Consider the following 72,089-nt stretch of genomic DNA (forward strand, 5'->3'; position numbering starts at 1 on the left):
AATTGGACAATGGCCACCATAACAGATACTCCATAGTGGAAATCAGGTGTGCTGGTCTAGATAAGTGGAAAAATAAAGTTTCCAGGAGAGATAAGAGCTGGCATTGACTTGTCTGCCATGGACGGCAGCAGCTTTACCGGATCCGAAGTCCCGGACGGTGTGCTTTATCATGGCAGACATGATGTCTCAGAGCTCATTGGCCGTGCGGGGCACACACCAGCCATCCCGCTCGTCACAGCCCTCCTCCTTTCCATCGTTCTGGTGGATGATATTCTACGAGAGAGAGAAGCAGGAGCTCATGTTGGAAGTTTGTAATGACATGATCTGCAAGTACAAATGTACAAATAGTCTAGTAATGTATCGCTTGGGTAAACAGGCCTTTAAATATGTATGCTTGAGACAAAGAGCCCAATGAGACATTGTAATGGACATTGTTTTTATCATACAGACAACAGAAACAACCATCAAGACCTCATACTAATAATAATAATAATACCATAATTCAATAAATGTTGATTCCTTTAAAATCCCAATTCCTTGTCAGAGTTGAAAACTCCAGACCCCTGATTAAACTGAACCCATCACGTCTTTATTCTACTAATAATAACACCATAAACTAAGCTCATTTGGTTTAGCTCTTCCAGGGAGACAGAACATAAAAGAAACATAAATATCATGAAACTACAACACCACAAAAATGTTACTTAAGTTCTTACTGCTCCACTTCCAGGTCACAGAGTTGGTAGAACATCTGCCTATGGCAGCATCCCCTCATGAAACCTGTATGCAGACTCCTGAAAATGGAAAAACAGAGTATTATAATAAGTGATGGACCATTATTCCAAGTTGTGGACTATCACAAAGACCCATCAGGACGTACGATGTTCTACTGTTGATATCTGGGCCATCATCACAAAATGGAGGAAAGGCCCACTGGGTCATCTTTAAAAAGACAGTTTCGTAATGGCCTGTCAATCATGCCAAGCCTCAGGCAAAGCGAGAAACAATTACCCTATAATAACCTATTTATATCCCTTTTTTGGTGCTCTGGTCCTCGGAGCTGACTGAATTTCATACTCCTTCCAGTACTAGAATGGAATTGTGCTCATTTAACAGAGGTTCAACTGCCATATCCTTCAATCTAAAGTCTTTGAAAGTCAGTGCACATACCACTGCAATACATTATGTTAATTTTTTAACCAACTTTTTGTGATGCCAAGAGGACCAGCCAGAAGACATGCCAGTTGAGACAGCCAAAATACTCTTGTGTGGGGGCCAAGTCACATAGATCTGTTCTCTGTGAGATGTGGGGTGTACCTTGAGTGTACCGGGGCTGTGGAGACTTGCGTGTGGAACTGGGGCCCTCCTCTGTGATCTCTTTCAGGCTGGCAGGCTGGGGACCTACAACAGAACAGATCATGGTTACATTCACCACAACAGCCACGTCATCTTCACCACAGCCAAGTCTTTTCTGTACATCCCACACACGGCTGCAAAACACGTGCAGTGATTTGTAAATTGTATCTTGGCCTTCACTGGCATATCACCAGCACCATATCCTTAAAGGAGACATGGGCTGTACCATTCACTCACCAGATTGTGTACCATAATACTGTGTTGGTAAATTGTATTACCTCTGAACTGATTATCATTGGACTTTGGAGCTCTCACCATGCTTCCTCCCACAGTGGATTCGGAAGTCCAGTACTTCTGTGGGTCATAGCCAAACCACACCCACAAACTTCTCCAAGGACCAGTCAACTAAATAAATGAACACATCACACAAAATGTAAGTGCGCTGATACAAATTTTTAGGTGCTGACACAAAACATCAGAAATCAAATGCACATGGGAAATTGCTGATTGTGCTGTGAAATTATAATTATTTATATTACAAGACACAACCATAAACAGCTTTCTCTAGAGCAAGTTCAGTGGAAACCCATTATAACTCAATCTAAACCATGACTTATTTAAACCTCTTTTTCCACTTTCTGCATCAGGGTTGGATTTGTTTTTATTCAGTCTCATAAACAGAAAGTTACTACTGTAAGCCTGTATTGGGTGAGAGAGGGACCGTAGTTGAGGTTGTTCTAAGCCCAGACAGAAGGGAGGCTGACTGTGACAGAGGGACTGCAGCACCACACATGCCAGGGGCCTGGCTCATTCACACGCTCACCATGAAAAATGAGACAGAGAGACAGAAGAAGAGAGAGAGAAAGAGAGGGAGTGGGAGAGAGAGAGAGTAGAACAGGTGGGGAGGAAGATAAGTATAATAAAACATTGCACAACATCTCACAGTTTCATAAAATTATGATCACACTTGTCTGGTTTCTGAGTGTGCGGCGAGACACTGGATGTCTGCCATGGCTGTAAAAACAAAGATACCAAGACACCAATGCAACAGTAACCACCATCAACATTCCCTGTCTTGTCCCCAGTTTTAATGTCTGTGGAATTGTCAGGGACAAATTACTACAATTCCCAGGACAAGACACCACTTAAATGACAAGATTTCAAAATGAGGGATTCTATTTAATTGTCACCTTGAAACGTGTAGGTTGCCTCAATCACACCCAGAATTTCCAAGCTGATTTGCACATCGTGGGTGTTTCCTTTCCAAACTCATCGACGAATCCGAACTAGGAGGTTGGTGGAGGGATAGAGGGATTTGAGCGATACCAAAGTTCAAGACGTCGGAGTTTAAATATGTCTGTTCAAATCAGTGGACATATATGTATTAGTCACAAGGTGTAGTATAATAAAGCCAAAGAAGCAAGTTATTAACTACAATTCACAAGGCTGTGTCAGGCGTTCCCTGGCAAATAAGTCATAGCTTTTTGATTTGAGGAAGTTCGTTAACCACACACTTTTTAGCGACATTTACTTTAGACACTCCCTTTTCACCACAAACAAGTCCTGGGTAGTCCAGATATTCTCATTCTTTCTTTATTATCTTTTAAGAGAAGGTTTTTGAATCATTCTATTTAATAAGCCTGTATTGTCTTTCATAGTATATCACTTTACATGGTTGTCTCTTATGAAAGTTTTCTCCCCCCTCTAGTGCTGAGCCTAGAACTGGCCTTAACGCACTAGCACATAAGAATTAGACCCAGAGCACCTCTCTCTTAACTGTAAAGGTAATTCATTCCTTCACTCCCAGTTGAGAAGAGGGGTGCTACACGCAGTAACAAAGGAGAGTCTGCAGGAGTATTAAATCAAATGTTAGGCTGTAGGAAAGCCATCTTAGGTTTCCCTAACGATGTCACGTTTCCCAGACAAGTGACCTTCCTGACCTTCCTTTGGCAGTCCCTCGGCTGTCGTGAGTATATGACGGGGATGCGCACGGCATATGATGTTAACGTGAGGAGAGTGAATGGATAGAGCAGCAGCCAGCATCATTAAGAGAGCACCGTCTCTAAAGCAATGGGCCTGAATTCCGTCTGGGTTAAAGAGCTTTGAGATCCAGTTTAATACATTATTGAAGTCCTTCAAAACTCTCAGATTAACAAATGGTATTCAAAATTCAAGTCCTGCTTTTTCCAGCAACTGTGCCAATCAACGCTATGGGACTGGTATGGCAACTCACAGATGGAATTTGGCAGATAGCATAGGATATAGCTAGTGTAGGACCACTATTATGATCACACAATTCTACCTTATTTAAAGAGAACAGCAAGATAGAGTTGAGGCGTGGTCATGTGAGAAGAGTGGGTGACCCAATGTGATGACCTCATGACGTGCAATGTCACATTTAAACTGTAAAGCGCTGAGAGTGCTGAACCATTCACAATCTTTCACACAGTAGGACCAGTGGTGGAGGAAGTACTGAAGTTTTGTACTTAAGTAAAAGTACAAGAGCCCAGGAAAATAAAAGTAAAAGTACTACATCAACAATCCTACTTAAGTAAAAAGTACTTACTTTTAAATTTACTTTAAAAGTAAAAGTAAGGCTGAATCCCATTTCTCCCGCTACCCCTTCGTCTTTCCCCTTCCCCTCCGTTTTGCGCGTTCATGTGGAGGGGTAGGGCTGTCCCAATTCACGTTAAGACAGAGGGGTAGGGGAAGGGGAAGCGCTTTCTACCGCTCCAAACGAAGATTTTCCGAGGGCACACTTCAAACGGAGGGGTAGACTGATTTCCCTCAATGCATTGCGAACCCGTGATCATTAAAGAAAAAACATCGCGCGAGTCCATTTAAAAATGTCGGAAACAGCAGGGAAAGCATCACACAAATGAAAGTATTTTCTTTGCAATTCATGATTTTAAAACTTGTTTGATGAAATGTTGCATTGTGTAAATAACAGCTGCAGGCGCCATGTTTGTTTATGTCTGGTGAGTGACAGCTGTCGCTCTCCGGTAACGTAACAGCCGACGCTTCGTACTGATGACGTACGTAATTGTTGAAGTGCTATCCCAATTCGAAGGGCTAGCGTTTCAACCCCTTCCGCTACCGCTCCGTTTGAAAAAGCGAAGGCGAAGGGGTAGGGGTAAGGGTAGGGGTAGAGATGAGAAATGGGATTGGGCCTAAAAGTACTCACGCAATGGGTTGTCTCTGTGGGTAGACGATGGAATGTCTCTCAATGTCTAGGCTGTGCCATTTTGATAAAGAAATAGCTACTGGTAATACATGCCTCTACAGATGTCACTACTAGTATTAATTATAGGCAACAGCATTGGTTAATTGGAAAGGTTGGTGTAATTATTGGGCCTACTTTCTGTAATACTGTTCACACTCTATCTTACATTTCTGCGGATGACAAGTTATCTACCAGGGATTATTTGCAAAATTAATACCATTAAGCCAAACCAATAAAGACACAATGTTATATCTTTTAATCTTTTATTTAATTGTAAACGTGTAAAAAATGGAAATATGAAACATGAAAAACAAATGGAGTTGTTAAACTGGTCAATGCAGAGTTTTATGCTCTATTGATTGCAGAAAAGGGAAAAAAAAAAACATATTGAGTAACCCAAGACTAGGCATTTAGTTTGCATGCCAGGCAATAACGAGTCAATAAATGGGCAAATCTTCACGTTAGCTTGACATTGCTAAACTACCAGCTTTATCTTACCACTACGTTAAATTAATAATAAAGGTACAATCGTGTTATTTTGATGCTATTGCTGTATGACAACGTGTATTTTGCTAGATAACAGTATAAAATCATGTTAGTAAGCGCAGAGGCGGATCTTCCATTAGGCAAACCTAGGCAAGTGCCTAGGGCCCCAACCAAACCCCCCCAGCCATTACTTATGTAAAGTTAAAAAAAAAAAACACATATTTCTAGTAGAAAAAAATAACAAAAATATCAACATAACGCCGGCCGAACTAATGACTAAATAATAATTTTCCAGCACACATGCTCCCCTCCATTGTGCATTGGACTAGTCCAGAATATGATCACGTAGTAACGCACGCAGCGCGAAATAACGTTACTTCAAACCAAAGCAGAGGGATCCCTAGAAAGGTTGTCCCTGTTGCAAAGCAATAAACCTCCAGAACAATAGGTAGTTTGCTTGGCAGATAGAAAACAGTTTCCCTAACAGAAAGTCTGAAGCTTGAAGTTATTTTCAAACCTTTACTTGGGTAGCACTGTAAAACTGAGCAGACATGCAGAATACATTTTAGTAATCTCATCTCGTAACATTCGTTTCACATAGCATTGCGTGTTTAAACTGTGATAGAAAATACGTTAGCTTAATACTAACGTATAGGGGAAATTACAGAGACTGCGCTAGGTATTAGCATCAATTCATTCACGTTAATGTTTTTGTATATGAGCCTGACATTTGCTCGGTAGATAGATAACAGGTTCTGTAACAGATACACTGCCGAAATTAACGGCACGAACGACTGGAAAAATGTATCAGCCTTCCTAAAAGAACACGAGAAGTCTGCTGATCACCTCGCAAATATGGCTGTTTGGCGAACGCTTCAGCAACGGCTCCAAACAGGTAAAGCCATAGATCATGTAAATCAAGAGCTGTTTGTGAACGAAGTAAACAAATGGAGAGAGATCTTGAAACGTCTGATCGCCATTATTATACACTTGGCCGAGCGCAACTTAGCTTGTCACTCACTCACTCACTCACACTGAACCACTGCTTTGCCTGTCTCTCACTCACACACACAGCCACTGTTATTCCTGTCCACACACAAAATCTTTTCATTGGTCCTGTTTAAATGTAAATGGTGGTTTTCATAGACTCATATCCATTTTGTATTTCAGTTCTATTAAGTGCAAGATCATTTTGTATCTCTGGCAGAGAATGGAAATTCTAATCTCTCTCTCTGTCTCTCTCTCTCTCTCTCGTTTGATCTGAGTAATAAACATGTAATTTTGGCAAAGGCTGGATAAATCTGAAACTGATTTTACTGTGGAGAGTTGAGTGGCAGTGCACTATGGGTTTATTGCGATTCTAAGAGTATTGGGATGGTTATTTGTTTTGTGTACGTGTTTCAAAAATGAGGGCCCCATGTCTATATTTTGCCTAGGGCCCCAAAATGGCTAGATCCGCCCCTGAGTAAGCGCATACGATATGCAAAAGCATGCCCGTAGCCAGGATTTTGTATGGGGGTACTTAATTTAATAATTTGGGACAAATTAATCGAGCGCCCCAGGTGCGAGCGTCCTAGGGTGTTCCGGGGGGATGCTCCCCCGGACAATTTTGAAATTTCAACCCTTTGAAATGGCATTTCCTGCGTTTTTGAGACGATTTCAAAGCAAGAAATGGAGACTGACAATAACTGTCTTCAGCAGTATTTTATTATATACATAGGCCTATACATTTTCGTAATGCCTCCACACGCATTTTGGTAGACACCCATACAGTAGTGTCTACATATTGGACCACAAAGAACATGTCAGAATCTATCAGAAAGTGTAATAAAACCACAGAAAGACAATTTAGCTAAAGTAACATTGTTATCTTTTCAGAAACTAACCACTTATGGTGGGAACAGTCCATCACATGGGTACAATTCTGTTTCAGCACTCCCTTGTAAGCGTAAGTACAATTGAAAAAGAAAATTGCCATTGCAACTCCTAAGCTTTGAAGGTAATTAGTGTTTCACCCGCAGGTTTGCTTCCCGCTGAGTACTATAGCCAGTGGGCTGTCAAGCAGGATGGTTTGATAATTTTCGTCCGAACCCCCCGAACCCCCGCTGGCTACGGGCATGAAAAGTCACAGACATTAACTTAGCATAGCAAGAACCCTGCATAATTCGACCTGTTTCTCCAAATTTGAAGGCGAATTTTAGAAGGCTAGCTTTTTTGAGGTAGACAGGAAACGCACTGAAACCTCACGAGTCATTCTTGGGGCCTCTGAACTTGAACATGTCTGTTAAATAAGGCCGAGGATGGCTCATATGATCAGAGGGCTCAGTCGAAGCTACCTCTGGATCTTAGACCGTTTGTCAGGCTGTCTGTTAAATGTTTGGGAAATGGCAAGTCTACCACTCGCTCTGCTGTCATACGCGTACTCTGCTATCATTGGAGCTGATAGAGACACCTGATTAGTTTAAACTTCCAACAGCAGCGCTTCCATGTTTTAGAAATTGTAGAAATGTAGCGAAGTAAAAGTATAGATAATAGCTCCAAAATGTAACTTCGTTACATTCCACCACTGAGTAGGACTGAGATGTGTACAATACCAGGCAAGACAAAGAATTTGTTAGGCAGAGAATTCCATTTCAATCAAGTTGAGACTTTAATGGCTGACCAGAACCCAGGGAGTCACAGGGACAATGCTAATGGAAAATTAAGAGTCTTAAGAGAACTACCGGTAAAAGTTATAAGTGTTTTTAATGCCTTGATCTGTTTCATTGTCTTCAATAGCATGGTGAATAGCAAGCTGATGTGCTTTTGAGTTGAACTTTGATGAAACTCCCTTGTGTAATTATCAGAGTTGATGATGTCTACTCTAGACCACAGAAGTGACACACTGATATGGACTTTATGTAACTGTGTAGGCTGGTCTACTGGGAGATGGTGGGCAAATTGGCGTAAATGTTGGTCCAGTAGTTGACAAAGCGCAGCCTCATCTTCTGCTTGACAGAGTTTCTGTCCATACTGTGGTTGATATCCACATACTGGTGGGTCTCCTTGTTAAATGCAGGCCAGGTGACTGGAACATCAGACTCACCTTTGTTAGGGTCTCTGTTGATGAGGGAGTAGAGAGAGAGAAAACATTTAATGGAATGTATTAATATTTGTCATTATCTTGATTCTTGATTAGATTTAAAATATGTACTGTACATAATTCAGATAAAAAAAACATTTGTCTTTGCCCATTACCACCTTATTCTTTGATCACAGTTTACATTTAAATGACATATAGGGGCATTTATTGATCTGACTAAAGAAATAAGCTCTCTGCTATACCCTGTCTTAGCAAAGTTGGTCCAGTAAGCGATCATGTATCCAGAGACATCACGGTGCTTGGGCAAGTACGCCAGAGGGGTGGTAAAGGGCTTGCCAAAGACAAACTGCAAGTCATCAGCATGGTCAGCCCCCATGACCCCAGGCATTCTAGAGGCCTGAGAGAACAGGTAGGAGTAGGTACGGCCAGTCCTGAGGAGAGAAAGAAAGGGAGACAGAGAGAGAGATAAAGGGAGATAGAGAGAGAGAGAGAGAGAGAGAGAGAGAGAGAGAGAGAGAGAGAGAGAGAATAGTAAGTCAGAACAGGAAAAAAACAAAAGCCTGGCTCAAGATAGGGCTTTTCGCGACAAAGTGAAACCCTTTGATGCCTGGGCTTTGACTCTTTCACCCATAATCTGAGTCTCCATCAGGGAGTCTTACGTGGCAACGCTGTTGTGCTGGTAGAGAGCAGCCTGGGTGGGCACTAGAAAGATGTAGTCGGTCTCCAGCTCCACAACAGCCCTCTTTATTTCCTCCTTGGAAGGCTTGTTTCCCAAAGTGTGGGAGTATTCATTAAAGGCCAGGTCAGCAGCTTGTGGTCCCTTCTCTTTGGTGAGAGCAGTCACAAGGGTCTTTAAATCCTCACTAACATGAAAGAGGGAGCGAGAATTAGATGTTGAATCAAAATAATTATTAAAGGTTGTCAGGTCTGAGCTAAGAGCAGTGAGTTTAGTGAAGAATCTGCATGGGTATGTTTCATGAGTATACACAAGGTAAAACATAGTGTTAAGACAGTAGCCAGCCACTTACAGGGGTGTAGCCTGAATTTTGAGGGATGGCACATCCATACCAGCGAAGAGGTTGCCATCCATGTCGTTGGCACCAATAATGTAATCCATCTCTGCGGCGTTAACAAACAGGTTGGCAGGCTCCTCAGGCAGGAAGTCGCCATCGATGACAGGAGAGAGAACCAGGTTGTTGACAATGGGAGCTGAGGAACAGACATACAAATCAGAAGGTAGCAGTAATGAAGAAATGGAAAAAGGTACTAATGCAGACTCAGTTCGGACAACGGATGGATTCAAAGACCTGGAACATCTGGCAGAAAGCTGAAAAACCCATATCAATTGCGCCCTGAAATTGCGGCAGGTCAACATCATGGCACAGCTAGATAGTGCATATCAGCGGAAAATTTTTGAACACAAAAAACAGACGGAGGAGAATCGTTATGTGGTGGGGAGGCTGATATCATTCATAAAGCTCTGTGGGAAGTGCGAACTTTGAGAAGATGTGCGAGGGCGACACCAGGCACCGACACTACGATTCTGTGAGTCAAACCTTCTTTTTTTTTGAGCTGATGGATGTATCAATGCAATCTGCAAAAACAAAGTTTTGTTGCTTTAGCAGCATGTTTTGTTGCTGTTTTTTGTTTCAGTCGTGCCTTTTGCTTCATATTGTATGCCACACATGTGCCACAAGCTTTATAAATTATGCAAGTTATTTGAGCTATGTGTCTGTCTCATCTTTTATATGTGTTGCAATCATTTTACTTTAATGCTGTATTATAGGCAACATCTTTGTGTCGCGCTGAGCGCTAAAGCATGTGAAATGTATTTGAAATAGGATTTCTGCTCCCTGCTGACACTCAAAATGCAGCCCATAGTTTATCTTACTGGTTTTTAAAGGCCTACTGCTTATAATAATCAGCTACCTGTATTTTTATGACGATGACATGATGTCATACAAAATTGCCCCACCAGAAATTTCAGGCTCAAATCGCCACTGCCCTTTGTAATTCACGATCAGTCACTGTCAATCACTGCACAATGTCTGCACTGGAAATTCCCTTGAATGAAACATATAGTTCTCACTGTGTGGATAATCTTATTTAATAGTAAAAGACTAGACTCAAAGCTTAGACCAAAACTGAATGTTTAAATTGTTAAAAAAGGGACCCACATTCCCAACTCACCATCTGGAGACCCTTTCGCATTCAAAGATCCAGCAAGAGTCAGAGCAACAGGATCAATCATCTTCAGACAAGCCGCCATCTTGTCGTCAGTTGGACAGCCCACCTTTCCGGCAACCTGTGAAGGATTAATTACAATTGTGGCAAAGAGGAATGACTCCTGTCAAAGGTGTGGTAACACTATAACAAAATATGTGACATGAACACTCAAACTTGGGAATCAGACCAATTCCTCTTTGCAACTATGCATTACGTAGGCCACAAGCCTCACTATGGCCAAAACTACAGGTATGAGTCTGCTAATGCATATAAGAGATGGCGTCTGCCTGAAGGTAACATTCTTACCAGCTCAGCTAATTCTCTGGGGTTCCTGTTGACAGCCCAGGAGCAGAGGGCCACACCACTCTGGGAGATGCCTCTGCGGATGAGCCCCTTGTTCTTGGGAGAGATGAGCTGTGGAGAACAAGGAGGGGGGTAACGCTATAAATGTGTGCTGTAACTGGGTATGGCCAGTAGCAGCTCCTTACAGAACACCACAGAGCTATTTTGAGAGAGAGAGGGGAAGAGAGAGAGAGAGAGAGAGAGAGAGAGAAGGAACAAGAGAGGAAAGAAAACTACCTGGAGGTTGACACTGACGGCTCCAGCAGATTCTCCAAAGACGGTGATGTTGTCGGGATCTCCACCAAAAGCACGGATGTTCCTGTGCACCCAGGCAATAGCAGCATGCTGATCCCACAAGCCGTAGTTACCTGTAAGCGATATTGATCATTCCTTTAAGTACAGATCAGTATGAATTCCACTTCAGATGTATTCATCTACTATATTTTCCGGACTATAAGGCGCACTTAAAAGCCTTTCATTTTCTAAAAAAAACGACAGTGCGCCTTGTAATCCGGAGCGCCATATGGATTCATTCTGGTTGTGGGATTTTGTGTGGTAACGGGCTCCGTCAAAATGTTTAAGAATGACTTTGGTAAATTACAAAGCTGCCCCGCTTGCAGCATTACGGCTACCGTATTTTATATAAACCCTCGAACAGTACATTGCTTCCGACCACTGTTGCTTTCTGCTGGTGGCTCGGCGTTGGAAGTGCCTTCTCCAGCAAGCTTGAAATTACATCTAAAGTAATTTGCTACGGAGTAATGCTGGGAGCGTTGCTCTCTCTCCATTATATAGGGAATGTATTTCATGTATGTGTAGAACCTATTTAGAATGGCTGACCTGACATAAAACGGCAGTGAAAGAGCCAAGAGACTGGAGGCAAACAGTATGTCTGCCTCAATGAGGGGGGCGTGTGAGAGCATATCAGCATGCTAACGTGATACTTATTAGCAGCGAGGCTAGCTAGCTACTATGTGTTTCAATGGATTTTTGGTCAAAGTGTTAGCAGCAAAGCTTCAGGTAAGACCTACAATACTCTTACGCTTACGTTTGATTTAGCGGTATCAGACTGTTTTTTATGTGTTACACCTGAACAAGGTTGGGAGTTATTGTGAATACGCTCATTAACGTTTGAACCATGTTGATAGTTATTGTGAACACGTTTAATAAAGTTTGACTGACTGACTGTTTTGTTTTGTTAAATGCGCCTTATAGTCCGGTGCGCTTTATATATGAAAAAAGATCGAAAATAGACCAATCATTGACAGTTCGCCTTATAATCTAGTGCGCCCTATAGTGCTGAAAATACGGTATGTATAATTCTCTTCTTTTTAGTTTAATCCAGTGTTTCCTAAACTTTTCACGGCAGTAACAACAGTGAGTGACTACATATTCTCTTGGCTCCTAAAGAGCTTGCACTGATGCCTGTTTACCAGGGATGCGGTCGTCTCCTGTGCTGAGGAACCCCAGAGTGCCGACACGGTAGTTTGGTGTCACAACAATGACCCTGCCTCTGTTGGCGATCTGCTCCCCATCATACAGGTAGTTGTCCAGGAAGTTAGCCCCGCTCGAACCACCGACAAGGAAGGCACCCCCATACATGAAGACCATGACAGGGAGGTTGGTAGAAACCTCTGCAGGAGATGAGATGTTAGTTGTTATTTTACATTAGAATACATTTGACATTGACAAGACCTGCTGGAAAAATCTGATATGTACTATTGTATGATATTGAATAACACAAAAAGTTTGACCTTTACATGCCTAGGCCCAGGGTTTCATAATCCGTCCATGGTGTAGGTGTAGGGTTTAGTGTCAAATAACGGGTTATTTTTGTGTTAATTAGTGAAAATTAGTCTTTCCATGAGGTCAAGGATGGAGTAAGCTACCTTTGAGTCCCTGAGGTACCCAGACGTTGAGGTAGAGACAGTCCTCAGCACCGCGGGTGTCTGTCATTATGAGGTTGGGCTGCATGCATCTCTTGCTGAAGTTTTTGGCTTTCAGAATACCTGCGGACAGGAGAAGAAATATGAGTAATGCAGCTGCACATCTATTTCTGTGAGTAATAATGCTATTGCAGTTTAAGCAAACTTTTGACATTTTTATAGTCGTTTAAATAAGTATTGGCCGCATTCTCCCAAAAGAAAAAAGCGTGCTGGTACCCACTATTCACCCTACAGGTATTCTACCCTTGACGGAGCAACCTCTAACCTCATTTCTTGTGTGAACATCATTACCGCGCTTTTCAGCTATGTGCTACTGAGGGCTGCACTAAGTCAAGCACCTCAATAAACGTTTTTACCATATCATCTTGCAAAAAAGTCAGGTAAATAATTAATTGTATTAAAATAAAACTCTGCAGTATGGTTTAAATACGGGAAAGAGCTCGCAAAGTGTAATGAAGTTGGCCAAGTATTCCGACCTCGTGCGCAGGGAAGTGCACAGGGGAGGCTAAAGTTGCCCGGGCAACTGCCCGCCTGCCTTCCTCGACTCATGCTGCCCCTCTGAGGGAAAACAAAAAAAGTTTTAAAATAGTACAACGGCTGCAGAATTTTATGGAAGGCCTTGTGGCGATATTTGTTATCTAGGGCCTAGATAACAAATATCGCCACACGAAACATTTCATAAAGTAGCCTATGGGCAACGGGAGTGAAAGGGAGTAGGGGGAGGGTAGTTAGTTTGGGAAAGCCCCCTACTCTGTTTACTGTACATGCGGTGCTGCACTCGCCGGCACCTGAGAGCCTGCATCTTTGCCTCGAGAGACGGTCACGGTTGTCTTGTGGACTAAATCGATGCGCAACTGCCTTTACCTAGTAAGAAAAGCTGAGTTTTGAGATGAATAACATACGAACAATCATCATCAAATTTTATGAAATTAATTAAAATCATAATAAATCCAGGCTCAGTTTGCCACGGCAAACATTTATAAGTAAAGTATAAAAAAGTTAAAATAACTAAACCTGTAATTATTTCTTGTGAACGAATATCATTCACGTCTTACTAAACATAGACACTCGAAAGTGAACGAGGTTAATAAGTCCTTTCTGTTTCCTCTTCTGAGCATATGCAGGTTACGTGAAAAATGATCCAAAGACCCGTATCCGAAGACCCAGTCAAAATGAATGAAACATTTCGGTTTTCTCTAGCTTCCCATGCTGAGCCTATGCAGATCACGTGAAAAATGATCCAAATACTTGCATCCGGCAGATGACCTAATCGTTCACCTCCCGACCGTATCTTTGGATCAACGTTTCGTTCATCTGACAGATACGGGTCTTTCGTTCAATGATTCGTTCTTTTGCCGGATATGGGTCTTTCGTTCAATGATTCGTTCTTTTGCCAACCGTGTCTTTGGGTCAATGATTCGTTCTTTTGCCAACCGTGTCTTTGGATCTATGATTCGTTCATCTGCTAGATATGGGTCTTTCGTTCAATGATTCGTTCTTTTGCCGGATATGGGTCTTTCGTTCAATGATTCATTCTTTTGCCAACCGTGTCTTTGGATCTATGATTCGTTCATCTGCCGGATATTGGTATTTCGTTCAATGATTCGTTCTTTTGCCGGATATGGGTCTTTCGTTCAATGATTCATTCTTTTGCCGGATATGGGTCTTTCGTTCAATGATTCGTTCTTTTGCCAACCGTGTCTTTGGATCTATGATTCGTTCATCTGCCAGATATGGGTCTTTGGATCCTTTTCCACGTGACCTGCATAGGCTCAGTACAGTCAGCTATAGGAAACAGAAATGATTTGTTCTTTTTCCGACTGGGTCTTCGGATACGGGTCTTTGGATCATTTTTCACGTGACCTGCATTCAACAAATAATTTCTGTTTCCTTGGCTTAGCCAATGCAACAGTCCCGATGCGCGGTCATGAACGAGAAAAAGAACAAATCTTTTGAGAGGACTCGTTACTCTCGAGTCGTTGTAAGGATTCGTTCAAAATGAACAAATCGTTCACGAATGACACATCACTACCTACCAGACAACCAGTCAGTTATCACATGCTAATTCTTTGGTAGGAAAACAAAGCTGCTGATGGTTAGTTTCTAACATTTCGTTTTAACAAAAATAATAAATGATGGAAGTAATGCATTATTTCATTCAAAATGGTTAAAGGCACCCAGTGCAACTTTCGAGGCTTAAAAATAACATTCAATTTCTAGTCTTTTTTACACGTAGTAAGTTTCAATAACTCCATACCATTACATATCGACATTCAAGGAGCCAAGATGAGACGTCGTTGTGTGGTGAGAACTGATAGAAAATCGTAAACAAAAACAATGGGCGCCATTTTCTTTATTTATTGAGACCTCCAAAAAATAAAGCAGGATTCCAGTCAATGGAAAAATGGCCTCTCCCCACCGGCGATTGTTGTTGTTATTTTCTATCAGTTCTCACCACACAACGACGTCTCATCTTTGCTCCTTGAATGTCGATATGTAATGGTATGGAGTTATTGAAACTTACTACGTGTAAAAAAAAAAAAGAAATTGAATGTTTATTTTTAAGCCTCAAGCCTAGAAAGTTGCACTGGTTGCCTTTTAATGCCTTAATCCTATCATTGTTTTGCGTTTTGGCTCATATTTCCAGACTCTTATTTGTAGCCTACTAAGGGCAATTTATTATAATTATATTACATTTAAGATGAGGGGCAACCACAAGTCTCCAGACCAGAGGAAAATGTGGACCAGGAGACACATAGGACAGGTAGGCCTAAGTCCTGATCAGTGATCACCAAATATGAGATGACCATGCAAGGACCATGCAAGAAAGTACAGGGATAGAGAGCCACATGCTAAATAATTGTAATCTTAAAAAAGTATAGGCTATTTTAGAGATCCTTTCAAATATCTTGCCTGAGCAGAACAAAAATAACATAACCTGCTTCTAGTGGGCCTTATAATAGTTATGATAATGGTAACAACAATAATATACAATTGGACAGATGATAAGCCAAGTACAGCAACTGCAGACAAAGAGCCAGACCCAGATGAGAACAGAATAGACTTGGAAAACAGGGAAAGGAAAGACGACACAGAAAGTCAGGACTGGATGCAAACCAGGGAGGATATTGAGATGCAGAGTAAGCAGAATCCATGAATACAGATTTAGATTTTTTTGCTGGGATTGAGTAATCCAACAGATCCAGCTCATGTACAGAGCAATAATCTAAAATACAATCAGGCTTTTATCAAATGTTCACATTCAGTCGGGCCTTCCCAAAAATGCGGAAGGGCGCTCTTTTCAAGCCCACTGGTATGATGATGATCCCTGGCTGGAATATTCTCAACAGAATGATGCCATGCTCAAATTAATTGCTGTATTTGAGTGTTGAGTGAGACCCTATTCTTATCAGTTCTCCATACAGTCCGTGTGATTTTTTTTTTTTTGCGAGGGTGTGGGGGTTGCCCACTTCTCAGGTCAGAGCAATGGCCCTTCACAATTCCTGTCCACCTCCCTGCTTGTGTGGATATATTGAATCTTACCTATGCACAGTGTATGCAACGATTTCAACTTGACTGTAAAGCCATAATCCACTACACCTGTTACTACAATGTCCAACTACAATGTCGATGATTACTGTGGCTTGAAGGTTATTCATCCAGGCGTCTGTAATCATCGACATTGTCATTGACATGGTCATCAAAGTAATTAGTGTTCTGTCTGTCCCAGCATCTGTTTCTTTTAAAAGGATGGCTGATATGATGCACATTTATTCATCGGTGGGAGGGTATTTTGATTACTTGATTATTGAGAGTTTAAAAATAGGCGACGCAACATGATCTCAAGCTGGATATTGCTGGATATATAGCAGATATTGAAACGTGCATTCTGATGAAGTGCTACCATCTCCTCAAAAGTGAGTTGAATGCATCTTTTATAATAGGTTGTAATTTTACTTACCCTGTTTACTTCTATTATTAAATCAATAACGGCTTTTTCATGAGTATGCCTTCATACTGAAGTTAAGCGATGTGGGTGCAATGAAAGTGCATAGAGAATATCCTTAACTGAAAAGGCGCACAAAAATGGACTTAACCGGGAATGTGAGAGCACAGCCCCTAATCAGCAGCTTTAAAAATAGTTGTTCTTGCCTTATGTGCACATTACCTTTTTGATAAAATATCATTATCTTTCAGAGCCCTTCATTAGTTCTATTGCTGCTTTGGGAGCTATTTTTGTTTGTTTTGTTTGTATTTTTGTTTGTCTCACTTAAAAATAAATTATTTAAAAAAAAAAATCACCAATGACACCACTTTATGAGAACCCCTATAACCATAACCAACATAACCATATCATAAACATGCCAATGCTGTTTACTGCCGTGAACCATCCTGATAAATTATGTCCACTTTCATTTATGTGTCATGGAATCAATAACAGTACCTTTGCATACATTCAGTCATTGCATATTGCCTGTAATGATGACTAATGACAGTCTTATCAAAAGCAGTGTTACCACACTGACCATGCAGTTTCACTAAATCATGCTTCCCTTAAGTGAATCTTAGCAACACTTATCAGATGGGTCACCCACCATCCCAGCCAGGGTGGGGTTTGGGCTTCTCGAAGCGACCAGGAGGAGCAGCGAAGGGGATTCCTTTGAAGACGTCCATGTAGCGGGAGAGTCCGGAAACACCATAGTTTCTTCCCGAGACTAGACCGCCTTCAGTCAACACGGTGCCCAACTGCAAACAAAAACACAACCAAAGTAAATCAAATCCTTAAGATCTAGATGTAAATCAGCAAAAGGAAATGAAACAGGTGAAACATTAATGTTACACTCTTTACAATAGTAACTCTAAGGTTTCTAATGACTTTGTAATATCTACAAAAACAGTTATGTAGCGTGCATGACATGGCATCCTATGTATACATGATCATCTGTTTAAATGTTAAAATAATGTATTAACCAAAGTCAACCACAGTCAATAAGGCTTACAGTAGCTGCAGAAACAGATCCAAGACAAAGGGCTGCGGCCAACAGAAGTCCCAGCATGGCCATGGTGAACTATTAGCAACACCTGTAGGGCCAAGGGGCTTTTTCTCAGGCCATTTATACCCCTGAGCGCCCCTCTCCCTATCACTATGTGATTGATCCATCATTGCATAATCACACGTCAGCTAAATTTGTTTAACTAGCGTGTGAATTTGTACCTGTCTCCCAGATGGTTAAAAAAACACACTACATGTCAACAGGTCAAGAGTTGTCAAGTGAATGGGCTCTTTTCCAGTGGAGATTTGCATTAAAAAAATCCTCAATTGAGCAAAATGTTCATAGCAATAAATTCACTGTTTTTCTATTTTAATATTCAGAACTCCAGATTCATTACCAGAAGGTTTAGTCTGGTGGTTGTTAGTTGCTTTATGTCTTTAAGTCGTCTTTTCAAGGAGACAGGGGGAAACTGAAGCAAGCCATGCCATGATGTATTTTTAATTTTTCAATTCAGTCTGATTCATTCAATTTGATTTATTTTGCCATCAATACGGTCCCAAGGCACCTCACAAACAACACATTCACTGACATTTGAATCACCAGGACCTCTTAATTCAAACCTCCCTAAAAACTATAAGCACCTCTAGGGCCCAGCATCTCTCCAACCCCAAACCCTTCTCCCAATGTGACCCATCAACCAGAATGTTTCTGGTAATCACCAGTTTCAAAAACCATGACATTATCCCTCAATCTGATTCAATCTCACATAAGTTTTGAACCTCAAACCTCCCTTTTGGAATGGGTCATCCTCACATGTTATGGTACAATTTGTTAAGAAAAACATGTATTGTTTAACAACAAAAAACAAACAAACAAAGTATTCTTCAATGATCCAGATTTACACATAGTCAAGCATCTCCGTTTCCATCACATTTCTTACTGCCATCAGACGGCTGGTACTCCTCATCCTCTTCCTCATCTTAGTCTCATTGGCTGCTACCACTTTGATTGGTGCCTCTTTTTTGGGTATAGTCCAGCTAAAAATAAAAAATATGACAACAAGGTAGTCAGACAGACCGCGGTCATGGCCTTGTTGTGGAACTAGCATGACTAATAGAATGGCGGAGGCGCAATGTGTAGATGACCATGTAAATGTCAGTCAATCATAAAACCAGATTCCAAACTCCAAACCAAACTCCGATCAATAAAATACAATTTTAAAAAGTTTTACTGATGAACTATTTAAGAAAAGTGAAATCATATTAAATTAAAAATGAAAACTATGGTACTGATGGGCATCTGTTTTTTTACTCAAAGCTTTTTTATATGAGGAGGGCCTGCCATTAAATGTTTGGCAACCACTGCACTTGAGGATCAAGGACAGGATCAATAATATAATGATACTGATATACAGTAATGGTACACCATCAGTTATAATGGCACTTAATATGGCAAAAACTCTGAATTTAGATCCCCCCCCCCCCCCCTACTACAGATATCACCTGGTCAAACAGAGAACCTGTGCCTCTTTTGCAATAAATCGGACTATGGCCACCATAACGGATACTCCATAATGGAAATTAAAAGAAACAGGATCCAAAAGGCTATCAGGTGTGCTGGTCTAGATAGGTGGAAACATAAAGTTTCCAGGAGAGATAAGAGCAGGCATGGACTTGTCTGCCATGGACGGCAGCGGCTTTACCGGATCTGGACTGCCTGGCGGTGTGCTTTATCATGGCAGACATGATGTCTCGGAGCTCATTGGACGTGCGGGGCACACACCAGCCATCCCGCTCGATACAGCCCTCCTCCTGTCCATCATTCTGGTGGATGATATTCCGTATTATACGAGAGAGAGAAGCAGGAGCTCATGCTGGAAGTTTGTAATGACATGATCTGCATGAGGTGCAGATAGGTCGAACACCAGAATGTACAAATAATCTAGTAATGTAGCACATGGGTAAACAGGCCTTTAAATATGTATGCCAGAGACAAAGAGCCCAATGAGACATTATAATGGACATTGTTTTTATCATCCAGAAAAACAGAAACAACCATCAAGACCTCATACTAATAATATGACTATACTATAATTCAATAAATGTTGATTCCTTTAAAATCCCAATTCCTTATCAGAGTTGAAAACTCAAGACCCCTGATTAAAGTGAACTCATCAAGTCTTAAACTTAAACACCATAAACTAAGCTTGTTGGGTTTAGATCTTCCAGGGAGACAGAGCATAAAAGAAACATAAATATCATGAAACTACAACACCACAAAAGTGTTACTTAAGTTCTTACTTCTCCACTTCCAGGTCACAGAGTTGGTAGAATATCTGCTTATACGGTGGCAGCATCCCTATGTTGCATTGCGCCACTGGCCATTGAAAGAGAGCACATCTCAGAGCACTTAGGTGACGGCTTTGAGCTTATATTTAGATATCACCTTCTATTTAATTAGGTAGGTTATATGTAGTATATATGAATTATGTCTCAACCTTTGACATATGTGAAACATTTATTATTACCATATAACATTAACCTTTTTTGTATGTGGATTAAAGGAACCCTGCCATCAAAACGCATTGAAACAAAGTGGTAGGAAATAACTAAAGATTTCAGATACTGAGAGTAGATGAACTGCCAAACACACAAATCCTCTTTTTGTCTTTTGTATCCGCTACTGTGGCAGAATCTATGATAATGATGGCATGAAAACTAGTGCCAAAAAGCGAGAAACTACAGAGGAGACCAATGGCCTGTCACATTGCAGGTATCTATCGCTCTCTAGTGGTGTTTTGATGTATTGGCTCCAAAAGGTAAGTACATTAGATCCCAGTGTATGGTGAACCAGGAGTCTGGACGTGCTAACAGATTTAGAGAAACATTCTCTACAAGATGTTTGAAAATACCTGGAATGATAGGGCTGCTGTTTTAAAAACTGATTTGACAACGACTACTTTAGGGAACACAGCAGAAGCCACAGATCCTTACAGGATATCCAGTCAATCCTACAGGACACTGACAGACATAGGAACCCTTTGTGCTTGAAAATTACTATTGCGTTCATGTAAACACCTGCATTTACTTATGCCTGTAATTCATTGTTCAGTTTTGAGGTTCATTACAAATATTGTGTATGTCCTCATCTAAATTCCATCTGGGTTAAAGAGCTTTGAGATTTAATTAGCTGCAGTGCAAGTTTAATAAATTAGTCCTTCAAAACTCTCAGCTTAGCAAATGGTATTCACAATTCAAGTCCTGCTTTTTCCAGCAACTGTGCCAATCAATACTTTGGGACTGGTAAGGCAACTCGCAGATGGAATTCGGCAGATAGCATAGGATATAGCTAGAGTAGGAACACTACAATTATTGCACAATTCTACCGTAGTCAAAGAAAACAGCACGATAGGCGTGATCATGTGAGAAGAGTGGGTTAGAAGAGTGGGTGGGCATATGTGACGACATCATGATGTGCAATGTCACATTTAAACTGTAAAGCAGACTCCAGGCCACTACTGAGAGTGCAGTACCATTCACAACCTCTAACACAGTAGGACGGAGATTTGTACCATACCAGGCAAGCTAAGGAATTGATCAGGCGGAGAAACACATTTTGTTGCATAATCAATACAATTTAACCATGTTGAGACTTTAATGGCTGACTGCAAAACCCGGTCACCGCGTAATTTTTACTTGAAAATCAAGAGGAAGTTTCAGTCTCTTTCTGATATGCTTCGTAGAGCACATTGTGGGTTTGGTGAGACTGTCCTACCAGGTTAAGACCATCTAATGGTAAATGGGTGAATTGCCAGTCTACATTTCTTGTGCAAAGGCATAAAAGCACAACTACCAGTTCAAATTATATGTGTTTTTATTGCATCAATCTGTTTCATTGTCTTCAATAGCATGGTTTACAGTGAGTTGATGTGCTTTTGAGTTGAACTTTGATTAAACTTGTGTAAGTATCAGAGTTGAGGATGTCTAGACCATAAAGGTAACATAATGACTCTATGTAACTGTAGGCTGGTCTACTCAGATGGTGGGCATGCTGGCGAAAGTGTTGGTCCAGTAGTTGACAAAGCGCAGCCTCATCTTCTGCTTGACAGAGTTTCTGCCCATCCTGTGGTTGATATCCACATACTTTTCGGTCTCACTGTTGAATGCAGGCCAGGTGACAGGAACATCAGACTCACCTTTGTTAGGGTCTCTGTTGATAAGGGAGTAGAGAGAGAGAAAACATTGAATGGAATTTCTTAATATTCTCATTATCTTAGTTGAATTTAGATTTAAAATATGTATATAATTCAGTTACAAAAAAAAACCGTTTGTCTTTGTCCATTACTGTCTCATTCATTTGAATGTACAGTAAATAACATATTGGTGCCTTTATTGACCTGATAAAAAAAAAAAATCTTTCTACTATACCCTGTCTTTGCAAAGTTTGTCCAGTAGGCGATCATGTATCCAGAGACATCACGGTGCTTGGGCCAGTATCCCAGAGGGGTGGTGAAGGGCTTGCCAAAGACAAATTGCAAGTCCTCAGCGTGGTCAGCCCCCATCCAGCTGGGGAACGAGGGATTTCTAGAGGCCTGAGAGAACAGGTAGGAGTAGGTACGACCAGTCCTGAGGACAGAAAGGGAGGGAGCGCGCGCGCGAGAGAGAGAATAATAAGTCAGAACAGGAAAAAACAAAACTCCGGCTCAAGATAGGGCTTTTCACAACAAAGTGAAACCCTTTGATGCCTGGGCTTTGACTGTTTCACCCATGGGATTTTCTAGAAGCCTGAGAGAGCAGTTACAAGTATGTACGACCAGTCCTGAGGAGGGGGGGGGAGTAATGAGTCCATACCGTTCCTTTTTGTCCATAATATATTTGTATTGCTTGTAGATGTGAGGAGAATTCCACAGACTATTAAGTAAAGTTTAAAATCAGTCATGCTGCCTTTAAAGGTTCAGCGTGTAGTTTTAAGTGGCATCGATCAGTATAAATGAAAGATTTTAATTTTTTATTAGTTTTTTAGTGTATAGAATTAGTGTTTTATTACCTGTACCTACGAATTGTGTTTTTGTAATTTTAGACTAAGCTCTTCCTGTCTATATAAGGAGGGGATCCTCTTCTTTGATGCCTGGGCTTTGACTGTTTCACCCATAAACTGAGTCTCCATCAGGGAACCTTACGTGGCAACGCTGTTGTGCTGGTAGAGAGCGGCCTGGGTGGGCACCAGAAAGATGTAGTCGGTCTCCACCTCCACAACAGCCCTCTTTATTTCCTCCTTGGAAGGCCTGTTCCCCCAAGTGTGGGAGTATTCGTTGAAGGCCAGGTCAGCAGCTTTCGGTCCCTTCTCTTTGGTGAGAGCAGTCACAAGGGTCTTTAAATCCTCACTAACATGAAAGAGGGAGCGAGAATAAGATGTTGAATCAAAATAATAATTAAAGGTTGTCAGGTCTGAGCTAAGAGCAGTGAGTTTAGTGAACAATCTGCATGGGTATGTTTCATGAGTATACACAAGGTAAAATATAGTGTTAAGACAGAAGCCAGCCACTTACAGGGGTGTAGAAACAATAGGCCGGTTGAGGGAGGGCACATCGAAACCAGCGAAAAGGTGGCCATCCATGTCGTTGGCACCAATAATGTAGTCCATCTCTGCGGCGTTAAGAAACAGGTTGGCAGGCTCGTCAGGCAGGAAGTCGCCATCGATGACAGGAGAGAGAACCAGGTTGTTGACAATGGGAGCTGAGGAAGAGACATCCAATCGAAGGTAGCAGCAACGAAGAAAGGAAAAAGGACCCCCCCCCCCACGCACATACACACATACACTCACACAAACAAATTATACAGCCTTTGTAATTTACGATCAGTCCTTGTCAGTCACTGCACAATGTCTGCACTGGAAATTCCCCTTAATGGAACATATAGTTCTCACTGCGTAAATAATCTTATTTAATAGTAATAGACTAAAAACCTAAACCAAAACTGAAGGTTTAAATCATTAAAACAGGGACCCACATTCCCAACTCACCATCAGCAGACCCATCCAAAGCCAAAGATCCAGCAAGAGTCAGAGTAACAGGATCAGTCATCTTCAGACAAGCCGCCATCTTGTCATCAGTTGGACAGTTCACCTTTGTGGCAACCTGTGAAGGATCGGCCCCATTAAAAAAGTGCCAAAGAGAGGAATGACTCCTGTCAAAGGTGTGGTAACACTATAACAACATATGTGACATGAACACTCAAACTTGGCAATTAGACCAATTCCTCTTTGCGCATTACGTAGGCCAAAAGCCTCACTATGGCCCAAACTACAGGTATGAGTCTGTTAATGCATTTACGAGATGGCGTCTGACTTAAGGTAAAATGTTTACCAGCTCAGCAAATTCTCTGGGGTTCTTGTTAACGGCCCAGGGGCAGAGGGCCACACCACTCTGGGAGATGCCTCTGCGGATGAGCCCCTTGTTCTTGGGAGAGATGAGCTGTGGAGAACAAAGATTAGGGTAGCACTATAAATATGTGCTGTAACTGGGTATAGCCAGTGGTAGCTCCTTACAGAACACCCCAGAGCTACTTTGAGAGAGAAAGAGAGAGAAAGAGAGAGAGAAGAGAGAGAGAGAGAGAGAGAGAGAAGGAACAAGAGAGGGCAGGGAAGACTTGACTTGGAACTACCTGGAAGTTGACACTGGCGCCTCCAGCAGATTCTCCAAAGACGGTGATGTTGTCAGCATCTCCACCAAAAGCACGGATGTTCCTGTGCACCCAGGCAATAGCAGCATGCTGATCCCACAAGCCGTAGTTACCTGCATGCGATATTGATCACTCCTTTGAGTTCAGATCAGTATGAATTCCACTTCAGACGTAATAACCTATATATTATTATCATCTTTTTAGTTCAATCCTGTGGTTTCCAAGAGTGTGTGAGACATATAGACTAAACAGTAGGCCTTGGCCATATTATATATTATAAGTATGTTATAAACCCTTCACCTAATAGGTTAGTTATAGGCAACTATGCTCTAAGAAACAATGGATTACAAAATTTGACCTGTAGTTGTTTCTAGTTCCGTTTTTTCACCCTCAACCCCCACCCCCCTTGCTGAAAATCCAGCCCCACAGTTTGGGGACTAATTCATCCGTATTCAGTTCAAGTTCATTCTACTCGGTTCAATTCTAAACCATTCAAATCAGCTCAGTACCTACAGTAAGTGACTACAAATTATCTTGGCCCCTTAAGAGCTTTCCCTAAACTACAGTGAGTGACTTCAAATTCTCTTGGCTCCTGAAGAGCTTGCACTGAACTAAAGTGAGTGAATACAGATTATTTTGGCTCCTGAAGAGCTTGCCCTGAATTATAGTGAGTGACTACAGATTCTCTTGGCTCCTAAAGAGCTTGTCCTGATGCCTGTTTACCAGGGATGCTGTCGTCTCCAGTGCTGAGGAAGCCCATAGTGCCGACACGGTAGCTCAGTGTCACAACAATGACGTTGCCCCTGTTGGCGATCTGCTCTCCATCGTACAGGTGATTGTCCAGGAAGTTAGCCCCGTTGGAAGCTCCGGCAAGGAAGCCACCCCCATAGATCCAGACCATGACAGGGAGGTTGTAAGAAACCTCTGCAGAAAAATTAGATGTTGGTTGGCATTTTACATGACAATACATTTTACATGTTGGTTGTTTGGTTTACTGTTGGAAATATCTGAAATGTACTATTATATGATATTGAATAACAAAAAAACATTGCCTGCACCTGTCTGGACAAAATATGGTTCGTAATAAGTTTCGAACCATAGTGTTGGAAGTAAAGATAATAAACATTGTCCAACGTGCGGTTTAAAACAGGGCATGGTATGTACGAACAAACCCTACATGATTAAAATGGCATTCTTCTAGCTGCAAGAGCACATAAAGACAAGTTGTGCATTTCTGACTTTAACATATGCATTCATGGGAGGGTGGTGGGAAAAGTGGGCATTTGGGTACAAAATGGTGGAAAGAGAAGCACAAGGAAAGACTGATTATGCATTCCCTTGTAGGCTATAGATAAAAACTGAGAGGAACTTTTCAAAGCAGGTTTAATCCAGATTGGAGAAACTTCAACAAACCATGGAATCAGTATTTTGAGCTTGCTCATATGTGCCATGTTTGCCTTTCTATGTCTTTCCATCGCCACCTCATCCACTTCCCTACATGAAGATGCCTACTACACTTCAATTCGTTACTTATAGCTGAACAAATAGTCTGAGTATTTTTGTTTTTGAGTGGTGTAGAATTATTGATGTAGGATTATCTGCTCTCTGTTTCACCTTATTAGTGTGTATATATATGTCCTAATCTATACATTCTTGATGCCTTTAAATGTAGGCGGTTATAGGATTCAATTATATGATACCATTCAGTTGTGGGGTGGCAAGATACAGTTAGAGGGCAATTACATGAGTGAGGTGTAGTAAATCCAAAGTAAAATCAATTCCACAGCAGTACACTTTCCCCCTGTGTACATGTATTGTATTGAGTGTGAACACCCAGGATGCCTAAGCCATGAATTTGTTTTTGCCAGCAGTAAAGCGTTAAGTGCTAGCCTATGTGGAAGTGGTGTTTAGGGTTAGGCAACGGGTTCTTGTGTGTCTGTGTGTGTGTGTGTGTGTGTGTGTGTGTGTGTGTGAAAATCAATTTTCGATGAGGTTGAAGATGGAGTAAGCTACCTTTACGTCCCTGTGGTACCCAGACGTTGAGGTAGAGACAGTCCTCATCACCGCGGGTGTCTGTCTGGGTGAGGGTGACCTGCAGGCATCTCTTTCTGTAGTCTTTGGCTTTCAGAATACCTGCGGACAGGAGAAGAAATATGACTAATGCAGCTGCACATCTATGTATGTGAGTAATAATGCATTAACTATTGCATTTTTAGGATATTGTCCAAAGTTGTGTCATTTTGACAGTAGTATGCAAATAAGTATAGGCCGCATTCTCCCATGCACTTAAAGTAGCATTCCGGATCAATTGCTAATCGCTTACGATATGCTAGCGGCTAAAACTAACGAAACTCTTGACATGTGCTGACTGACATTATGACAAGTCAACAACTGTCCTAACACAGTCAAACATCAAGCAAGTGCAACACAAGACAAATCAAGACGGCAAATAAGCTACTTACTAGTTCGGCAGACAGTAAAACGCTGGGCGGCTTCAGGCAATCCTACATTTAGCAGTAATATGCCTATGGATCATGGTATGGCACGGTGGCGATTCTCCATATTAAAAGTCGTTGTAGCGCCCACGTATCAAGCTATTATTTAAAGCTAAAACTGCTTATCCTTACCCTAATCCTGAAGTACAATTGTTGCATAATGCTTCTTTAAGTAAAAAAAAAAAAAAACGTACTGCTAGCCACTTTTCCGTCTACAGGTATTCTATCCTTGACTCACTTCAGGCAGAGAGACCCCCCTTAAACCCCTAATTTTGGGCATGAACAATGTTAACATCACAAGGCCTTCCGAGGCCTGCAGTTAGCCAAGTGCCACCACAAGGCGAAACATCATATTGCGTTTACAGGTCGGCAGTAGGCAATATTTCACCTGTATTCAACGTCGTAAAATCAGAATGCTTGTCACATTTTGGCTTTAAACTGCTGAAATAATGTTACCCTTTCTCCATTTAAATATAATACAAGGCAAAATACTGCATTACATTACAATAGCGTATTTTGTTAAGTTTTTGTCACATGATCCTGTAAACAAGTCCGGCAAATAATTAGTAAATTAGATAATATACTGTAATAACTCAGCTATATCGATTAAAGACGGAAAAAAGTTCGCCAAGTGCATAGGGGAGAATACCCTTAACTAAAATGTGCGTAATTGGAGGCGTGCAAAAAAAGACTTAACCGCGAATAGGAGAACACAGCCCCTTAATCAGCAGCTTTAAACTAGGTGTTCTTTCCTGATGTTCACGTTGCCTTTTTAATAAAATATCATTATCTTTCAGAGCCCTGCATTAGTTATAATGCTGCTTTGGAAGCTACTAATGTTTGTCTCTCTTTAAAAATAATCACCAATGACACCACTTTATAAGAACCCCTATAACCATAACCAACATAACCATATCATAACCATGCCAATGCAAATGCTGTTTACTGCTGTGAACCGTCCTGATAAATTATGTCCACTTTTAACAATGTCAAGGTACCAATAACAGTACCTTTGCATACATTCAGTCATTGCATATTGCCTGTAAAGATGACTAATGACAGTCTCATCAAAAGCAGTGTTACCACACTGACCATGCAGTTTCACTCAATCATGCTTCCCTTAAGTGAATCTTAGCAACACTTATCAGATGGGTCACCCACCATTCCAGCCAGGGTGGGGTTTGGGCTTCTGGAAGCGACCAGGAGGAGCAGCGAAGGGGATTCCTTTGAAGACGTCCATGTAGCGGAAAAGTCCAGAAACAGCATAGTTGTCTCCCGAGACCATACCACCTTCAGTCAACACTGCTCCCAACTGCAAAAAAAAAAACACAACAAAGTAAATCAGATCCTGAAGATCTATATGTAAATCAGCATAATGGAACTGGTGAACCATTAATGTTACAAGGTTTCTAATGACTTTGTAATGTCTAGGACACAATGATATAATATATATTATATTACATGCCATACTTTGTATACATGATCAACTGTGTAATTGTTAAACAACATGTATTAACCAAAGGCAACCAAAGTAAATAAATCTCACAGAAGCTGCAGAGGCAGAGCCCAGACACAGGGCTGCGGCCAACAGAAGTCCCAGCATGGCCATGGTGAACTATTAGTAACACCTGTAGATTTTTCTCAGGACATTTATACCCCTGAGCGCCCCTCTCCCTATAGCCAGCGTTACATAATCACAGGCTAACTTTTATCTTACATGTGAATTTGTACCTATCTCCCAGACGGGTGTCTGTGGTCAAGTGTTGACAAGTGAATGGGGCCTTTTTTCAATGGAGATTTGCATTAAAAAAATCCTCAATTGAGCAATAATTTCATAAATTCATGTTGTCTAATTTAATATTCTGAACTCCAGATTCGTTACCAGAAGGTTTAGTCCAGGGATTATTAGTTGCTTTGTATATTTCAGCAAGGGCATGGAGACATGGAGGCAGGGGGTGACGTAAAAGGACCTTGGTACACTGAAACAAGTAGGAGTCCTTAATTTATCTGCCATGATGTATTATTCATTTTTCTATTTTATTATATTTTTCCATCAAAACTGTCCCAAGGCACCTCACAGACCACACACTCACTGACATCTGAATCAGCAGGACCTCTAAATTCAAATCTCCTTAAAACTATAAGGACCTGTAGGGCCCATCCCTATTTAGGCATCATCTCCTAACCCAAATCCTACTCCCAATGTGACCTATCAAAAACGAATTGCGTTAGTGCTGACAAGTACTACATAAATACACACAAACTGAAACAACAAAAAACCAACAAACACAGTATTCTTTAATGGTCCAGATTTACATGTAATCAAGCATTTCCATTTCCATCTCATTCTCATGGCCATCAGACGGCTGGTTCTCTTCTTCCCCTACTTCCGGTACCAAGTATCCATCTATCTATCTATCTATCTATCTATCTTCTTCATATTCCTCATCCTCATCATAATCACCTTGGCTGCTACTACTTTGATCGGTGCCACTTCTTTTGGTACAGTCCAGCTAGAGATAAAAACAAGATAGTCAGACAGAGTGTGGTCATGGCCATGTTGTGAAACTAACATGACTTATAGAATGGCAGAGGCTCAATGTGTATATGACTTTGTGAATGTCATCATCAACAGAAAGTACTTTTGTGCAAACTCCCACTTTTCCTGTGTGAATCCTTTCTATTTCCTGTGTCTTTATTACACTTTCAAGGGCTGCGGTCGGATGGTCCGTCCTTTTGTCCTAACCACTTTTCCTATGGTCCAATGTATGTTCTAACCCGATCCTGGTTGGAACAGCTGTCAGTGACTGTGATGGTGGTTAATGTGTGACTGTGGTCCTTGAAACACTTGCAGGTAGTGCTGGTAAACAATCATCACATGTCTGATAGGAGCCTTGGTTTCCTCTAGAGAAAGGGGCCTCCTCTACATTTGCTGAGCATTGTTTATTTTACATCCACGGTCTTCATATTCAACATTGTCACATGACAGAATTCTTAATAAACTGTTGCACATGAAACTGCTCCTGTGCTCCACTGAACCACTAAGGCAGGGGTTCTTAAAGTGTAGGGTGAGGGGGGCAGAAACAATCAAATAAAAATATATATATTTGTATTGATTAAGTATTTAAGTGAAGTGAAATCATCTTCAATTGAATATCAGAATCAGAATCATGTTTATTGGTCAAGTACATTTTCACATAGAAGGATTTTTTTCTGGGTTTAGTTGCTCTCAATGTACTTAAACTGAAAATATGCAGTACAACACAACATTTAAGGATAAAATAAATATATATAATATAATAATAAAATATAATAATTTGAGAGTGACGGCAAGGGGGAAGAAACTGTTCCTGTGTCTGGTGGTTTTGGTGTACGGAGATCTGTAGCGCCTGCCAGAGGGGAGGCGTTGGAACAGATTATGTCCAGTGTGTGAGGGGTCTGCAATTATTTTCCCAGCCCAGTTCCTGGCTCTGGAGGTGTACAGCTCCTGGATGGTGGGCAGGTCGGCACTATTAATTATTTCTGCAGACCTGACTGTCCGTAGTCTGTTCCTGTCCAGTTTAGTGGCCGATCCAAACCAGACAGTGATGGATGTGCAGAGAACAGACTCAATGACTGCAGTGTAAAACTGGATCAGCAGCTCCTGAGGCAGGAAGTACATCCTCTGCCTGGCCTTTTTGATGACTGTTTCAATGGTTGGCTCCCACTTCAGGTTCTGGGAGATTGTGGAACCCAGAAACCTGAAGGATTCCACAGCAGTTCAGTATGGTGAGGGGGAGCAGTTATGGGGGGTTCCTCCTGAAGTCCACTATCATCTCCACAGTTTTGAGCGAGTTCAACTTCAGGTTGTAGCGACTGCACCACAGGGCCAGCTGTTCAACTTCCCTCCTGTATGCAGACTCAGCTCCAGATATATGGGCCATCACTACAAAATGGAAAGAACCACTGGGTCACCTTTAGAAAGACAGTTTCGTAATGGCCTGTCAATCATGCCAAGCCTCAGGCCTGAAGATATTGTCAGTTGAGACAGCCAAAAGAATTCTGTGTGTCCTCTGTGGGATGCGGGGTGTGCCTTGAATAAATAACGGGCTGCGAAGGCTTGCTTGAGGTACTGGGGCTGTCCTCCATGATCTTTTTTCAGGCTGGCAGGCTGGGGACCTACAACAGAATAGATCATGGTTACATTCACCACAACAGCCATGTCATCTCATAACACTCAGTCAGTCTTTTCTGTACGTCCAAGACATGGCTGCAAAACGTGTGCAGTGATTCTCAAATTGTACCTTGGCCTTAACTGGCAAATCACCAGCATCATAACCTGGAGGAAAGGCAGAACACACAAACGATGTACAAATATTTATTGGATGCATACAGTACACTCACCAGATGGTGTATCATAACACGCTGTTTGTAAATAGTTTTGGCTCTGAACTGTTTATCATTGGACTTTGGAGCTCTCACCATGTTTCTTCCCACAACAGATTCAGAAGTCCAGTATTTGGTAAATCTTGCTTCTGACTGTGACAGAGGGACTGCAGCATCACACATGCCAGGGGCCTGGCTCATTCACATGCTTACCATGTAATATGCCACATAGGGCAGAAGCAACGTGAGCTTTTCTGGATGCACATCCATGTTGGCCTTGACTGCATTGCGGGACCAGATCTCAAACAACTGTGGTAGAGTGAGAGCGAGAGAGAGAGACAGACAGAGAGTGAGAGAGAGAGAGGAGAGAAAGAGAGTGGAACAGGTGGGGAGGACGATAAGTGTAATAAGACATTGCACAATATCTCCCAGTTTCACAGAATTCTGATTACCGGCATGCAAGCTATACTGCCCATGGTCTCACCATATGGCTACTCTCGATTTTTGAAGACTAGTACATCATGATGTCACTTTATGGCATGACAACTTTCATGCCAAAGGCCAACAAATTACAACAAAAAATAACAATAAAATGATTTCAAGATTTCAATTAGACTCTCTGAACTGCTCTGGGCCCTGTAAAACGCCTTGAGACAATTTTATTGTTTAGGCACTATACAAAATAAAATTGGATTGAGTTGAATTTGTTGAACTGGACAGATGGAAGGGGAAGTACTTGTGTGACATGAGGGGGGGGAACCCTATTTGTTTTTAACCCACAAGTTCAAGATGGGAATTGGGACATCGACAGTCGATGCGTCACGCCAGAAGTGACTCAGACTAGGCTTCTGAGGTCACCAATGATTCGCTGGATGCCACAGGAGGACCATAACCCTCTCTGCAGAATCAACAAATAGAGTCAGGATAGCCTCCAAAAAGCCTCAAAAGCCTCAATAAACACACCAATATTGAGTAGAGGCAAGCCTTCACTAAATTCTACCATGTACTATAGAATTGTATCCCCTATTATGCAAAAAGTAACTATACTTTGACTCTCTGATAACAATTTCAAATTCATGTAGAAAACTTTCAATATACCTCTACCTTTCTGTAATGCAATTGCTTTAGACCACTATTACACCTAAAACACTTCAGCATTTGGCGTTGTTCCACATCGTAGCTGAGTATCCTTCAGAAAGTGATGGCCAGTGAGAGCAGTGTATTCCAGACTGTAGCGAAAAGACAAAACACCATGACTTCTGCTTAAGGTTCCTTCCTGACTAACAGCAAGTTTATCCTTGCCCCTGCTGCCATTGTGCTTGCACTAAGGTTGTTGATGGAGATAATTTCCAAACACTGTTAATGACTTAAGAATATAATAATCAAGTGCCTTGTATTATTAATGACCTTATATGAATCATGTACTTATGTAAGCAGGGACATGGCTTTTCTGTGTTTCTGCGTGTGTGTTACTTAGAATATTAGGTGCCACTTAGTCCGCATTTGTACAAGAGCATGTTTAGACCAGAAGTGATAAGCTTTTTCTGACCTTGTGCAAAACTGCCATCCTTGCAATATAGGAAGCCTCGGACGTCAGAGATCCACCACGTGGTTATCCCTGCTGAACGCTAAACTTCTGTCTATATAAACCTTTTGCAATGTGTTTATCAGGGCTTCACTTTCAGCCTTGTGCTGGGAGTGAGCCCAATTGCAATTGGTGTTTGTCCAATAAATATACTTATATGCAGCTCCGGAGTCCTGAGGTAACTAGGGTGAATTTTCACCTAACATATTTGGGGGCTTGTGACCAAGATTCCAACAACCCCATAGACTCTCACACTGGGCTAATTATCAGGACCTGAACCGTACAAAGGAGAACAAGACTCGTTTTTCTAAATACCTCCAACTTGAATTGGAAGGAGGCCAGGGCCTACCAGCGAGGAGAGCCGAGAGTGAATGAATTGAATAATACTATATGGGGGTGGTATCCGTGCTGTTTGTGAGTATATTGTTTGTTGTGCGTGCACGCCAGTATAGTTTTTCTTGGGGTTGAGACGAACCTTTTGCCTGTTTGCTGCGGGGTGGAAAGGGGAACAAAGGTTCAAGGAAGGACTTTTTCCTGTTTTCCCCGTGTGTTGAACGCATTGCTAGAGTTAGAGAGACTCCTGTCTGTAGTTTTCATGTTTTGGAACGCTCAAGGTTAAAATCACCTTCATGACTTACTGTTAAACAGGTACTGTTCACCTTCCTGTCAGCTGTAAAGGAGAGCTAGTTTGCCACAGAGGCTTACTTACGCCTCTGAAGGAAGGGTGTAGAAGGAAGGGTTATATGTAAACAGGCCTGTTGCCATGGAGAGGGCTATAGCGCGCTAAGGGGTTATATAAGCACTGTTTGCCTTCCTATCACCTGAAAAGAGGTGTAAAGAAGGAAGGGTACGGTCGTTTTGGGAACGCTAAAGGTTATAGAGAAGGAGAGCGCTGTGATATGAACTTGAAAACTCTCTAATCCTATTTCTCAGGATATTTCCTGTTCGCCTTGTATGAAGGGCCTCTGGGTGCATTAGCAAAAGGGCTTTACGAGAGGGGTATAGTCCGTAATGAATAGATATATTCCTGAAGGAGATGAATTAGAAGAGCTATCTCCAGTCTCCTAAAGAGATTATATATATATATATATATATATATATATATATATATATATATATATATATATTTTTTTTTAAAGAGTCAGATACAGTATACTCCTGTGTTTTTCTGTGGGGTGAGACGAACTTTTTACAATGGTTAAAAGACAGATAATTAAAGTCATAATTTATGTTATTAAAGGACTTATTTCGCATTACTGGGATGCCTTGACCTGGAACCAGTAGGCTGATCACCCCAGGGAAATTCCCTGGCCTCAACCTGCTCAAAAAACGAGGGAGACGGGACCTCTGGTCGGGCTCGGGTTGACTCAGCATTGTGATCTCAAGAACAAACTATGAGTCTGAAAATAGAAACATAACTAACCCTAGTGTGGAAATCAGACAAAGGTAATAGATTAAGAATAAATTAAACAATGGTGTGTCAAAGAAGTGGTGTCCCAAAATATTACTATGTATAGAATATACACTGTTTAGCCCAAAAAGATTTAAAGAGAAATGTAAGCCTGTCACACTCACAATACATTAACCTAGGCTGATGCATTGGACTAACACAGGCTGGGTGGGGGTTAAGTGCTGGCTCAAAATACTCTGCTTTTCCTCCAGATAAGATGACCTGTAAACAACATAGGCCTACCCTGGCGTTGTTAAGATTTTTAGCAGAAACAAGGCCGCAAAAGCACCTCAGCCACAGGCAAAGAAATAAACTAAGCATTTTCTGGGAATTACTAAATTCTGTAGATAATGGATTTCTAACTACGTGTTAGAAACACAAATGTTGCAGAGTTTACTTTATTCTCAGCCCATGTCAGCTGGGGAAAAGCAGGCATTGTAACAGATTAAACAACTGTTGGTCAGTTCTGCTGTCTTAGCACATCCATGACACGACAAGCCATTCGTACAAGGTGTAGACTGTTCAAAAGTTTATATGACATCTGTGTTAACGCAGGGGTGAGGACATTAAGTTGAGACCAATGGCATACTCTTCCACACGGCTAGATCCAGTAGCCCAAGCAACGTTTGAATGTTTACAAGAAGTAGTGGCTGCAGCCTTGGCAGTGCAGGCCTCTGCTTCCATTGTACTACACAGCCCACTTACACTGAAAGTTCCACATGCTTACATGTCACCAGCCAGACAATGATCTCCCATGACTGTCTTGCTCTTGCAGCCTCATATCACTGTTAAGCACTGCCTGACATCTAACCCAGCTCCACCTTTACTTACGCCAGAGGATGGAAATCCAAATGATAGTGTAGCAAAGACAGATCAAAACTATGGCAGCCAGAGCTGACCTACAAGATATGCCTTTTCCTTTTCGGTCAGGCAGAGAACCCCATTTTGTTGCATAATCAATACAATTTGCCCACGTTGAGAATTTACATGGAGACACAGGGACATTTTTAATCGAAAATCAAGAGGAAATATCGGTCTATATTTCTGAGACGCCTCGTAGATGTGAGACTGTCCTACCAGGTTAAGAACATCTAATGGTAAATGGGTGAATGGCCAGTCTACATTTGACTCTATCAAGTGTCTTGTGCAAAGGCATAAAAAAAACACTACCGGTAAAAGTTATAATTCTTTTTATTGCATCGATCTGTTTCATTGTCTTCAATGACATGGTGAACAGTGAGGTGTTGTGCTTTTGAGCTTAACTATAATTAAACTCCCTTTTGTAATTATCATTAGAGTTCAGGATGTCTAGACCATAGAAGTGACACACTGACAAGGACTTTATGTAGCTCTAGGCTGGTCTACTGGGAGATGGTGGGCATGCTGGCGAAAGTGTTGGTCCAGTAGTTGACAAAGCGCAGCCTCATATTCTGCTTGACAGAGTTTCTTCCCATCCTGTGGTTGATATCCACATACTTGTGGGTCTCACTGTTGAATGCAGGCCAGGTGACAGGAACTTTCTCACCTTTGTTAGGGTCTCTGTTGATCAGGGAATAGAGAGGGAAAACATTTAACGGAATTGTATTTATATTTCTCGTAACCTTGATTTTTAATTTAGATTAAAAATATTTACACAATTGAGCTATAAAAAAAACATTTGTCTTTGCCCATTACTGTCTCATTCAATGATCACAGTTTGAATGTAAATAACATAAATGGGCATTTATTGATCTGATTAAAAAAAGAATCCCTCTGCTATACCCTGTTTTAGCAAAGTTGGTCCAGTAGGCGATCATGTATCCAGAGACATCACGGTACTTGGGCCAGTATCCCAGAGGGGTGGCGAAGGGCTTGCCAAAGACAAACTGCAAGTCATCAGCGTGGTCAGCCCCCATCCAGCTGGGGTACCCGGGCATTCTAGAGGGCTGAGAGAACAGGTAGGAGTAGGTACGACCGGTCCTGAGGAGAGAAAGAGAGAGATGGAGAGACCAGAATTTTTCTTTTGTCCATATGTTAGTAAATTAAATCGTTAGTAAGTGTTGTGAGATTAAACTAAATTCAACAGCCAAGATGGCATACTCTATTCTTCTAGTGTTTCCTTGAAATCCACTCCCTATTTGTTTGCAGACTGCTAAGATCCATACACAACATTATTGACAGAAAGGTCTCTTTCTCTTGGTTATTTGTTCGAACAAACTATGTATTGCTCAAGTTCAGTTCATTATGTAAAGTTCTTGGAATTAAAATCAGTCCTGCTGCCTTTAAAGGTTCAGTGTCTCTTCCACAGAGTCTGCCATGTTGTGTCGCCATGTTTCTAGACTAGTCCAGAACAGACAAGCCAAAAAACTAACTCGAGGTGGGGCTTTTCGCGTTTTATGGCCATTGACGATTACCGTAGGACGTACTCGCACATGCTTGTAAAGGGAAGGGTATTCAACTGGTTGCAATTCAGCTTTCTCACCACTAGATGCCACTAAAAACTACATACTGTACCTTTAACCTGAAAGGTTTTGCATGCCTAAGTTATTCTTTTCATAGCAAGTCAAAGTGGTCATGTTTGAGTGATTTTGTGTGCGTGTCTGTGTGCCTTGCAAGTGAAATCCTTCCATGTCTGGGCTTTTACTGTTGCCTTGAACTGAGTCTCCATCAGGGAGCCTTACGTGGCAACGCTGTTGTGCAGGTAGAGAGCGGCCTGGGTCGGCACCAGAAAGATGTAGTCGGTCTCCACCTCCACAACGGCCCTCTTTATTTCCTCCTTGGAAGGCCTGTTGCCCCAAGTGTGGGAGTATTCGTTGAAGGCCAGGTCAGCAGCTTGTGGTCCCTTCTCTTTGGTGAGAGCAGCCAAGAGGGTCTTTAAATCCTCACTAACATGAAAGAGGCGGGCGTGAATGAGATGCTGAAGCAAAATAATAATTATAGGTTGTCAGGTCTGAGCTAACAGCAGTGAGTTTAGTTAAGAGTCTGCATGGGTATGTTTCATGAGTATACACAAGGTAAAACATAGTGTTAGGACAGTAGCCAGCCACTTACACGGGTGTAGAATGAAGAGGCTGGTTGATGGAGGGCACGTCCACACCAGTGAAAAGGTGACCGTCCATGTCGTTGGCACCAATAATGTAATCCATCTCTGCGGTGTTAACAAACAGGTTGGCAGGCTCGTCAGGCAGGAAGTCGCCATCGATGACAGGAGAGAGAACCAGGTTTTTGACAACGGGAGCTGAGGAACAGACATCCAATCAGAAGGTAGCAGCAATGTAGAAAGAAAACAGGACCCCCCCCCCCCCACACACACACACACACAGAAATGATACACCTTTGTTATCCACGGTCAGTTACCGTCAGTTACTGCAAAACATCTTAACTACAAAAACCCTTAAATGGAACACAGTTCTCACTGTGTGGATAATCTTATTCATTAGTGTTAGTTTCAAATGACTAATAACCAAAATAAAACCTCTAGGTTTAAATCACACACCAAAACTGAATGTTTAAATCACACTCCCAACTCACCAGCTGGAGACCCTTTCATATTTAAAGATCCAGCAAGAGTCAGAGCAGCAGGATCCGTCATCTTCAGACAAGCCGCCATCTTGTCATCAGTTGGACAGTTTACCTTTGTGGCAACCTGTGAAGGATCGGCCCCATTAAAATAGTGCCAAAGAGAGGAATGGCTGAATGTCTCCTGTCAAAGGTGTGGTAACACTGTTGCAACATATGTGACATAAACACTCAAACTTGGGAATCAGACCAATTCCTCTTTGCAACTTTACATTACTTAGGCCACAAGCCTCACTATGGCTCAAACTTCAGGTATGAGTATGTAAATGCATGTAAGAGATGGCGTTTGACTGAAGGTAACATGTTTACCAGCTCAGCAAATTCTCTGGGGTTCTTGTTGACGGCCCAGGGGCAGAGGGCTACACCACTCTGGGAGATGCCTCTGCGGATGAGCCCCTTGTTCTTGGGAGAGATGAGCTGTGGAGAACAAAGAGGGGGGTTACGCTATAAATGTGTGCTGTAACTGGGCCCAGTGAGAGAGAGGAAGGGAGAGAGTGCAGAAACAAGAGAGGGAAGGAACAATTTCTACCTGGAAGTTGACACTGGCGGAACCAGCTGACTCTCCAAAGATGGTGATGTTGTCGGGATCTCCACCAAAAGCGCGGATGTTCCTGTGCACCCAGGCAATAGCAGCTTGCTGATCCCACAAGCCGTAGTTACCTGTAAGCGATTTTGATCACTCCTTTTAGTTCAAGAATGAGTGAATTCCACTTCAGATGCATTCATCTCATGTATAATTGTGTTTTTTTTTTAGTTTAATCCAGTATCTGGTTCCTAAACTTTTCATGGCAGGCCCCCCTTTGACAATGAAAAATGAAAAATCTATCTTTTCCAACATATAGGCTTAATATAAGTACAAAGTAGGCTATAAACTCATCGCCTAGTTAGTCGCCACAAGGTTAGTTATAGGCATCTGTCCTGTAAGAGAAATGGCATATCAAATTTGACCAGTAGTTGTTTCTAGTTCTGTTTTTTTCCTCCTTTATCCTCAACCCACACCCCCCTTGCTGAAATTCCAGCCCCACAGCTTGGGAACCACTTCATTCAAATTCAGTTCAAGTTCAGTTCAAGTTCATTCTACTCGGTTAAATGATATACCATTCAATTCAGCACAGTACCTACGGTGAGTTACTACAGATAATCTTGGCTCCTAAAGAGCTTGCACTGATGCCTTTTTACCAGGGAGGCCGTCGTCTCCAGTGCTGAGGAAGCCCAGAGTGCCCACACGGTAGTTCAGTGTCACAACAATGACCCTGCCTCTGTTGGCGATCTCCTCTCCATCATACAGGTAATTGTTCAGGAAGTTAGCCCCGCTGGAACCACCAACAAGGAAGGCACCCCCATAGATCCAGACCATGACAGGGAGGTTGGTGGAAACCTCTGCAGGACATGAGATGTTGGTTGGCATTTTACATAAGAATACATTATACATTGACAAGACCTGTTGGAAATATCTGATATGAACTATATCGTTATTGTATGCATTATATAATATTGTATAACACAAAATGCTGCCTGCACATTCCAGGACAATGAGTGTCGCTTTGTATTCATGTCATAAGTGTGCACCATAGTGTTGGAAGTAAAGAAAATATAGATTGCCGCCAACGTGCGGTTTAAAAACATTTCATGGTATCAGGGATGTATTATTGAATGGGCCTACCAGGCCCAGACGCAGGGGCCCAAATCATTTCTGAATGTATTTTCTTGTTATTGTGTTGTTAGCCTTGGGTGTTTAGATGGCTGTGCTTATTTGTGTCTATATGCGCTGTGTGTGTGTGTGTGTGTGTGTGTGTATGGGGGTGGGCCGGGGAGGGGTACAAGGCCTTGGGGCCCATCACGTCATCGTGTGTTGTAGTGAAAAATAGTCTTTCCATGAGGTTGAGGATGGAGTAAGCTACCTTTGCGTCCCTGAGGTACCCAGACGTTGAGGTAGAGACAGTCTTCATCACCGCGGGTGTCTGTCATGAGGAGGTTGGGCTGCATGCATCTCTTACTGTATTCCTTGGCTTTCAGAACACCTGAGGACAGGAGAGGAAATAGGAGTAATGCAGCTGCACGTCTATGTCTGTGATTAATAATGCTACTACGGTTTTACGATATTGTCCAAAGTTGTGTCAATTATATACAGTAGGCTAGTCGTATGCAATTCGGCCAAAGTATAGGCCGAATTCACCCATGCTCTTAAGTAAAAAATTTAATAAAAGCTGCTACACAGTTTGAAGTCTACACTTTTCTACCCTTGACGCGCTTCGGGCGCAGCAAGCCCATTTCTTATTTAAACATTATTTACACGTCTTCTGCCCTTGATTTCCATACTTTTCAGCTACTGGATTCCGAGGGCTGCCCAAAGTCAAGCACCACTACAAGGCGAAACACCATACTGCCTTTTGAAGTCGGCAGTAGCATAAATATTTGTATTAATATAGGACTTATTATACATTTTAAACTACTGAAATAATGTGTTTTTCCCCCCAATAAAGTGTAACAAAAGGAGGTATTGTTAAACAGAAAAAAACGGTTCCATCACATGATCCTGCATGCAAACAAGTAATTGGTTGAATTACAGTAAAACTCAGCAATATCGATTAAAGACGTAAAAGAGTTTGCCACGTGTTAAGGAGATGGTCGAATAATCCGTCATCGTTTGGATTTTACAGATGAGCAGTGAATACAGCGATTTCAACTCGACCGTGAAGCCATGCCCAACTAGGCTACACTTGTGCAGACGCCTGGATGAAAAACTTTCAAAACACAGTAATCACCCACAATCTCTGCCCATCCTCATACAAGAAGTGTTCTGTCTGTCCCTGCATCTGGTTAGTTTCAGAATGTGGCTGATATGATGCACATATCTTCATCGGAGGGAAGGTCATCATTATTGAGTGTTTCAAAACAGGCGACGCAATCTCAAGGTGGGTTATTTTTATATTTCTAAATCATGAACCTCAACACCTCTAACGTCTTTATGAATTTGGCCTTTCAAGTGTTTGATTTCATTAATGTTCTTCTTTCTTAGGTTAACGTAATAAATCTTTTCATTTGAGTTTTTTCTTAATACAATTCTCCCCTTGTTTGAATGTGCAAAATCAGAGTCTAGTGTCTGTTTACCATGTATTTGAATGACGTTAATGGTAAAGTTAAGGTTACGAAAGTCCATGGTCTACATTTTTACATCAGGCCTTTTTCATGACCCTGGCTTAATGCTGAAGTTAGGCGCTGTGGGTGTAATCGAAGTGCAAAGGGGAGAATATGCATAATTGAAATGTGCATAACTGGAGGCGCGCAAGAAAGGACTTTACCGCGAACAGGATAAAACAGACCCTACGCAGCTTTAAAATAGTTGTTCTTGCCTTATGTGCACATTGCCTTTTTAACAAAATATCAATACCTTTCAAAGCCCTGCATTTATTTTATTGCTGCTTTGGAAGCTATTTATGTCTGTGTCTCACTTTAAAATAATCACCAATGAGACCTCTTAATGAGAACCCTTATAAACATAACCAACATAACCATATCATAAACATGCCAATGCAAAACCTGTTTACTGCCATAAGCCTTCCTGATGGATTATGTCCACTTTCATCAATGTGTTGTGGTACCAACAACAGTAAACGTTATTGCACATTGACTGTAATGATGACTAATGACAGTCTCATCAGAAGTAGTGTTACCACACTGACCATGCAGCTTCACTAAATCATGCTTCCCCATAAGTAAATCTTAGTGACAGTTATCAGAAAGGTCACCCACCATCCCAGCCGGGGTGGGGCTTGGGCTTCTCGAAGCGACCAGGGGGAGCAGCGAAGGGGATTCCTTTGAAGACGTCCACGTAGCGGAAGAGTCCGGAAACACCATAGTTGTCTCCCGAGACCAGACCGCCTTCAGTCAACACGGTGCCCAACTGCAAACAAAAACACAACCAAAGTAAATCACATCCTTAAGATCTAGATGTAAATCAACTAAAATGAAATAGAACAGATGAAACATTAATGTTACACTCTTTACAATAGTAACTCTAAGGTTTCTAATGACTTTGCAATGTCTACAAAAACAGTTATATAGTGTGCATAACATGGCATTCTTTAATGGCATAATTTGTATACATGATCTGTTCAATTGTTAAACAAGATGTATTAACCAAAGGCAAACAAAGGCAATAAGGCTTACAGAAGCTGCAGAGGCAGAGCCCAGACAAAGGGCCGCGGCCAACAGAAGTCCCAGCATGGCCATGGTGAACTATTAGCAACACCTGTAGGACCGAGGGGCTTTTTCTCAGGCCATTTATACCCCTGAGCGCCCCTCTCCCTATAGCCAGCGTTGCATAATCACACACCAACTTTTATCTACCATGTGTATTTTTACCTCTCTCTCTCGTGAAGGGTTAAAAAGACACACTACATGTGGACGGGTTGTCTGTGGTCAAGTGTTGCCAAGTGAATGGGCCCTTTTCCAACGTAGATTTGCATTAAAACAATCCTCAATTGAGCAATAATTTCATAGCTATAAAATTCACAGATTTTCTAATTTAACATTCTAAACTCCAGATTAATTACCAGAAGGTTTAGTCCAGTGATTATTAGTTGCTTTATGTCTTTCAGCAAGGGCATGGAGACTGAGGGGTGATGTAAAAGGACCTTGGTACACTGAAACAAGTAGGAGTCCTAAATGTATCCGCCATGATGTATTTTTCGATTCGATTTTGATTGCCTGTATCTTCTTTTTTTTACACTTTCAAAGGCTACGGTTGGATGGTCCGTCCTATGGTCCAATGTATGTTCTAACCCGATCCTGGTTGGAACAGCTGCCAGTGACTGTGATGGTGGTTAATATGTGACTGTGGTCCTTGAAACACTCACAGGTAGTGCTGGTAAACAATCATCACATGTCTGATAGGAGCCTTGGTTTCCTCTAGAGAAAGGGGCCTCCTCTGCATTTGCTGGCCATTGTTTATTTAACCTCCACGGTCTTCATATTCAACATTGTCACATGACAGAATTCTTAATAGAATGATGCACGTGTTGCACATGAAACTGTTATAGAAACTATAGAAACTATATAAACAAGAAAAGCTTGGCAGTTGCTTTTCAACTCCTCAAAACAGGTAATAGGTTATATGAGGACGGCCTGCCATTAAAAGTTTTGCAACCACTGCACTAAGGACTGATTAATGATATAAAAGTTAACCGTGGAGTAAAAACTAAAACGTGTTTACAGACAAACCTATGGCAAAAACTCTGAATTTAAATTATCTGAATGAAGCCGACTTTGGCCACGGTAACAGATATTCCATAGTGGAAAAAGAAAGAAATGGGGTCAAAAAGGCTATCTGGTGCGCTGGTCAAGACAGGTTTTCAAAAGGAGAGATAAAAACGTAGCTGCCATAGAACTGTTTGCCAAAGACGGCGGCTGCCTTACCGGTTCCGTACTGCGGATGGTGTGCTTTATCATGGCAGACATGATGTCACAGAACAGCCCAATGGGTCATCTTTAGAAAGACAGATTCTAATGGCCTGTCAATCATGCCAAGCCTCAGGCAAAGCGAGAAACAATTACCCTACAATAATCTATTTATATCCAGATACTAAAAGGAGCAGCCTGAAGACATTGTTTTTTTTTCACTCTCATAAACAGACAGTTACTACTGTAAGCCTGTATTGGGTAAGAGAGGCACAGGAGTTGAGGTTGATCTCTCCCTCATTATGAGCCCAGACAGAAGGGAGGCTGAGCTGATCTGAGCTGACTGTGACAGAGGGACTGCAGCACCGCACATGCCAGGGGCCTGGCTCATTCACACGCTCACCATGTAATATGCCACGTAGAGCAGAAGCAACTTGAGCGTCTCTGGATGCACGTCCATGTGGGCCTTGACTGTATTGCGGGACCAGATTGGCCATTTCTCAAACAACTGTGGTAGAGAGCAGGAGAGAGAGAGAGAGAGGGAGGAAGAGGGAGAGAGAGAAAATGAGAGAGAGACAGACAGAGAGAACGGGGGGAGAGGGAGGGAGAGAGAAAAAGGAGAAAGAGAGAGACAGACAGACAGACAGAGAAAGAGAGACAGTGGAACAGGTGTGGAAGAAGGTAACAAATAAAACATTGCAAAATAGTTCACAGTTATTTTCTCGCATAGTGCTCTGATCACAGGCAGGAGGTACTGGATGTCTGCCATGGCTCTAAAAACCAAGCCACCAAGGCATCAATGCAACCGTACCCACCAACAGTGTAACAACATTCCCTGGCTTGAAACCATTTTAACTATAGAAGAATGTCAGTGGAATTGTCAGAGACAAATGACTACAAGACCTAGGACAGGGAACCACATAAATGACAAGATTCAAAGATTTCGGATTCTCCTTGAGACGTGTAGGTCACCCATAATTCCCATGCTGATTTTCTGGTCCTGCCTGTTTCCTTTTCAAACTCTTCGACGAATCCGAGGCAGGATGTTGGTGTAATTTATTAGCGTTTTCCATACACTGGCGGCCATTACGTAAATTGGGGTCTGGAGAAAAGGGGGTTATTTGTTGAACTAGACAAAGGGCAGTGGATGTGCTTGTGTGACATGAGGGGGAAACCCTATTTGTTTTAATTTAAACCCACAAGTTTGAGATGAGAATTGCAACATTTTATTGTCGAAGTGCCCCACCAAAATTGAACACCTTTTTGAAGCAGCGGATTCAAATGAGAGCAATACAATACAAGCCCTGTTCTGGAACTTTTTCTGGAAGTGCTTGGCAGTTTCGACAAAAACTTAAAAGCCTCCTTGTCAACGGTAACACCACTACCACTAACATGGCCACATTTATGTGAATGATAATAAATACATGACAACTAGTGTCAAAAAGTTAGAAACTATGCAGGGCCAATGGCATTCTCACCCCCTCTCCTCCTACAGAGCCAAGTGGCCTCTCACATTGCAGGCATTTATCGTTCTCTAGTGGTGTTTTGATGTATTGCAGCTGGCTCCAAGGTTAGTACATAACATCCCAGTGTATGGTGAACCAGGAGCCTGGGCGTGCTTACAGATTCAGAGAAACATTCTCTTCATCTCTCCTAGATGTTTGAGAAATACCTTAAGGCATGGTTTATTTGCAAGGGTGGAATGATAGGGCTGCTACTTTAAAAACAGCTTTTAACAAGTAATGCTTTAGGGAACACAGCAGAAGCCACCTATCCTTACAAGATGTTCAGTCAATCCTACAGGCCCCTGAATGGCTGGCTTCTGGGGGTCACAGGGACATTTTGAATGGAAAATTACAATTTAATTTCACTCCCAAGAATATTTTGGAGACTTGTGCACAGGCATAAAAGCACAACTACTGGTAAAAGTGTTTTTATTGCATTGATCTGTTTCATTTTCTTCAATAGCATGATGAACAGTGAGCTGATTTGCTTTTGAGTTGAACTTTGAGGAAACTCCCTTGTCTAATTATCACAATGATATGAGTTGAGGATGTCTAGACCATAGAAGTGACATACTGAAATATACTCTGTAACTCTAGGCTGGTCTACTCAGATGGTGGGCAAGCTGGCGAAAGTGTTGGTCCAGTAGTTGACAAAGCGCAGCCTCATCTTCTGCTTGACAGAGTTTCTGCCCATACTGTGGTTGATATCCACATACTTTTCGGTCTCACTGTTGAATGCAGGCCAGGTGACAGGAACTTTCTCCCCTTTGTTAGGGTCTCTGTTGATGAGGGAGTACAGAGACAAAACATTTCACGAAATGTATTAATATTTCTCGTTCTCTTAATTCTTAATTAAGATTTAAAATATGTACATAATTCAATAAAAACTAAAAATGTGTCTTTCCCCATTACGGCCTCTTTCTATGATCACAGTTTGAATGTAAATTACATATAGGGGCTTTATTGATCTGACTAAAGAAATAATCTTTCTGCCATACCCTGTCTTTGCAAAGTTGGTCCAGTAGGCGATCATGTATCCAGAGACATCACGGTGCTTGGGCCAGTATCCCAGATGGTTGACGAAGGGCTTGCCAAAGACAAACTGCAAGTCCTCAGCGTGGTCAGCCCCCATCCAGCTGGGGAACCCGGGATTTCTAGAGGCCTGAGAGAACAGGTAGGAGTAGGTACGGCCAGTTCTGAGGAGAGAAAGAGAGGGAGCGATAGAGAGAGTTAGAGAGAGAGAGAGAGAATAATAAGTCAGAGAAAATGTGTCCTTTTTGTAAGTGTAAGTGTAAGTGAGCATTGTGAAATTAGCCGAAACTCAACAGCTAAGATGGCATACTCTATTCCTGCAGTGTTTCCTTGAAAACCCCTCCCTATTTGTTTGCAGACTGCTAAGGCCAATACACAACATGATTGACAGGAAGGTCTCTGTCTCTTGGTTATTTGTTTGAACAAACAATATGTGTATTGCTTCCAGATGTGAGGAGAGTTTCATAGGATATTATATAAAGTCTTAGGAGTTAATAACAGTCATGCTGCCTTTAGTTTTTAGTGGCAATTTTGTAGTAAAAATGAAATATAGTATTCATAATTATAAAGTACAATTGTGCCTACGAATTGGGTTACTGTTAGCTTAGGGAGCTACATACATAGGAGTTTACATAGGTCCAAAGAGTCCAACTTGCTAAGCCACCATATCTCTACTGTAGCCCTGAACGGAAAAGCCAAAACACTGGCTCGTGTTTTTATGGTATTTGACGGCCACTATAGGTAATACAAGGTACTACACCTTGTAAAGGAAAGGTTTTTCAGCCACGTCACCACTATATGCCGCTAAAAACTACACACTGTACTCTTAAACTGTCAGGTTATGCATGCCTGATATATTCTTCCCATAGCAGGACAAAGTGGTCATGCTGAGTGATTTTGTGTGCGTGTCGGTGTGTCTTGCAAGTGAAACCCTTTGATACCCATAAACTGAGTCTCCACCAGGGAACCTTACGTGGCAACGCTGCTGTGCTGGTAGAGAGCGGCCTGGGTAGGCACCAGAAAGATGTAGTCGGTCTCCACCTCCACAACGGCCCTCTTTATTTCCTCCTTGGAAGGCCTGTTGCCCCATGTGTGGGAGTATTCGTTGAAGGCCAGGTCAGCAGCTTTTGGTCCCTTCTCTTTGGTGAGAGAAGCCACGAGAGTCTTTAAATCCTCACTAAGATAAAAGAGGATGAAAGAGGGAACAAGAATGAGATGTTGAATCAAAAGAATAATTGTAGGTTGTCAAGTCTGAGCTAACAGCAGTGAGTTTAGTGAACAATCTGCATGGGTATGTTTCATGAGTATACACAAGATAAAAAATAGTGTTAAAACAGTAGCCAGCCACTTACAGGGGTGTAGCCTGAATAGGCTGGTTGAGGGAGGGCACATCCAGACCAGCGAAGAGGTGGCCATCCATGTCGTTGGCACCAATAATGTAATCTATCTCTGCAGCATTCACAAACAGGTTGGCTATCTCGTCAGGCAGGAAGTCGCCATCGAGGACAGGAGAGAGAACCAGTTTTTGGACAACGGGAGCTAAGGAAGAAACATCCAATCAGAAGGTAGCAGCAATGAGAAAACTGCGTTATCTTATTCATTAGTGTTTTTAATGACTAAAAACCTAAACCAAAACTAAAGGTTTAATCACAAAAACAACAATAATGAAAGACCCTAAGTCCCAACTCACAAGCTGCCGACGCAACCATGTCCAAAGATCCAGCAAGGGTCAGGGTTCTAGCATCAGTCATCTTCAGACAAGCGGCCATCTTGTCATCAGTTGGACAGCCCACCCTTGTGGCAACCTGTGAAGGATCGTTTCCATTAAAATAGTGGCAAAGAGAAGAATGACTGAATGTCTCCTGTCAAAGGTGTGGTAACCCTATAACAACATATGTCGCATGAACACTCAAACTTGGGAATCAGGCCAATTCCTCTTTGCAACTATGTATAACATAGGCCACAAGCCTCACTGTGGCCCAAACTACAGGTATGAATATGTTAATGCATGTAAGAGATGGCGTCTGACTGAAGGTAACATGTTTACCAGCTCAGCAAACTCTCTGGGGTTCCTGTTCACGGCCCAGGGGCAGAGGGCCACACCACTCTGGGAGATGCCTCTGCGGATGAGCCCCTTGTTCTTGGGAGAGATGAGCTGTAGAGAACAAACAGGGGGGTTACGCTTTAACTGTGTGCTACACAGTGCTACTTCGAGAGAGAGAGAGAGAGAGTGAAGAAACAAGAGATGGAAGGAAACATTTTTACCTGGAAGTTGACACTGGCGCCTCCAGCAGATTCTCCGAAGACGGTGATGTTGTCGGGATCTCCACCAAAAGCACGGATGTTCCTGTGCACCCAGGCAATAGCAGCATGCTGATCCCACAGGCCGTAGTTACCTGAAAGCGATATTGATCACTCCTTTTATTTCAGGTCAGTATGAATTCCACTTCAGATGTATTCAGATGTCTATATATAATATAATTGCCTTCTTTTTAGTTTAATCCAGTGGTTCCTAAACTTTTGATGGCACGCCCCCCTTTGACGATGAAAAATAATTTGTACCCCCCCCCCCCCAACCACCATGGTGTGAAGATTGAGACATTCACATATAACAAAAACAGATGCCAGCTGTTACATAGCTTTTCAACATTGTTTCTAAATTAGAACAGTTAAACATCAATCAGTTAAACTATTTTTTATTTTTTTTTACATTTTAATTCAACACTAGGTGATTAATGATTAGGCTATCTATCCTTTCTATCATATTGGCTAAACGCTAGGCCCTGGCCATACTATATAAGTACAAAGAAGGCTTTAAACTCATCATGTAAAAGGTCAGTTATAGGCAACTATGCTCTTAGAACAATGTCATACAAAGTTTGACCTGTAGGTGTTTCTAGTTCTTTTTTTTCACCCTCAACCAGCTGTTGAACAATTTTAACCAAAGTTCATTCTACTCGGTAAAATTCTATACCATTCAATTCATCTCAGTACCTACATTGAGTGACTACATATTCTCTTGGCTCCTAAAGAGCTTGCCCTGAACTACAGTGAGTGACTACATATTCTCTTGGCTCCTAAAGAGCTTTCACTGATGCCTATTTACCAGGGAGGCCGTCGTCTCCAGTGCTGAGGAAGCCCATTGCGCCAACACGGTAGTTCAGTGTCACAACAATGACGTTGCCTCTGTTTGCCAACTCCTCTCCATCATACAGGTAGTTGTCCAGAACGTTAGCCCCCATGGCACCACCGACAAGGAAGCCACCCCCATAGATCCAGACCATGACTGGGAGGCTGTGAGAAACCTCTGTAGGAGATGAGATGTTGGTTGTTATTTCACATAAGAATACACTTTAGAGACCTGTTCGAAAGACCTGTTCGGAAATATCTGATCTGTACTATATAGAACTACTTCATGGTGTGTATTATATGATATTGAAGAACACAAAAAGTTGCCAGAACCAAGAGTGTTCTTTTGTATTCATCATTCATGTCATAAGTATGAACCATCGTGTTGGAGGTAAAGAAAATAAAGATTGTCGCCATGTGTGCCTGGTCAGCACAGAATGACAAGTTGCGCTGTTCTGGGGGCAAAATGGTGGAGGAAGAAGAAGCACAAGGAGGGACCCACTGTATGTATAAAAACTGCGAGGAATATTTCAAAGCAGGGGTAATCCAGATTGGAGAAACTTCAACAAACAATGGAACCAGTATAGCCTGGATACCAGCCTGAACTCCGCCCACAAAATTTTTGTTCTGGGAGTTTCAGTCTGGAATCGAGTTAGTTGGGAGAGATTTAACGTTTCAAAAAGGTTGAAACGCAATCTAAACCAATCAAATTGTAAGGGCGGGCTTTATACGTTGATGGACAGATATAGATAGAATATACCGGAATATACATCGAACAAAGATGGCGCCGTCTCGGGAGCTTAGTGGGACATATTTTATATGATTTAAGCTATCTACACGACTTTTTTATGTCTACGTTGACTCGGTTAGTTGTGTATACGCAAAACGAGTGTTGCCGAGGATTTTAGGTCCTAACTAAAGCACTCTAGACCATTATTGATCGGTTATGCTAACGCGTTGGCCAACATAATCGTTGAAACTAATGGTAGCTTCTAGCCTTGAGTGCTAATTAAGTAACGTGAGCAGGCAGCAGATATTGACAGCGCATTCATTTTGAAAGAGGAACAGAGAAACGCGATCAAGGCATTTGTCGATTGAAAAGATGTTTTTGCCGTCCTTCCTACGGGAGCAGGTAAAAGTTTAATCTGTCAGATGGTAATACTACGTTGCGCTGATTGGTTCTAGGTATCCAATTCAGCGAAGAGGAATTTTCTTTCCTGGTTCGTTGAAACACGCCCCATAATCACAGCCCAATTGTCCGATCTCAGACTCATATTCTGACTAGAATTATGAGTATGACATCGTCAGGCTAGAACCAGTATTCTGAGCACCAGTTTGTCTCATTTGTACCATGTTAAAAGCAACATTTGCTCTTGTTCACTTTTTTTATGTCTTTCCATCGCTTTTTCACTTCATCCATTCCCTACATGTAGATGCATGCTACACTTGAGTGGTGAAGAATTACTGTCTTGTAATTTGCCTCTGTTTGATGACACCATATTAGCGTGTACATCTATTTCCTGATCTCTAAATCCTTGTTGCCTTTTAATGTAGGTGGTTCTATGATTCAATTCAATTGCGCCCATTGAATGAACGATACCATTGAATTGCAGACACCGTAAATCTGTGCATGTTCAATGGCTATATGTATTCTATCAGAATGTGAACACACAGGATGGTCAAGCCATGACCTTGGTTTTGCAAGCAGTAAAGCCTCTATGTTAAAATTATGTGGCAGTGGTGTAAAGTTTAGTGTTAAGTAAGGAGTTATTTGGTGTGTGTTGTAGCTAAACTTGGTCTTTCCATGAGGTTGAGGATGGAGTAAGCTACCTTTGCGTTCCTGAGGTACCCAGACGTTGAGGAAGAGACAGTCCTCATCACCGCGGGTGTCTGTCTGGATGAGGTTGAGCTGGGTGCATCTGTTCCTGAAGTCTCTTGCTTTCAGAATACCTGTTGACAGGAGAGGGAATAAGATTAATGTAGCTGCACATCTATGTGTTTGAGTAATAATGATACTATGGTTCTAGGATATTGTCCAAAGTGGTAACGTTTTTATAGTTGTATGAAAATAACTGTAGGTTTATTCTCCCATGTGCTTAAGGGAAAAAAAAGAGAAAGAAAATCTGCTACCCGCTTTTCAGTCTACAGGTATTCTACCCTTGATGCGCTCTGGGTGCAGCAGCCCCTAAATCTGGTCATTTCTTATGTAAACATCATTTTCGCATTTTCTACCCTTGGCCCGGAGGGCTGCAGTTAGACAAGTTCCACCACAAGGCGAAACACCATATTGCGTTTGAAGTCGGCAGTAGGCCTTATTCTAACATTATTATACATGTACAAACAACGTTGCAAAATCAAAATGCTTGTCAAATTTTGGTTTTAAACTACTGAGATAATGTTACGTTTTTTTCCATTACAGTGTAACACAAGGTAATATTCTGCATTGCATACTAGTGAATCCTAGTTTGACATGATTATAGTGAATGCATTGGGTGCCTTCCATTTCAGTTCATCATACAATACTTATCAGTTGATAATTAAAATGTACTTTAAAATAGTTTTTTTATTTTTGTTATTCCTGTTTTTTCCCCATTGAATGGTATATTTGACACGAAACTAGTTCATCTTTATCTAAGTGATAGTGTCCAAATGAGCATAAACTCTCACTGGTATGTAAAAGCTACACGGACAAAAAAATAGATGTAAATGTTGATAAAAATCGTATTCCCTTCTGCTCATAATAAAACAAGTAAACAACTCAAAAGTTGACACTTTCCCTTTAAGAATTAGGATTTGGGAGCGGATATGAAAGCTAATTCATTCGTCTTTCTTTTACAAGCAGGATCATTATTTCTCTCTCTTTAATTGAGAAAAGTTCATATTTGTGTTGTCAAGTTGTTTCGCTATGACCCTGAAATTCTGTCTCTTGTGTTATCATATACTGAATGCAAGAAAAACTACAGAGCAAAATCACACTCTTTCTGATTGAACCAATCTATGAACTGTCTGAAACAGTGTATCCATGGTCCCAAATGGGCCCCCCAAAAATTGCTGTGCGCCCAAAACATGCCGCTCCCCTAGGGAACCTAGAACCTAGAACCTGGGAACCTAGAAACGCCCCTGGCATTACAATAGGCTACATTGTTAAACGGAAGAAAAATATCACATGATCCTACAAACAACTTCGGTAAATAATTAGTTGATTTACAGTTAAACTCAGCAATATCAATTAAAGACGGAAAAGAGCTTGCCAAGTTTAAAGTTGATGGCCAGGTATTCTGATCTCGTTTGGATACTGTATTTTAGCGATGCGCAGTGCATTCAGCGATTTCAACTTGACCGTGAAGCCATAGTCCACTACGCTTGTGCAGACGCCTGATTGAATAACTTTCAACCCACAATAATCATCGACATCGTCATTCTCTGCAGAGCCTCATCAAAGTAGTGTTCTGTCTGCCCCTGCACCTGGTTCGTTTGAGAGGTGGCTGATATGATGCACATATCTTCATCAAGTGGGAAGGTGTTTGATTACTTGATTATTTAAAGTTACAAAAACAGTCGACGCAACATGATCCTAAATTTATTCCTAAACTTCTTTGTTAGGTTTATGAATTAGATAGAAACAAATATTTTAATTTGAAGTTGTTCGTAATACAACTCTGGTGTCTGTTTTCCATGGATTCTAATGACGTTAAGGTTAAGGTTAATGCGATAATCCATGTTCTACATTTCTACATCACGCCTTTTTCATGAGCCTGCCTTCATGCTGTGGGTGTAATCGAAGTGCAAAGGGTAGAATATCCCTGAAATGTGCATAACTTCACCGCAAATGGGAGAACCCAGCTTTAAAATAGTTGTTCTTGCCTTATGTGGACATTGCCTGTTTTGGAAGCTTTTTGTGTTTGTGTCCCAATTAAAAAATAATCAACAATGACACCACTTTATGAGAACCCTCATAACAATAACCAACATAACCATAAAATAAACAAAGCAATGCAAAACCTGTTTACTGCCATAAACCGTCCTGATAAATGATGTCAACTTTTCATGTGCCGTGGTACCAATAATAGCAACCGTCATTGCACATTGATTGTAATGATGACTAATGTCTGTCTCATCAAGAGAATTGTTACCACACTAACATGCACTAATAAATCATGCTTCCCTTTAGTAAATCTTAGTGACAGTTATCAGATGGGTCACCCACCATCCCAGCCAGGGTGGGGTTTGGGCTTCTCGAAGCGACCAGGAGGAGCAGCGAAGGGGATTCCTTTGAAGACGTCCATGTAGCGGAACAGTCCAGAAACAGCATGGTTTTTCCCCTGGACCAGACCGCCTTCAGTATAAACAGTCCCCAACTGCAAACAAAAACACAACAAAGTACATCAGATCCTGAAGAACTAGATGCAAATCAACAAGAAGGAAATGGAAAAGGTAAAACATGAAATTCAATTAATTAATTTTTATATAGCACCAAAACAATACAATTGTCTCAAGTCGCTTAATGTTACATTTGTTACAGCAGTAACTCTAAGGTTTCTAATGACTTTGTAATATCTAGAACACAATTATATAATGTACATCACATGCCATACTTGAATGGCATCCTTTATTTACATGATCATCTGTTTAATTGTTAAATAAGATGTATTAACCAAAGGCAACCAAAGTCAATAAGGCTTACAGTAGCTGCAGAGGCAGAGCCCAGACAAAGGGCTGCCGCCAACAGAAGTCCCAGCGTGGCCATGGTGAACTATTAGGAACACCTGTGGGGTCTAGGTGCTTTTTCTCAGGCCATTTATACCCTGTAGCAGTCTGATTTATCCAGCGTTGCATAATCAAATCAAATTTTAACTAGCGTGTGAATTTGTACCTCTCTCCCAGAGGGAGTGTTGTCAAGTGAATGGGCTCTTTTCCAATCGAGATTTGCAATAAAATAATCCTCAATTGAGCAATAATTTCATAGCAATACATTTTTCTAAACTCTAGATTTATTACCGGAAGGTTTAGTCCAGTGAAAATAAGCATTTTTTTGTATTTGAGCAAGGGCATGGAGACTGTGGGTGACGTAAAAGGATCTTGGTACACTGAAACAAGTAGGAATCCTTGATTTATCTGCCATTATGTATTTTTCATTTTGATTTATTTTTTCATCAAAACTGTCCCAAGGCACCTCACAGACTATCCTTAAAACTATAAGCACCTGTAGGGCCCATCCCTATTACGGCATCATCTCCTAACCCAAACCCTGCTCCCAGTGTGACCTATCAACCACAATGTTTCTGGTAATCGCCTATTTCACAAACCATGACATGATCTCTCAATCTCTTAAAATCTAATCTCACCTAAATTTCAACCTCAAACCTCATTTTTGGAATGGGTCATCTTTACATGTTATGGTACAATACAAAAACAAAAACAGCTTTCACTAGCTGATTTGAGGACGTGATTTGAGGTGAGGTGAGAACAACATGCCAATATTACTTTGAATCCAATAACTTATGTTATAACATACGTATGAAGTGAGAGTTTGCGTCAGTTTTGTAATACATTACCTCTCCATTCGCTGAAACGAGACTGAGTGAGGAGTCTGTCATTCCCATCAGAGGATTACAGCAGTGGGCTACTTGTAAGGTACAGTCTGAATACATTAGTTTCTGTTGGCGTTTCTTAAGGTATCAGATCCTTGCATTAATTGTAATTCAGAGGGATGTAAGGCAGGATGCAAATCTTTGGATTGGAAAACCATATATGGCCTTCTACCATTTGTAATAGCTCATTAGATGTGGGTTTGGTGCCTCTAACAAACATTCTGTACCAGTTGTTGATCTTCCCACCCTCCTGCTGGGACTCTTATCTCGATCCTCTGTCTGTGGCTTTTTGCCTGTGCTTTTCCATGCCAGGGTGAAACTAGGGGAATGGAAATTAAATTAAGAGTGACACACCCGCTATAACCTTCAGGACACCTATTCCGCCATTGGTTTAGTAGGCGCGTCTTACAGGGAGAATGGTGAGGGAGAGCAGCAATAGATGTCTGGGCATCTAACATTTATGACCATGTGTAGTGTTCTTAGGTATGATAAATGACAGAGTAGGCACAGCGTAATCAAGCGGTACTTTACTTGTGGCAGAAGTGACATGGCATAATCAGGAAGTGTAACTTCTTTACATGTATGCAACCTGTCTAGGTAACTCCTGTGTTACATTAAAAGTACAGGACACCACACCATGCCATTGTAATGTTGAAAGGTATCAATGGGAGAGCTAAGCATCGAACAATATATGCAGAGAGGCTGTAAACACCCATCCTAACACAAACCAATTTCACAAGGGAATGTCTTTTGGATAAGATGCTGTTTCGCAGTAGCCACTAAATACCTACAGATGCAAATGTGAATTCTGACACAAATGACCCCCGATTAGACATCCAAATTATTACTGTACAAGTAAGCATACATTAAATATGCCATAGCACCAGCATTGTAGAAATTATACACCAGTTAGCTCCAAGGCCAGGTCTCACAAACTAATGTTCATAACCACACACCGAAAAAAGTGCCCGATTGACAAATTACAGATCAAAGTATACCACATTTCCCCCAACCACTACATGCTAAAGTCTGCAGTTATGTGACAGGCAGTAAAAAACTGATCCCTCTTTCGAGCCACAGTGTTGTCGAGTGTCCAGCATTACACTGAGGAAAAGTGGTTTGTGCTCAAGGTGCGGCTTTGTACAGCCCACCACAGAGAAGTTAGAGTACCGAGATTGGATTTCTTCAAGGAGCTAGCTAGCTTATCCAAGCATATCAAATGCTTGCAATAACAAAATGGTGTCAAGTGAGGTGGCATGGGGGGCGGTCCAAGGCCATGTAGAGAGACTCCCATGGCTCTGCGGTGGCCCAATGCTAATAAGTGCCCCCTGGGACGTCAGAGAGGAGAGAAAATCAGAAGGGCTTGCTGAATCACAACTTTCGTGAACAGCCCATAACAAACAGACTGGTTGTCTTTTTTCAGCGAATTTGGTTTAGTAGGCACGCCAGATTATAGTACGAGTGGGAGTGGGGAAGGTAAGGGATAATCCCTTACCTACCCCACTCCCACGAGTGCTATATTGCTTTTATAAAACATTTCTACAGTCAACAAATTAACATTTCAACACAAAGTTATTGATTAAAATGTTTTATTTCGCCATTGTTTCTCCGCAACAAAACATTGTTCCATTGTCAACGTCTTGGTTTGGAATTTAAATTTTTTTGAATTAACTGTTATCATCAATGCGATAAAGAATGTTTCATCGCGGAGTGATTTATTATTAGCTGTGAAAAGTCAGAGTTGGTATGTTGACGGATAATCCAACTCATGGAACATCTCTCGTCCAATCAGGAAACAGCTAAATAACGCGATAGAACCCAATTGTTTTATAAACCCTAATAATCCATGTGCTGAAGCACTAATGAAGTGACATTTTCAAAATATTTCCGATTTAAATAAAACAGCCCTTCCCTTTGAGCCTTATTTGGCCAGACCTAGTTGGACACGATCATTAAAGTGGGGAAGCCCTCCCCAACAAAATCCGGAGAAAAGGGGGTAATTTGTTGAACTAGGGCGGTGGATGTGCTTGTGTGACATGAGGGGGAAACCCTATTTGTGTTCATTTTAACCCACAAGTTTGCTATGAGAATTGCAACATTTTATTGTTGAAGCGCCCCACCAAAATTGAACACCTGCTTGAAGCCGCGGACTCAAATGACAGCAATACAATGCAAGCCCTGATACGGAACTCTTTCTGGAAGTGCTTGGCATTCTTGACAAAAACTTAAAAGCCTCCTTGTCAACGATTACACCACAACCACTAATATGGCCAAATGTATGTGCATGATAAAGATGTGAGAACTAGTGTCAAAAAGTAAGAAACTGGAGGGTCAATGGCATCCTCACCCCCTGTCCTCCTACAGAGACCAATGGCCTCTCACATTGCAGGCATTTATAGCACTCCAGTGGTGTTTTGGTGTATTGCAGCTGGCTCCAAAAGGTAAGTACATTACATTCCAGTGTATGGTGAACCAGGAGCCTGGACTTGCTAACGGATTCAGAGAAACATTCTCTTCATCTCTCCAAGATGTTCACAAATACCTTAAGGCGTGGTGTAGTCATTTGCAAGGGTGGAATGACAGGGCTGCTACTTTAAAAACTGCTTTTAACAAGTAATGCTTTAGGGAACACAGCAGAAGCCCCATATCCTTTCTGGATATCCAATCAATCTTACATCTCCCTGGCACTGAAACAAGAACCCTTTGTGCTTGAAAATGACTACTGTGTTCAGGTTAAAAACTGTATTTACCTGTGCCTGTCCGTGACTCTAATTCATCGTTGAAATTGAATGAAATGAGATTAATCACAAATATTGTGTATGTCCTCATCTAAATTCCATCTGGCTTAAACAGCTCTGAGATCTGCCCTAATTAGCTGCAGAGCCAGTTTAATGTGAAGTGATTCAAGTCCCTCAAAACTCTCAGCTTGGCAAAAATTCAAGTCCTGCTTTTTTCAGCAACTGTGCCAATCAATACTATGGGACTGGTAGAGCAACTCACAGATTGAATTTGGCTAGAGTAGGAACACTACTATGATCACACAATTCTACCGTAGTCAAAGAAAACAGCTCGATAGAGTTAATGTGTGGTCATGTGAGAAGAGTGGGTGAGCATATGTGACGACATCATGATGTGCAATGTCACATTTAAACTGTAAAGCAGACTCCAGGCCACTACTGAGAGTGCAGTACCATTCACAATCTTCCACACAGGAGGACTGAGATGTGTACAATACAAGGCAAGTTAAATAATTGATCAGGCAGAGAAACACATTTAGTTGCATAATCAATACAATTTGTGCATCTTGTGCACAGCCAAAAAAGCACAATACTGGTAAAAGTTATAAGTGTTTTTATTGCATCGATCTGTTTTATTTTCTTCAATAACTTGGTGATCAGTGAGCTGATGTGCTTTTGAGTTGAACTTTGATTAAACTTCTTTGTGTTGAGGATGTCTAGACCATAGAAGTGACATACTGAAATATACTCTATGTAACTGTAGGCTGGTCTACTCATAGATGGTGGGCAAGCTGGCGAAAGTGTTGGTCCAGTAGTTGACAAAGCGCAGCCTCATCTTCTGCTTGACAGAGTTTCTGCCCATACTGTGGTTGATATCCACATACTGGTGGGTCTCATTGTTAAATGCAGGCCAGGTGACAGGAACTTTCTCCCCTTTGTTAGGGTCTCTGTGGATGAGGGAGTACAGAGACAAAACATTTAACGAAATGTATTAATATTTCTCATTATCTTGATTCTTAATTTAGATTTAAAATATGTACTGTACATAATTCAGTAGGAAAAACATTTGTCTATGCCCATTACCGACTCATTATATGATCACAGTTTGAATGTAAATTACATATAGGGGCATTTATTGATCTGACAAAAGAAATAATCTCTCTGCTTTACCCTGTCTTAGCAAAGTTGGTCCAGTAGGCGATCATGTATCCAGAGACATCACGGTGCTTGGGCCAGTATGCCAGATGGTTGACGAAGGGCTTGCCAAAGACAAACTGCAAGTCCTCAGCATGGTCAGCCCCCATCCAGCTGGGGAACCCGGGATTTCTAGAGGCCTGAGAGAACAGGTAGGAGTAGGTACGGCCAGTCCTGAGGAGAGAAAGAGAGGGAGCGAGAGAGCGAGAGAGAGAGTGAGAGAGTGAGAGAGAGAGGACCGAGAAAGTCAGAGACCAAAATTTGTCTTTTTTGTCCATATGTCTCTATACTATCCTCCAGTGTTTCCTTGAAATCCCCTCCCCATTTGTTTGCAGACTGCTAAGGTCCATATTGATGATGATTGTGGCTCAGGTGCTTGCACTGCCGCCTCACAGCAAGAAGGGCATGGGTTCGATTCCCGCATGGGGCGCTGTTGGCTCTGGGAAGGCAGGTCCTCCCAGACCTTCAGTGCTCAGGAGGAAGGGCAGGAGCGGTCCAGGATGGGGAAGGGCAGAGGATAAATTCACCGCGACCTCAGGCCTGTGTGTGTTTGTGTTTGTGTGTGTGTCCTGTTTCGCCTTAATATATGCACGTGTGTGTTGGAGTGTGTGTGCCATTTAAACCTGACAATTATTATTTGTTTGAACAAACTATTGCTAAAAAACATTTGTTTGCAGACTGCTAAGGCCCATACACAACATGATTGACAGGAAGGTCTCTGTCTCTTGGTTATTTGTTTGAACAAACAATATGTGTATTGCTTCCAGATGTGAGGAGAATTTCATAGAATATTTTATAAAGTCTTCGGAATTAAAATCAGCCTTTAGTTTTTCGTGGCAATTTTGTAGTATTCATAATTATAGTGTACAACCTGTCTCTACGAATCAGTGTTTTCTTAGCTTAGAATAACCACTTGTGTTTACATAGAGAGAGTGTTTTCTCCCACAGAGTCCAACTTTATTGCGCTGTCATGTTTGTACAGTAGCCCTGAAAGGACAAACCTAAACACTGTACATTGTATTTTTATGGTGATGGCCACTGTAGGTACCTGCACCTTGTGAAGGAAAGGGTTTTCAGCTACCTCACCACTAGATGCCGCTAAAAACTACACACTCTACCGTTAACGTCAGGTTGTGCATGCCTAAGATATTCTTCCCATAGCAAGACAAAGTGGTCATGTTTGAGAGATTTTGTCTGCGTGTCTGTGTGCCTTGCAGGTGAAACCATTTGATGCCTGGGCTTTGATTGTTTCACCCATAAACTGAGTCTCCATCAGGGAGCCTTACGTGGCAACGCTGCTGTGCTGGTAGAGAGCACTCTGGGTGGGCACCAGAAAGATGTAGTCTGTCTCCACCTCCACAACGGCCCTCTTTATTTCCGTCTTGGTAGGCTTGTTCCCCCAGGTGTGGGAGTATTCGTTGAAGGCCAGGTCAGCACCTTTTGGTCCCTTCTCTTTGGTGAGAGAAGCCACGAGAGTCTTTAAATCCTCACTAAGATGAAAGAGGGAGCGAGAATGAGATAGAAGTAAAAGAATAATTATAAGTTGTCAGGTCTGAGCTAAGAGCAGTGAGTTTAGTGAACAATCTGCATGAGTATGTTTCATGAGTATACACAAGGTAAAACATAGTGTTAAGACAATAGCCAGCCACTTACAGGGGTGTATGGACAAGAGGCTGGTTGAGGGAGGGCACATCCAGACCAGCGAAGATGTGGCCATCCATGTCGTTGGCACCAATAATGTAATCCATCTCTGCGGCGTTAACAAACAGGTTGGCTATCTCGTCAGGCAGGAAGTCGCCATCGATTACAGGAGCGAGAACCAGCTTGTTGACAACGGGAGCTGAGGAAGAGACATTAAATCAGAAGGTAGCAGCAGTGAAGAAAGGAAAAAGGACCCCCCCCCCCCCACACACACACACACACACAGGAAATATATTATACACTTTTGTAATTCAGGATCAAATAGTTTTCACTGTTATCTTAGTCATGAGTGTTTTAAATTACTTAAAACCTAAACCAAAACTACAAGTTTAAATCTCACACAAAAAAAACCTTTAAAATGCCCACAGTGCCAACTCACCAGCTGGAGACGCAGTGGGGTCCAAAGATCCAGCAAGAGTCAGAGTTCTAGCATCAGTCATCTTCAGACAAGCCGCCATCTTGTCATCAGTTGGACAGTGCACCCTTGTGGCAACCTGAAAAGGATCGGCCCCATTAAAATTGTTGGCAAAAAGAGGAAGAACTGACTGTTTCCTGTCAAAGGTGTGGTAACACTATAACAACATATGTCACATGAACATTCAAACTTGGGAATCATTTACCACTTCAGCAAACTCTCTGGGGTTCCTGTTGACGGCCCAGGGGCAGAAGGCCACACCACTCTGGGAGATGCCTCTGCGGATGAGCCCCTTGTTCTTGGGAGAGATGAGCTGTAGAGAAAGAGTAGAATAGAGTAGCACTATAAATGTGTGCTGTAACTGGGTATCGCCAGAGGTAGCTCCTTACAGAACACCACAGTGCTACTTTGTAAGAGAGATAGAGAGGAGAAGAAACAAGAGAGGGCAGGAAACATTCCTACCTGGAAGTTGACACTGGCGCCTCCAGCAGATTCTCCGAAGACGGTGATGTTGTCAGCATCTCCACCAAAAGCACGGATGTTCCTGTGCACCCAGGCAATAGCAGCATGCTGATCCCACAAGCCGTAGTTACCTGTAAGCGATATTGATCACTCCTTTTAGTTCAGGTCAGTATGAATTCCACTTCAGATGTATTAATCTATATACAAAATAATGTGTACCCCCCACCACCACCATGGTGTAAAGATTGAGACATTCACATATTACAAAACAGATGCCAGCTGTTGCATAGATTTTCAACATTGACGGTTAAACATCAATCAGTTAAACTAAATTGAATAAAATAAATATTAGTTTTTTACATTTTAATTCAACACAAGGTGATCAGTTCATACAATGGTTATGTGAGCCACATGCTTATACTTTGTTTTATATAAGTACAAGGTAGGCTATAAACTCATCACCTAATAGGTTAGTTACTGGCTACTATGTTCTACGAGCAATGGAATAGGAAGTTTGACCTGTAGTTGTTTCTAGTTCTTTTTTTTTCACCCTAAACATACGACCCTTGCTGAAATTGCAGCCCCACAATTTTAGACTAAGTTCATTCGACTCCAAAGTAAAATTCTATACCATTCAATTCATCTCAGTACCTACAATGAGTGACTTCATATTCTCTTGGCTCCTAAAGAGCTTGCCCTGAACTACAGTGAGTGACTTCATATTCTCTTGGCTCCTAAAGAGCTTGCCCTAAACTACAGTGAGTGACTTCATATTCTCTTTGCTCCTAAAGAGCTTGCACTGATGCCTGTTTACCAGGGAGGCCGTCGTCTCCAGTGCTGAGGAAGCCCATAGCGCCGACACGGTAGTTCAGTGTCACAACAATGACGTTGCCTCTGTTGGCGATCTCCTCCCCATCATACAGGTAGTTGTCCAGGAAGTTAGCCCCCATGGCACCACCGACAAGGAAGCCACCCCCATACATCCAGACCATGACAGGGAGGTTGGTAGAAACTGCAGGAGATGAGATGGGTTTTTAAAGGTATTTTTAATTAGAATACATTTTACATTGAGAAGCATGGGAAGTAGCTGACACATGCTATGTCGTTATTGTATGTATTATATGATATTGAATAACACAAAATGCTGCCTGCACATGCAAGGACAAAATGTGGAGCTTCGTAATCATGTCATAATAATGAACCATAGTGTGGGAAGTAAAGAAAACAAAGATCGTCGCTACGTGTCCCTAAAAAACATGGCTTGGTATCAGGGATGTATTACTGCACCGGCCTACCGGGCCCAGACCAAGGGACCCAGGAGCTCAGGGTGCCCCGAAAGGAATTTTCTGAATGTATTTCTATTTAATGTGTTGTTAGTTTAGAGTGTGCAGATGGCTGTGCTTATTTGTGCCTATATGCGCTGTGTGTTGGGAGGGGGGGGGAAAGGAGAAGCACAAGGAGTGACTGATTACATATTCCGTTGTATGTATAAAAACGGCAAAGAACTTTTCATGGTGTAATCCATATTGGAGAAACTTCAAAAAACTATGGAACCAGTATTCTGAGCACCAGTTTTGCTCATTTGTTCCATGTTAAAAGCAATATTAACTCTTTTTTATGTCTTTCCATCGCTTTTTCGCTTCATCCATTTCCCTACATGTGGACGCATGCTGCACTTGAATTTGTTAGTAATAGTCGCACACATAGTCTGAGTATTTTTTGCTTTGGAGTGATTTAGAATTTCTTTCCTGTATTTTGCCTCTGTTTGATGACACCATATAAGCGTGTATATCTATTTCCTGATCTCTAAATCCTTGTTGCCTTTAAATGTAGGTGGTTCTATGATTAAATTAAATTGTGCCCATTGAATGAAGGATACCATTCAGTTGCAGACACCGTAAATGTGTGTGGTGCATGTTCAATGGCTACATGTATTCTATCGGAATGTGAATACCCAGGATAGTCAAGCCATGCCCTTGGTTTAGTCAGCAGTAAAGCCTCTATGTTAAGTGGGAGCCTATGTGGCAGTGGTGTAGGGTTAAGTGTTAGGTAAGAGGATGAGGATGGAGTAAGCTACCTTTGGTTCCCTGAGGTACCCAGATGTTGAGGAAGAGACAGTCCTCATCACCGCGGGTGTCTGTCTGGATGAGGTTGAGCTGGATGCATCTGTTCCTGAAGTCTCTTGCTTTCAGAACACCTGCGGACAGGAGAGGAAATAGGTGTAATGCAGCTGAACATCTATGTCTGTTTGTATTAATGCTACTGTGGTTTTAGGTTATTGTAAAGTTGTGAAATGTTTATAGTCGAATGCAAATAAGTATAGGCTGCATTCCTTAAGGGGGAGGCGAGAAAGAAAAGAAAAGCTGCTCACTTTTCACACACTTTAAAGTCTACACGTATTCTACCCTTGACACGCTTTGGCAGAAACCCCTTAAATCTGGGCATTTCTTATGTAAACATCAGTGGCGTATATAGCCCTATTTTTTAGCTGGAGCAGGGGTACAGTAGTCTGGGAAGTCCCGCCCCACTTCTTCCGGCCAAATTGATTTTGCCTCAGAACTAGGTCTGGCCAAGTTTGCATACCCGTTCATTTCAAGATTTCCAGAATCCTTGGAGCCAATCACAAACTGGCTTTTGGCTGCCTGGCGCGCCATTGGCGGATTTAAACTTACCACGGCTACGTTACAAAATCTACTGCACGGAGAGTTTTTAAACATTGGACATGGTGGCCGCCGAAGCACCGCAAAACTTCGATAAGGCAAGTTTTCTTTGAAAACAGAACAGAAACTTGCCCTGGAACAATTCATACAGAAAAAATATGTGTTTGCTTTATTACCGATCGTTGTATCGTTGTATAGTATCGTTGGTCTGATTGGTTAAAGGACTGTCCAATCAGTTGGCTGAAGTGGAGCGCCGTTGAGAGTTGGCCAGACCAACTGAACAAATGGAATGCAGTGAAGGGGCAGGGAATTCCCAGACAAGGGGTACAGGGGTAACAGGGACATTTTAATGATGACTAATGTCTCTCTCATCAAGAGAATTGTTACCACATTAACCATGCAGTTTCACTTAATCATGCTTCCCATAAGTGAATCTTAGTGACACTTATCAGATGGGTCACCCACCATCCCAGCCAGGGTGGGGTTTGGGCTTCTCGAAGCGAACAGGAGGAGCAGCGTAGGGGATTCCTTTGAAGACGTCCATGTAGCGGAAGAGTCCGGAAACACCATAGTTTTTTCCTGACACCAGACCCCCTTCAGTCCTCACAGTTTTCAACTGTGGACAAAAACACAACAAAGTACATCAGATCCTGAAGAACTAGATGTTAATCAACAAGAAGGAAATGGAACAGTTCAAACATTAATTCAATTCAATTTTATTTATAAAGTGCCAAAACAATAAAATGGTCTCAAGGCCATTAATGTTACAATTGTTACAGCAGTAACTCTAAGGATTCTTATGACTTTGTAATATCTAGAACACAATTATATAGTGTACATCACATGCCATACTTTAATGGCATCCTTTATTTACATGATCAACTGTTTAAATTGTTAAAATAATGTATTAACCAAAGGCAATAAAGCTTACAGAAGCTGCAGAGGCAGAGCCCAGACAAAGGGCTGCGGCCAACAGAAGTCCCAGCATGGCCATGGTGAACTATTAGTAACACCTGTAGGACCGAGGGGATCTTTCTTAGGCCATTTATACCCCTGAGCTACCCTCCCACATGTGTGATTTATCCAGCATTGAATAATCACACACTAGTTATATTTGTTAAACTAGCGTGTGAATTTGTACCTTTCTCCCAGAGGGTTAAAAAAAACACTACATGTGGACGGGTTGTCTGAGGTCAAGTGTTTTCAAGTGATGGGCTATTTTCCAATGGAGATTGGCATTCAAATAATCCTCAATTGAGCAATAATATCATAGCAAACATTCACAGGTTTTCTATTTTAATATTCTGAACTTCATTACCAGAAGGATTAGTCCAGTGATTATAAGATGTTTTATGTTAGCAAGGGCATGGAGACAGGGGGTGACGTAAAAGAACCTTGGAACACTGAAAGAAGTCCTTCATTTATCTGACATGATGTAATTGTAATCACCAATTTCACAAACCATGACATGATTGCTCAGTTTCAACCCCAAACCTCTTTTTGGAATGGGTCATCTTTACATGTTATGGTACTATAAAAAAATAATAATAATAAATAATAATCAACCATCAGTCCTACTGGCACTTAATATGACAAAACCTCTAAATTTAAATGTTCTTTTCCCACAATAACAGATACTCCATAGTGCATATGAAAAGAAACAGGTCCAAAAGGCTATCAGGTGTGCAGGTTAAGATAAGTGCGAACATAAAGTTTCCAGGAGGAGAGAAAAACCGATAAAAACCTTGAGACTGAGTCAGGGGCAGAGTGGAACAAAAATCCACCGGGACAATTCTGACTGCACCGGCCCCCGACCGGCCCACAACGAGCCCACAACTGGCCAAACCCATCCCCTCCACCTCCCATATATCAACTACACAAACAAAATGTATGGACTTAACAGAAATATGACCACTAGACCACAGGTGGCTTTTGATCATTATTGTTAGATTTAGTGTTGATGTGTGTGAGTGACAGACATGTGTATTTGTATATGTACATTTATGGAAATACGGAACAAATCGCGTCCCGTATTGGCTCAAATGTTATGCTACTTCGCAACAATGTGTCCTGTCAACTCACTCGCATCACTAGTTGACGCCGGCGGGTTGTTTTGGAATAAATACGTAATTCTTGACCATTTTTATGCACTCTCCTCCAGCACCCTCCTCTTCTTCATTCTGGCCATTTCGCCCCTCCTTTCTCCTGTGTCTTCTTTCCCTCCATCAAGTCTGCTTCACCTGCTCTCTCTCTCAGACAGCTACTTATTCATCTCATTGTGAGCTCATTGGCCTACCGGCCGACCGGGAAATCTCCCTATCGTCCCGATGGCCACTCCGCCCCTGGACTGAGTATGCTGGCACCACTCTTTCCTGTCCCATGGTTTGTAGGAGAAGTCGAGTTTGTCTTCCAGCAAGGATAAGCCTTCGCATGAGCCGCTCTGAGTAAAATGTTGTGGAGCTTCCAGGATCTCGAAAGGCATACGTTTGAATTACTTGGTCTCCCTTAATGGAGTTGATTTGGACTGGCAGGATGAGAAGCAGGCATCGATCCCTTCTGGTCCCAGTATGACCACAAGTTTTTGGGATACTGTTAGCGCTTGGGCCCCTGACTCCTTAGTTGGTTTTGTAGGTGCTGTAACAGGTTGCAGGGTGGGCAGTGCAGTAAACTGAGGAATCAGTCACCGGGGAGGTTAAAAGAAGGTCCAGTAAACTCAACAGAAACAGGTACAACTTGGGTATCTTTTCCCACAAACTCATTCAGGGTTGAACAAACAACACTTCAGGTTACTTTCCTTGTCGGTTCAGGTTACTTTCCTTGTCGGTTCTCAGTTAGTCTGTCCAGGTTCTTTCCGGCTTGGGGCTATCCTTCCCCCTTCCGGTTGCGGCTTAGCAAGCGCTTCAGCAAACGCTTCACACGCACGTCAGGTGCTCTCAGTTCTCTCTCGTGGCTTTCTCCCTCTGCACCACCTTAAGTGCTCCTTGAATTAGGTGCCTTAAGCACCTACACCTGGTTGAGTCCTGCTGCATTCTGGGAGATGTAGTGTGAATGACAGCCATCTTGTGGTGTGGCAGCCAGACCTCCACAGGAACGCCACACCCCTCTTCTAGCTGGCCCATCGTGATGCCACAGTACATTGGCTCTCTCCCTCCTGTTGATGTGAAGTACAGTAGGATGCCTTTGTCCACAAGTCCTCCAGGTCGACCGCCTCTCACAGTTCCAACTCCTGTGCCCGGCACACAGGCAGCAGAGTTCTTTCTCTTTAAGGAAGCTCAGCTTGTCTCTGCATTTCATCTGTTTGAACTGTTGCCACTGCTGCAATGTGTGACCTTTAGTGCAGCACAAACAACCTGGCACCACTGCATAGTCATGTCCTTGCGACGCATTCCTCCATTGTCCATTATTCTCCATTGATTCCATGGGTGCAGTAGTTGTAGCAAAGCTGTTTCCTTTGATCCCATTTTCCCCCACTTCGGCCTATTAGCCTTTGATTCAGTCATTCCAGATGCTAAGGCGCTTATGTCACCATACAGTCTTTCTATGAGTTCCACCAGGTATTTAAAAAGGGCTCTGTGTTCGGACTTCTCTAGTGTGTCCAACGCAATGGTTCTCCATCGCTCTCAGAGCTTGAATGGCAGTTTAGACATGACTGCCTCATATTACTTCGGCATATCCATCTCTTGTACTGTAATTCACCCTTTACGTTACAACAGCTTCGTAGAAAAAGAGAGTTTAAGCATGCAATGTGCTGACATCTTCGGTCTTTTTTATTATGGGCCAGAACAAAGACCTTTCTATATTTGCCACAGCAATCTTATTCTTACTGCCGAAATGTTCATGCAGCAGCTGCTTTGCTTTAGCATAGCCATACTCAGGTGTCATGTGAAGGCAGCTATGAACCAGCTCCCTTGGCTGACCCCTAGTGAACTGCTCAAGGTAGTAAAGGCAGTCACCCTTGATGGTTCTCCTCCACTCCTTGTTCAAATGCTCTCATGAAGGAGATATATTGCAGAGGATCTCCATCGAACAAGGGGATATCTCTCGCTGGCAATGATAATAGGCGTTGTTGATGGACGAGTGCTTGCTTTTGCATTACTGTGAGAAGGTATCCGGATTGACTTTAATCTGTTGGTTGAGTGCTTGCGTGCCAAAGTCGACATCTATGTTTCCCTTTCAAGTGTAGGATGACTGTTTGAATTAGTCTACTCCTTTGGTGGAGTTGCGACATGGTCGAGTCTGACATAAGGGTAAATCGGAGACGTTTGTTGTCCAATTGACCTGATTTGTTGAGTGTGGTGTACAGACTGTGATGGTATGCACTTCTCTTGGCCTTCACTGGCATATCACCAGCACCATATCCTTTATGGGGGACAGGCAGAACAAACACGGGATGTGCCAATATTTGCAGTGGATGCATACACTCACCAGATGGTGTACCATAATACTGTGTCTGTAAATTGTATTAGCTCAGAACTGATTATCATCGGACTTTGGAGCTCTCACCATGCTTAATCCCACAGCGGATTCGGAAGTCCAGTACTTGGTAAATCTTAGCTTCTGGATTGTCCCATGGGTCATAGCCAAACCTTACCCACAAGCTTCTCCAAGGACCAGTCAGTTCTAGTGTGCCGACACAAAAAAATCTGAAATCAAATCCACCTGGAAAATGACTGATTGTACTGTGTAATTATCATTATTTATGTTACAAGACACAACCATAAACAGCTTTCTCTAGAGCAAGTTCAGTGGAAACCCATTATAATTCAAAACTAAACCATAACTTATTTGAACCACTTTTTCACTTTCTGCATCTGACATAGGGTTGGATTGTTTTTTATTCACTCTCATAAACAGAAAGTTACTACTGTAAGCCTGTATTGGGTGAGAGAGGGACAGGAGTTGAGGTTGTTCTAAGCCCAGACCGAAGGGAGGCTGACTGTGACAGAGGGACTGCAACACCACACATGTTGGGGGCCTGGCTCATTCACACGCTCACCATGTAATATGCCAAGTAGGGCAGAAGCAACTTGAGCTTCTCTGGATGCACGTCCATGTTGGCCTTGACTACATTGCGGGACCAGATGGGCCATCTCTCAAACAACTATGGTAGAGTGAGCGAGAGAGAGAAAGAGAGATTGTGAGAAAGAGAAAGAGAGACAGACAGAGAGAGGGAGAGAAAAATAGAGGGAGAGAAAGAGAGAAACAGACAGAGAGAGAGAGAGGGAGAGAAAGAGAGTGGAACAGGTGGGGAGGAAGATAAGTGTAATAGAACATTGCACAACATCTCACAGTTTTATAGAAATCTGATCACAGGCACACAAGCTATGCTGCCAATGGTCTCCCTATAGGCTACCCTCGATTTTTGTGAAGACCAGTGCATCATGAAGTTACTTAATAGTATGACAACTTGTAAATAACTACAACAAATTACAAATACATTATTACATAAGATTTCATTATCACTCCCTCTCTCTCTTTAAAACACAAACACAGACATACACACACACACCTTTAGGATCTCTTCTTTGGCCCTTCTATGTTAAGGCGGCTGCTTGCTACAGCGTTGGGGGTTAACGGTTGCGCAAAATTTACTCGGTGCAGTTCATGCTCCCAAAGGTTGCGCGGGTTGTCATGAGCCTGCCATTTGCCTGGCAGATAGAAAGCTGTTTCCCTAACAGAAAGTCTGAAGCTTGAAGTTCTTTTCAAACCTTTACTTGGGAAGCACTGTAAAACTGAGTAGACATGCAGAATATTTTAGTAACCTCATCTCGTATCATTCGTTGATAGAATGCAGGCTGCGAGGCTTGCGTAAGGGCTTACGTAAAAAATGACGCAAGTCTAGAAAAAGGGGCCGACGCACGCAAGACGTAAGAAGTCGCGCAAGGGTCGCGCAAGGGGCTTGCGCGGCCTCTTGCGCTTGCGCTTACGCTTACGTAAGGAAGCATGAATCAGTCTTTAGTCTGTTACGTTGACGTGACGTACAATGTTACGTTTCCCAGACCAGTGACCTTCCTGACCTTCCTCTGGCAGTCCCTCGGCTGTCGTGAGTATTATGACGGGGATGCGCAAGTGCGTGCGTGACGGCATATGATGTTAGCATGAGGAGAACGAATGGGTAGGGCAGCACCCACCATCCTTCATAGAGCAGCGTCTCTAAAAGCTGATTTATGGTCAGAGATGTAAGCGTAAGCGCAAGCGGCCCTTGCGCGTCTTTTCACGTCTTGCGTGCGTCGGCCCCTTTTTCTAGACTTGCGCCATTTTACGCAAGCCTATTGTTCTGGCGGTGAATTGCTTGGCAACACCCCAAACGCAACGCGTAAGCACCTAGCAATTCATGCTCAACGCAGAACCAAGCAAGGGCCAAAGCAATGATCCCGCCCCCCTGTAACTATGAACTTTACATATTTAATATTGAATATGTATATGATCTATATTTCAACCTTTGACATACTGTATGTGTGAAACATTTTTAATTAGCCTGTAAAATTAGCTTTTGCTAACCCTGCAATCCACTTTTTTGCCCAACCGCACTGAAACTAAGTGATAGGAAATAACTAAAGATTTTAGATACTGAGAGTACAAACACATAATTAATTGTTTTGTCTTTTGTATCCACTACTGTGACAGAAGCTATGTGAATGATAATGATGACATGAAAACTGATGCCAAAAAGTTAGAAACTAGACAGGGTCAATGGCATCCTCACCCCCTCTCCTCCTACAGAGACCAATGGCCTCTCACATTGCAGGCATTTATCACACTCTAGTGGTGTTTTTGTGTACTGCAGCTGGCTCCAAAAGGTACTTAAATTAGATCTCAGTGTATGGTGAACCAGGAGTCTGGACGTGCTAACAGATTCAGAGAAACATTCCCTTCATCTCTCCAAGATTGTCAAAAATACCTTACAGTGAAGTGTAGTCATTTGCCAGGGCTGCTACTTTAAAAACTGCTTTTAACAAGTAATGCTTTAGGGAACCTAGCAGAAGCCACATATCCCATCAGGTGTTTCTGTAAATGGACGACCATAAATTGGGCTTAAGTCAAGCGCCACCACAAGAACTTTAGCAATAAAGTGATCCTCAATTGAGCAATAATTTCATAAGAATAAATTCAGATGTTGTCTTATTTAATATTCAGAACTCCAGATTCATTACCAGAAGGTTTAGTCCAGTAATTATTAGTTGCTTTCTGTCTTTCAGCAAGGGCATGGAGACAGGGGATGACGTAAAAGGACCTTGGTACACTGAAACAAGTAGGAATCCTTCAGGTATCTGCCATCATGTATTTTTCATTTTGATTTATTTGGCAATCAATACTGTCCCAGGGCACCCCAGAGACAACACACACACTCACAACATCTTAATCAGGACCTCTAAATTCAAACCTCCTAAAAACCATGATCCTCTCCTAACCTAAACCCTACTCCCATTGTGACCTATCAACCATGACATGATCCCTCAATCTCTAAAAATCTTATCTCACATAAGTTTTCAACCTCAAACCTCCCTTTTTGAATGGGTGATCTTTACATGTTATGATGCAATTAAAATAATGAATGCCTTACTGCTGTCAAGTACGAAATAAATGCTAAAAAAAAAACAAATCTGAAACTGAAATCTTTACAAAAACATTTATTTCTTTAACGCAAAAAAATGACAAAACAAACAAAGTATTCTTCAATGGTCCAGCTTCACATGTAGTCAAGTATCTCCGTTTCCATCTCATTCTCACTGCCATCAGACGGCTGGTACTCATCATCCTCCTCTTCCTCATCCTCGTCGTCCTCATCATAGTCTCCTTTGCTGCTAGCACTTTGATTAGCGCCTTTTGTTTGCTTTTTTTGGTACAGTCCACCTAGAGATTTAAAACAAAAAACTAAGTAGTCAGACAGAGTGTGGTCATGGCCATGTTGTGAAACTAACATGACTAATACAATTGCGGAGACTTAATGTGACTTAATGTGAATGTCATCATCAACAGAAAGTACTGTTGTGCAAACTCCCACTTTTCGTGAGAATCCTTTCTATTTCCTGTCTTTATTATTACACTTTCAAGGGCTGCGGTCGGATGGTCCGTCCTTTTTTACTAACCACTTTTCCTTGACCTTGTTGGAAAACGTTCATAAGGACTTAGGGAAAGACAGCTGCAATGCGAATATAATTCGACTGCACCTACAGTAGACTACTTCTTATGCAAAGGTGGATGTTATTGACGCGAGTCACATTGATTGGTTATTGTTTGGGTTGTTTTTGCTGCAGGCACGGAATTGTAGGTACCAACTTTAATTTCAGAGACTACCACTATCACATCTTTTGCACTTAATATGGTAAAAACTGAAAATGTAGAATTTATCAGATTTCACCTGGACAAACAGAGAGACTGTGCCACAAATAAATCATCCTGTGGCCACAATAGACACTCCATGGTGGAAATTCAAAGAAACGAGATCAAAAAGGCTATAAGTGGGAACATAA

At 41.9% G+C, this 72,089-nt stretch overlaps 7 protein-coding genes across 7 annotated transcripts in view; all 7 read right to left on the minus strand.

Moving 5' to 3' along the window:
* Window positions 1-7,983: 7,983 nt before the first annotated feature.
* LOC308372369 (bile salt-activated lipase-like) lies at window positions 7,984-17,724 on the minus strand (the record flags this gene model as incomplete). The annotated part of the gene is made up of 11 exons (XM_080847523.1): window positions 7,984-8,164; window positions 8,390-8,578; window positions 8,807-9,010; window positions 9,176-9,356; window positions 10,338-10,452; window positions 10,680-10,787; window positions 10,953-11,083; window positions 12,149-12,349; window positions 12,605-12,724; window positions 17,257-17,407; window positions 17,662-17,724. The coding sequence occupies 11 exons, from the start codon at window positions 17,722-17,724 to the stop codon at window positions 7,984-7,986; spliced, it is 1,644 nt and encodes a 547-aa protein (XP_080703649.1).
* A 3,965-nt stretch (window positions 17,725-21,689) lies between these two features.
* Window positions 21,690-28,439, minus strand: LOC308372072 (bile salt-activated lipase-like; the record flags this gene model as incomplete). Its single annotated transcript, XM_080847170.1, has 11 exons — window positions 21,690-21,864; window positions 22,083-22,280; window positions 22,835-23,038; window positions 23,204-23,390; window positions 23,677-23,791; window positions 24,020-24,127; window positions 24,318-24,448; window positions 25,059-25,259; window positions 26,349-26,468; window positions 27,992-28,142; window positions 28,377-28,439. 11 exons carry the CDS (start codon window positions 28,437-28,439, stop codon window positions 21,690-21,692), a joined length of 1,653 nt encoding a protein of 550 aa, XP_080703296.1.
* A 7,152-nt stretch (window positions 28,440-35,591) lies between these two features.
* Window positions 35,592-42,021, minus strand: LOC308372370 (bile salt-activated lipase-like; the record flags this gene model as incomplete). Its single annotated transcript, XM_080847524.1, has 11 exons — window positions 35,592-35,769; window positions 35,992-36,189; window positions 36,891-37,094; window positions 37,261-37,447; window positions 37,741-37,855; window positions 38,098-38,205; window positions 38,318-38,448; window positions 38,968-39,168; window positions 39,690-39,809; window positions 41,542-41,692; window positions 41,959-42,021. The coding sequence occupies 11 exons, from the start codon at window positions 42,019-42,021 to the stop codon at window positions 35,592-35,594; spliced, it is 1,656 nt and encodes a 551-aa protein (XP_080703650.1).
* Window positions 42,022-45,300: 3,279 nt separating this feature from the next.
* LOC308372074 (bile salt-activated lipase-like) lies at window positions 45,301-53,601 on the minus strand (the record flags this gene model as incomplete). The annotated part of the gene is made up of 11 exons (XM_080847172.1): window positions 45,301-45,472; window positions 45,692-45,889; window positions 46,699-46,902; window positions 47,078-47,264; window positions 47,416-47,530; window positions 47,773-47,880; window positions 47,991-48,121; window positions 48,832-49,032; window positions 50,685-50,804; window positions 53,062-53,212; window positions 53,539-53,601. The coding sequence occupies 11 exons, from the start codon at window positions 53,599-53,601 to the stop codon at window positions 45,301-45,303; spliced, it is 1,650 nt and encodes a 549-aa protein (XP_080703298.1).
* A 4,351-nt stretch (window positions 53,602-57,952) lies between these two features.
* On the minus strand, window positions 57,953-64,609 carry LOC308372073 (bile salt-activated lipase-like; the record flags this gene model as incomplete). Its single annotated transcript, XM_080847171.1, has 11 exons — window positions 57,953-58,130; window positions 58,354-58,551; window positions 59,664-59,867; window positions 60,031-60,217; window positions 60,458-60,572; window positions 60,699-60,806; window positions 60,956-61,086; window positions 61,770-61,967; window positions 63,033-63,152; window positions 64,081-64,231; window positions 64,547-64,609. The coding sequence occupies 11 exons, from the start codon at window positions 64,607-64,609 to the stop codon at window positions 57,953-57,955; spliced, it is 1,653 nt and encodes a 550-aa protein (XP_080703297.1).
* A 3,486-nt stretch (window positions 64,610-68,095) lies between these two features.
* LOC308372372 (general transcription factor 3C polypeptide 5-like) lies at window positions 68,096-71,044 on the minus strand (the record flags this gene model as incomplete). The annotated part of the gene is made up of 4 exons (XM_080847526.1): window positions 68,096-68,235; window positions 68,553-68,565; window positions 68,612-68,716; window positions 71,039-71,044. 4 exons carry the CDS (start codon window positions 71,042-71,044, stop codon window positions 68,096-68,098), a joined length of 264 nt encoding a protein of 87 aa, XP_080703652.1.
* Window positions 71,045-71,305: 261 nt separating this feature from the next.
* LOC308372046 (general transcription factor 3C polypeptide 5-like) overlaps window positions 71,306-72,089 on the minus strand; it is a gene marked incomplete at its 3' end in the record, with an annotated part of 6,803 nt that continues 6,019 nt past the window's right edge. The window contains exon 11 of the mRNA XM_080847142.1: window positions 71,306-71,469. Coding sequence (XP_080703268.1) covers window positions 71,306-71,469 — 164 coding nt within the window. The remainder of the gene's footprint in view (window positions 71,470-72,089) is intronic.

The sequence above is a fragment of the Sprattus sprattus genome, assembly GCF_963457725.1.
Source record: "Sprattus sprattus genome assembly, chromosome: 11".
Classification (NCBI taxonomy): Eukaryota; Metazoa; Chordata; class Actinopteri; order Clupeiformes; family Clupeidae; genus Sprattus; species Sprattus sprattus.